At 41.0% G+C, this 72089-nt stretch overlaps 1 long non-coding RNA gene across 1 annotated transcript; it reads left to right on the top strand.

Annotated features, from left to right (window-relative positions):
• The first annotated feature begins 40465 nt into the window (after positions 1-40465).
• Positions 40466-49382, top strand: LOC139458969 (uncharacterized). The gene is made up of 3 exons (XR_011652678.1): positions 40466-40522; positions 48779-49004; positions 49265-49382. It is a non-coding gene; the product is annotated as an uncharacterized lncRNA (long non-coding RNA).
• Positions 49383-72089: the final 22707 nt, after the last annotated feature.

Below are 72089 nucleotides of genomic sequence, written 5' to 3'. Positions count from 1 at the left end.
AATTTCATTCCTTGACGTTACGTTCGTGATACACGAATGTTCCCAATAGAGAAACATATACTAAGCAGTTGAAGTTAGTGAAAACAGTGTTAAAGGCAAACATCTGCCATTTCATTAACGATTTGGGTGTTGACAAACAACATAGTATGAAATACAATGTTTATTTGAATAAATTGTTTATTTTGAGAGATACCAAAATGTGCCAAAATGTATTTTGATTGTGGCTTTTACAAGTCACGTGTTATCTTAGTAATTCCAGCCATTTAGTATCCATCGATGACTATCTTAAGAGTTTGGGCAACTGCAGGTGGTTCTATACCTAAACATATGAACGGTTCGACATGAATTGTACAATTAGTTGTCAAACTATCAGGAGTAATTTTGTTTGGAATAAATATTAAAACATGTTTACTGAAGCCAGATAATCAACTTTTGCAGTTCTGGGAGATTAATTTCAGTAAGAGTTCCATGTTATTAGTGGGACATCAGTATTACATGTTTACTCAATTGCAGAGCTACTCGTGAAGATCCGGGATAGAAAAAGGTCTTCAGCAACCCATGCTTGCCGTAAAAGGTGACTATGCTTGTCGTAAAAGGCGACTAACGGGATCGGGGGGTCAGGCTCACTGACTTGGTTGATGCATGTCATCGTATCCCAATTGCCAGGATCGATGCTCATGATGTCAATCACTGGATTGTCTATCCCAGACTCGATTATTTACAGACCGCCGTCATGGAATACTGGAATACTGCTGAATACTACTGAGTGCGGCGTTAAACAACAAACAAATTTAAAAAAAACAATTGCCTGGCAAGTTACTCCTAGACGGCGTTCGTGACCTTCACTTTATACGACCAATCGTCCTTGTTTCGGTCAGCAACGTGCTGCTATGAAAACCAATTGAAACGGATATCACAATGAAAACCAGTTTATGAGACGCAGTCCAGATCGTTGGATCAGCCGATATGAGCGTTAACAAGAGTTTATTTCCCGATCAGGTCTTCTACAACGCGAGATGGTGACGGGTAACGGTGACGGTGACTACCTTCTTAACAACAGTTACCACCGACAGCTAATGTAATACCGGGTCAATACCAACAGCTCTTTATGACGCCGGTATGCACAATGTACATATGATAATAGCTGCGACCTTTGGAAATATGGTCTCCGTGCGATCGTGGATGTCATTAAGGTTTAATCGGTGTTGCGAGGAAAGCGCTTTAGTCTGGTTGATGGGGCTGGGCCGGATGTTGATTAACATCGTCGTTCGCGCGTTGCATGATGGGTTGTGGTGGATGTCTGTCTTTGTACATAGGCACTTTCACAAGGATGTTAAAGGCAATTGGTATCTGGATTCAAGGAAATACACAATTTCCTTGTTAAACGGGTGTTCTAAGCTGATAAATTGTTCCTGGTCGATGAACTTATAAAACAAGAAGAAGAAGAAGAATACAGCCCTTCTGACAATCTGGGTAATGCAGAAGGCTGCAGTGTTGGGGAGTCTTCACGTTCTCCGAAAAGTTCTGGGTGGGTTTGACTAGGCAATGCTTCCTGGGAGAAGTCCCACTCGCTGTCTGGGCTGCGTGGAGTGGGGGCAAGGGCCCCGAGCTGATGATGAGCCTAACAAGCCTGACTTTGCCAGGATCATCCAAACCCTCTTTGCTGCATTTTTTATTTTAATCTGTACATAATGATTAATAAATATATAAGCGACAAAACCCTTTCCATATCTAATAGCGTCGATTGTATAATTCCGACATGTGTTTATGAATCACTATCAAATAGTAATGATACCATGCATAAGATAATTCTGCTAAAAGCAGAGTTAATTGGTCGATCCTTGCTATACCATGATCATGTGTTTTTGAATCACTATTAAACAGTAATGACACCATGCATAAGATAACTCTGCTAAAAGCAGAGTTAATTGATCGATCTTTGCTATACCATGATCATGTGTTTTTGAATCATTATTAAACAGTAATGACACCATGCATAAGATAACTCTGCTAAAAGCAGAGTTAATTGGTCGATCCTTGCTATACCATGATCATGGGTTTTTGAATCACTATTAAACAGTAATGACACCATGCAAAAGATAATTCTGCTTAAAGCAGAGTTAGTTGGTCGATCCTTGCTATACCATGATCATGTGTTTTTGAACCACTATTCAACAGTAATGACACCATGCATAAGATGATTCTGCTAAAAGCAGAGTTAATTGGTCGATCCTTGCTATACCATGAGCATGTGTTTTTGAATCACTATTAAACAGTAATGACACCATGCATAAGATAATTCAGCTAAAAGCAGATTAATTGTACGATCTCGGCTATACCATGAGCATGTGTTTTTGAATCACTTTTAAATAGTTAAGACACCATGCAAAAGATAATTCTGCTAAAAGCAGAATAAATTGTACGATCTCGGCTTTGCCATGATCATGTGTTTTTGAATCACTATCAAATAGTAATGACACCATGCATAAGATATTTCTGCTAAAAGCAGAGTTAATTGGTCGATCCTTGCTATACCATGATCATCTGTTCATGAGTCACTATTAAATAGTGATGATACTCAAGTGCCATACTACTTCCTCCTACCAGTAGCCTTTCAATATTAACATAAATAACATTTTTTTCAGAAAACCTCACGACATGCACCCATAAACTGAAAGAAATCATTATCCCATCAAGTGTAGTTTCCCGTTTAAATAAAACAACTGTTGTGAGGCAAACGTTATATCCAGTCAATACATATGTTGAAAGGCAAACGTTACATCCAGTCAATACATATGTTGAAAGGCAAACACTGTATCCAATCAATACATATTATGTTGAAAGGCAAACAGCGATAACATGCATATATGGTTTCCAGACTGATCAATCTTCTGTAAGTAACACAGTAAGCCCGACAAATTGATAGCACATATAAAAGTTTCTCTTTGCAAATAAAAATGAAATGTTGATTAATTTCATAAAACCATAACCAGACGTTGCATGACAGAAATTAAATCTTATTTTTAAATTTATTTTAATTTTAATTATTAAAAATGAAAAAAACTAGTAGTTAGTACAAAAACACATTATCATTAATATTGACACGATCACAGTTGCTTTTGCCTTTGTGTGAATTTTAAATGATAATATTTAATTTTCACGGGAGTCGGGTAGCCTAGTGATTAAAGCGTTCGCTCGTCACGTCGAAGACCCGGGTTCGATTTCCGACATGGGTAATGTGAAGCCCATTTCTGGTGTCCCCCGCCGTGATATTGCTGGTATATTGCTAAAAGCGGCGTAAAACCATACTCACTCACTTACTCATTTTTAAACATTGCTGTCACTTTATACATTGATATGAAACAGACACCGAGCATATTTAATTATGCGATGTAGAGATATTGGGAATGTACTGAACATGTAAAACAAATACAGGCACTGTGTTCAGATTGACAGCATGGAGAAAGTGCAGCCAAATACTGAAATATAAGCTTTAGAAGAGGGATGACATCAACTTTGCTCCGGGGTAAAATAGGTCTTCAGCAACCCATGCTTGCCGTAAAAAGCGACTACGCTTGTTGTAAGAGGCAAATAACGGGATCGGGTGGTCATGCTCGCTGACTTGGTTGATGTATGTCATCGTACGACTTCAGCCAGCCGACTTCATCCAAGCGAAGGACTCTGCAGGGTTGCTGATCTTCTTAACACAGTGCACATTTACTCGACGCAGTGGTCGTTCAGATAGCTGATTTGATATGGCACTTCGCTTGGTTGATACTCATTTCTGTACCGTCCATCAGTACAGACCCATAAACAAAACCAACACTGACATTGAGATTATTTGTCCCACACCTTTGGCTCGCGTAAGGAAACTGTGGAATGCCTTGTTTTCATCATGAGTCTTTACATGCTTCACAAAAGGATCATCAGACAAATCAATGTGTGCAAAAGTACACAATACAGTCCTATTACGAAAAGCCTCCACGCTAATCAAACCACGCCCCCCTATTATAATTGGTGAATATAAGCGAATGAGAAAGGAGCGAGGGAGGCGGGATGTATTGTTTGACAAGATTCTTCGTGTGAGTGTGTCAGTACCCTGGATTTCGTGTTTCGTCCAATGACGGGTACAGCATAAGTATTCGTGGCTTTAACTGCGAGCGTTCAGCTCTGACTTCCAGATTTTCAATATTCAATTTTCAATTCAATAACTCCTCCCCCAAGTAAACTGACTGATCCTCCCTCTTTCACCTTGCCACGTGTCAGATGAAGAATGATGTTGATGGTTCGTTTGTTGTCTAACGCCGCACTCAGCAATAGTCCAGCTAAATGACGGCAGTCTGTAAATAATCGTGTCTGAACCAGACAATCCAGTGATTGACATCATGAGCATCGATCCACACAATCGGGATACGATGACATGCATAATCCAAGTCAGCATGCCCGATGACCCGATCCCGTTAGTCGCCTCTTACGACAAGCATGGGTTGCCGGATCTACACGGGTCGAAGAATGATGCATTTGTCGTGTCCAATATAATTTGAAAAATACTCTGAATTTGTTTGTTAGTGATGATAGTCCTTTTGCAAGGATTAACTGGTCCAGACTCGATTATTTACAGACCGCCGTCATATAGCTGGACTATTGCTGAGTGCGGTGTTAAACAACAAACCAACCTTTTGCAAGATGTTCAAAGTCATCCATGTAAATGAAGTGAGTAAGAGGTGTTGGGGATCTTTGCTGAGCAGGTCCAAGATTTAACATCAAGATCCAACATTTCTCTTTGCTGAGCAAAACGTTTATAGGATTTAGAGACAAACAGAATAGCAAAGAACAAAATGAATAGCCCTGAAATATTCCTCTCTTACTCAAATGGGCTCTCAAATCACGGCCTGTCCCAGCGAATACATCTTAAGTTGAATTGCCCAGCTATTCATTAAAGACTTATAAAACAAGTAGTCGCTCGGGGAGGTCAATACATTCCAGTGACTTTATAAGCCATTCTTGACGTACAATCATAGGTTGTTCTGTTGTCTAGCCAAAACATTGAGAGATTACGAAGTTAAGTTTTAGTCTCTCCAAGGATCATCTTCTGAACTAGTAGTTGATCCGTACAACCCCAACATCCCTTTCTGGCTCCTTTCTGCTCCATGTAAATGATATCATTAGAAGCGCAGTTCGCTGACACAAGATCTGCAAGACACCCTGTATATATTTCATATTATGTATTCAGACAAGTAATAGGGCGGAAGTCTTTAGGAACACTCAAATCACCTTTCTTTGGGAGAAGTATTGGTCTACCTTTGCACAACCAAGCCGGAACATCCCCTGTATCCACAAGATAATTTAAACAGTGAAGAAATAGTGTTTGGATACAAGGAATACCGGTTTCAAATACCACCAGGCCCTGTCGCCGTGTTAAATTTGGACTTTTTTAATTACACATTTCAGGCAATCAGGTGTAATGAAACACAATGGTGCCCTTATTTTGTCGTGTACAATATCATTGTAAACCTCTACCTATGGTTCCCCGAGGTTACAGTTACCGTATATAGACCAGAACTGTTTCCAAAACCTTCCACTGGAATCCAGGGCGGGTATTTTCTTATTACTGCCATTGGTTGCATTTAATTGCCTGTAAAACCGGTTGCCATTAGTTTTGAACAGTTTATTTTGTTCGTGAAATTATTTTTCTTTCTGTTCAAACCTTTAGAGAATCAAGAATTTGATTTAGAATTTTCTCTTTTGTTGTCTTGTATTTTGTTTTAAGTTCTTTTCCAAATTAGTTCTTAACATTTTGACATTGATTGCCATGAGGAACGTAATTTCAAGCAAAGTTTTATCCAGGATAGGTCTTTCCTTGTTTCAGTTAACTTTATTTGGAACCGGGTTTTCTTTTGGTGATTCTGTTTATTACCCTGATGTGGTTCAATGTCTTTGGAAACTGTATGGAGTTCGTCCAGTGTTTGATCAGCAGTACACAGTAAATGTCACGCAAAGAACAGTCCGCTTTGAGAGTGACAGAAATTTAATTTATCAAGTTGATTATGTGGAAATGATTGGTTAAATTGTTTACTTGGCCTCCATTTCTCAATCGGTAAATCACATATTTGATTATCAAATGACATAAACAAAATATACAACGGATCATCGGAAAGATCATTGACAGAAGAGGGGTCGAAATCGGGAGAGAACTCAAAATCTTCGAGGCCGACATCAGGGATACTATTCTGGAGCCCATGTGTAGATCATCAGTGACAACTGCATTGGGTAATTGAGGGAGGATAATGCGAACGCTCATATGCAATTTCGGGTCGGCTACTGTTGGAACTGGGGGTTCATGCAAAGGCGCCTCACGAGTGTTGGCAGTAAGCGCACCAGGTTCACGGCGCATATACATTACCGTACTCCACACATAAAGCCGGTATGTTAACTATGTGAGTGAGTGAGTTGGGTTTAACACCACTTTTTAACAGTATTCCAGTTATATCACGGCGTGTCAGCTTAATGTGGAAGGAAAGTCCGAAGTGACGCAGGTCTCAGACGTTTACCACTTCGGTGAAACCCACGAGCACGGGTATAGTGCTGACAAACCTAGAAACATAATCGGGTCGAACCGGGATTCGAACCCACAATCATAAGTTTCTGGCGTGCCCTAGGGACGCAACTCTGCACAGCGAATCTCGGCGCCTTAGACGACTGGGTCACCCGTGCCCCCTGTTAACTGAGGATGAAATCTGCCATAACAATTCATAAGTACTATCGACTATCGGCTTGACTCTAAAACCTGAAGACGTGTCCATTCCTTTATTGTACTGGATTTCAAAGCTCCATAAAATCCATACAAAGAGAGATATATTGCTGGGTTAAGTACATGTACTTCCTAATCCCTGTCTCAAAGGTTGACCATAATCTCTAATACAATCATGGAAGGATGTTCTTCATATTCACAGAAAGTATCTGAGACAAGTGGAATTACTACTTTGTGAATTCTCAAAAACTCAAAGGGTTTTGTCGCTTTTATGTACTAGAATCCAAAAGCTCTCGAACATTGGATAAGTGTGGTGTCAACATATGACATCCCTTCTTCTGGAGCTGTACACCACGGAAAAGAATGTGCATGTACCTTATCCAATTGAAGGTACGTGCTCTGTTTTGGGGTATTGAAACGTTTGCTTGATAAAGGTGTTAGGATCTACACCGAAACGTCGCACTAATTGTAATAAAGAAGTTGCTCATCCATAGAACTTGTCTTACTTCTATTTAAACGTTGTTACTGAACAAGTGTGTAGACGCTAAGTGCTATTTAACTATGTCAACTGCAGTTATATGTATATGCGGGCGATTAGCCAATTAACGTTGGAGGCCCGGGTTCAACATATGAAACACGTTCTACATGGTTAAAACATTTGAAACCCATTTTGGTGTCTCCCACCGAAAAAAAATAAAAGCGGAGCAAACTTGCTCACAAAAGCAAATCGAAAATAGCCCCGCGAAGATTCCGGGTTAGAATGTGCTTTCAGTAATCTATGCTTGTCGTAAGAGGCGACTGACGGGAATGGGGGGTCAGGCTCGCTGTCCGGGTTGATGCATGTCACCGTGTCCCAATTGCGTGGATCGATGCTCATGATGTCAATCACTAGACTGTCTGGTTCAGATTCGATTATTTACAGACCGTCTGACTGAGGCGTTTCTCACAACATGGAAACAAACAAACACATCCATAATATCGTTTCACTGGTAGGAAATCCCGGATATGTGTGACAGTTTCGTGTTTCACTGGTAGGAAAACCCGGATATGTGTGACAGTTTCGTGTTTCACTGGTAGGAAAACCCGGATATGTGTGACAGTTTCGTGTTTTACTGGTAGGAAAACACGGATATGTGTGACAGTTTCGTGTTTCACTGGTAGGAAAACCCGGACATGTGTGACAGTTTCGTGTTTCACTGGTAGGAAAACCCAGATATGTGTGACAGTTTCGTGTTTCACTGGTAGGAAAACCCAGATATGTGTGACAGTTTCGTGTTTTACTGGTAGGAAAGCCCGGATATGTGTGACAGTTTCGTGTTTCACTGGTTTCCTTTCTTTGAAGTACATTTCTAGTGAAAGATCAGGATGATCGTTTTCAAAGAACAGACATTAACCCACAGTCAAAGAAAATGTCATATCCAAGTAATGGACGTGAGCCTTGGAAAATGAGTCACATCTCTAAGGATGTCCTTGGCTGATATAAGTTTGGTCACCAGCACTGATGCCAGTCCGTGAAACCTCCTGCTAAGGCTGATGCTCGTCGACGTAAGGGCGGCCTGCAACGTGATGTTGGATGCACTGCTTGAAATGCTATATGACATAGGGAGAGCCACACCCAAGAGTCTTAAAATATTAACGAGTTGATAAAACTGTAAACTCCGAGGCTTGTATGTATCTGTTGTTGATTTTGGTGGAAACAGTCGTTGGCGTCTACACATTTGAAACATCAAGTTTTTTCACTCGAATAACTGATAACCGCACTTATAATTATTACCCAGTAAGTGATAGTAAACATAAGTTTGCTTGTGAATTAAGTGATATCCACTTTACTGGTGACACTTTTCATACTGATGGAATAACTGTCGATGCTGATAATGTTGATGTTTTTAATGAATGTATAGATGATAATAGTGAAATTGTTGTTGTAGTGAAAATGATGATGATGATGATAATGATGATAATGTTTATGATGCAAGTAACCACAATAATCTAAGACTACTTTCATTAAATGTATGTCGCCTTGGAAAGCAGTTAAAATATCACGAATTTACCAATTTGATTAAAAACAAGGATATCATAGGATTTGAGGAAACCAAAACTGATTCTCGAGATGATCTACAATTACCGGGTTATAAACTTACTTTCAGCATAGGAATGGAGCAATTAGACGTTCAGGCACACTCTTCCATCATCATATTACACTGAATGGCCAAATATTATAAAATTTGTAAAAATCAACAACAAACACAGGATGTGAAGAATTCATCGAGATTTATGGTAAAAATGTCCATTAGTATTAAAAATGCTAGGTAATCACATGTTGTTATTAACTGCCATCTTGTCTGTTATTTGTACATATACATAATTATGTATTGTAATATGCTCTTGTACCATCTTTCGTGTTGTTTGAGAATAAACTGATTCTTTTTCTGATGACATGCATCAACCAAGTCAGCGAGTCTGAACACCCGATCCCGTTAGTCGCCTCTTACGACAAGCGCACTCACCTTTTACGGCAAGCATGGGTTGCTGAAGGCCTATTCTACCCAGGATCTTCACGAGTCAGTTAAAATGCACATTCCGATTAAAATACGAGGCTACTCGAGGGTGTTGGTATCGTGTTTACCTGCTAATTTCATTTCAACCATTCACTACGATTCTAGAACGGTTGTTATGACAACCAGTCTTCAGTATTGGTAGAAACAACATATTTGTGTCAATTAGCGTCAAATGCCGTCAGTGCAACACTTCATAATTGTGGCCAGACTTGGCCCACATGCACAAAACGATCTTAGCGCTAAGACTACTGAAAGCCTATGTAAAAGTATGGGAGTTAATTATAAGATCATCTTAGCGCTAACATCGCTTTATGCAAGTGGGCCCTGGTGTCATTACGCGTATACAATACTGCTGGGTGTCATTAGAGTCAATCAATATGTTTTATAGAAATACAAATTATTACCCGGGTGTGTTTTCCGTTTTGTAAATACCATATCTTATAAAAATAAATTGCATTAAGCTCACGCACGAGGGTACTATTGATCGTGTAATGTCATTAGTTCAGACTTTCGATGCCGTGTATGAATACAATCCTGGCGTGGTAAAGGTCAAGGTCACATTATTTTCCGGCTCATTTCAGTTAACCGAACCATTAATCATATAGTGCCAAATCATTTACAACCATGTTTGGTTTCACAGAATCACCCAAATGTCTGGAAACCTACCTATATTTATTGATAATTCGGCGATGGATTTTAGTAAGTATAAACCACACCTATGTATGGAGATTATTACTATTACTCGATGACGGTAATTGGATTTTCATGGAAACCGATACCAAGTGATAGAGGTTTCCGCGTCGATACCTCTATCCATTATGTGGTCGTTATTATTATGAAACACATATCATTAAAGCTTTGTTGTTCGACTCCTTCATCAGTCAGTAGACACGTCTGACAGGTATCCAGTGTTTAGAAATTTAAGTACAGATCTGATTAATCTCAGAAAACGGTGATCTTTAGCAGCGAATAAGTAGAGGAAAACGAGGGATTACTTCTCCTGCTGAGACAACACAATCTGTCTATCTACTTCCACACCCCAATCTGTCAACAGCTAAAAGCCTCTGGTCAATGTGGGCCAACACTATATTAAAATAATCCCAGTTGAGTTCTAAATTGATGATCCACTTTTAAATGACACTCGGGGAATGAAATGGTCTTGAAAGAATACGGTTACAGGTTCTACTACACCAAATCAGAACCAGTTTGGACAGTGCGGTTTTCAGTGCAGATCGAGAGATATCTGCAGGCTGTGATTGGAGGATATTCTGTAAGATTTTTATGTCTTTCAAATGTACATCCATCCAGTTATTAAAACTGACCATGTTTTTCTATATTTAGTACTGTCTTTTTCAACATGATGCCTTATGCTGAATGTGACCACAGCTATTTTCAAGTTTTGATTGCTGCTCTAAGGCCAAACGCCGCACTCAGCAATATTCCAGCTGTATGACGGCGGTCTGAAATTTAACCTGTCTGGACCAGACAATCCAGAGATTGACATTATAATCGTCGATGACATAATGACATGCATCCACAAAGTCAGCGAGCTTGATCACCCTATCCCTTAGTCGCCCCTTACGACAAGCATATTCGCCTTTTACAGCAAGCATGCCCCGGATCTTCAAGGGACACTTATATTATGCACATGGTGTAAACATGTGTTAATTAGGAAAGGTAGATAGTAAAATTTCGGTTCCTGTGCACACACGTAAGGTAATAGCTGTTGAATGCTCAGTTATTTTTAAAAAAAAATATAACGTTACTATAGAAGTCTATGGGAAAACATTTGGTTGTGTGTAACCTACAGTTCAACCCGGATCTTCACGTGTCATGAAGAAGGCGTTGCTAGGCCTACCTGTGACCCTTAACTACACTATATGGCAAAAATAGAACATTCTTGGCAACACTATCCCCATCAGCTTTGAAATATTTGAACATCATTTTGCTGCAGGGCATGTCAACATAATCCTTGTTTTCAATGGAAACCCGATTAAAGCATTATCTGTTCGGAGTATTACGAACATCGTTAAATAACAGATGAAGCAACGCTAATGATTTGACGAAAGTGGCCAAAAAAATTCTAAAACGCCATTGAATGATAAGGCACATTCATCCGTGTTTGATTTTCCGTTGACGTTGTTCCATGTGTATGAGATGCGTGCTGGGGTTGTTCGAAGCCGGAAGGAAAAAAAGCACACTAAAACAACCGCCACATACTTGTTGGTGAATCCCCACACACCCAACACATGAGACAGAAACAAAGTAATGATTTTCACAAATACTGATTGATTTCACGAACACGTTATTTTAAGTTATGAGGGATCTTTTTCTTGGCGGTGTGTAAAAGGAGTTAACATGTCTGTTTGTTGTTTAACGCCGCACTCAGCAATATTCCAGCTGTATGACTGCGGTCTGAAATTTAACCTGTCTGGACCAGACAATCCAGAATCTGACATTATGATCGTCGATGACATAATGACATTCATCCACCATGTCAGCGAGCTTGATCAACTGATCCCGTTAGTCGCCCCTTACGACAAGCATATTCGCCTTTTACAGCAAGCATGCCCCGGATCTTCAAGGGACACTTATATTTTGCACATGGTGAAAACATGTGTTAATTAGGAAAGGTAGATAGTTAAATTTCGGTTCCTGTTATTTTCATTGTGTATTTTCATCTGTTAGACAAAACCAGTTCCGAGAGAGAGTGAATGCTGTTAAATGAACTTCTGCAAGTGCTTATAGTTCCTTAGAGGGATACAACATTGATGTTATTTCTACACAGCTCCAACGTGGAAGACGCTCGTTCTCTAGTGTATGGTGTGTGCCGACAATTTTTATTTCAGTTTATAGTCTATAGTGTTTACAGCTATACAGCTTTTTTTGGAAACATGCCTCTCTGTGACGTTGTAATCCATAGAATCCGGAGTAGTGTTTTTTTGTTTGTTTGTTGTTTAATGTCGCACTCAGCTATATGACGGCGGTCTGTAAATAATCGATTCTGGACCAGATAGTCCAGTGATTGACATCATGAGCATCGATCCACGCAATTGGGATACGATGACATGCATCAACCAAGTCGGTGGGCTTGACCACCCGTTCCCGTAGTCGCCTCTTATAAGCACTGTCGCCTCTTACGGCAAGCATGGGTTCCTGAAGACCTATTCTAATCCGGATCTTTACGAGGCCCGGAGTAGTGAGTGGGTTGGGATTGACGTCGCTTTTTCTTACACAACATTTCAGCGCAATGTTGAAAAACCCAAAGGAACGCAGATCATAGAAGTAAACGCAGGACACATTGAGACGGGCAATGTGTTGACAAATGTATGAAGGGAGACATCTGGAGGTGCATGAGTGGAAGTGACAGGAGAAGGAAAGTCACAAGGGTGAGGTGAGGTGAAATGGGGTTTAACGTCGCGTCCAAGATTATTGCCGATATATAGTGCTAGCTCACTGCGATACCATCCTGCGGTTTAACATGAATACCCCACTCAGACACAGTATACTGACTCCGAGCCGACCAGTCCTTGTTTTAGCCCCTTAATGCCGAGCGCCAGACAGGGTAACAACAAGTACCATCTTTAAACGTCTTTTGGTATGACGCGGCCGGGGATCGAACTCCGGACCTTCCGCTCTCCGGGCGGACGCTCTACCACTAGACCATGGAGGCGGTCGAAAGTCACAAGGGCATGAGGTCACTAAACACACCTGTGAGTGAGAGACTTGGGAGACTTCTTGCCGCTTTTCATTTCAGTTACACCACAGCAAGTCAGCTTAAAGTTGGAGGTGCGTGCAACGTTATTACCAAAGTAATCATTTTCCACCTTCTCTAAACCAGTGAATGCCAGGCTAAATGTTATAAGCAGGGCGCATCTGAAACCACCAGCAGCAGAATATGATGGGCCTAGCTAATGGACATTTCGCGTGCTGACGCAGTTTTACGAGAATGAAACACACGGGTATCCTTCTACCTGTTGAACACATATATAAGATCATGTCTTGTGACGCAATTAGGGCTTGACTACTAAATATGATTTATAGACTGATAGGTAAAAGTCATTCTGATTTGAATGTACAAAAAGGTCAAACGTCAACAAAACGTCAACGTCAGTATCGATTATCTGCCGAAACAGATTCCATTTGGTGTAAGAAGCAACGTTTCCAAAGCCTCATATTTTGGAACCGTGTGTTAAAATATGAGTTACAGTGGCATCAGATACCTTCAGTTGGGAACTTATAGATACGTTTAAGATCCAGCTTTTGATATTACCCCTACCACACGACAGGGGCCTGTAAACAATCGAGTCTTGGTCAGACAATCCAGTGATACGATAGCGCATTTACTGATTTGGTTGAAACTAAAAACGATATGTTACTGAACCCATGTCAACCCTAAAATAAACCGTGGAGGTCCGGGTAGGAATAGGTCTTCGGCAACCAATGCTTGTGTAAAAAGCCCCTATGCTTGTCGTAAGAGGCTACCAACGGGACATGTGGTCAGGCTCGCTGACTTGGTTGATGCATGTCATCGTATCCCAATTGCATGGATCGATGCTCATGATATCAGTTACTGGATTCTCTGGTCCAGACTCGATTATTTACAGTTTACAGACTGCCGTCATATAGCTGGAAAAACAAACAAACAAACAAACAACCCTAATAAAGTGACCACTGAAGGCTTGTTTTCGTGGCCATGGCCTCTGAAGAATATTAAAGTTTTTTGTCTGTATTTTCTTTAATCAAAAGAGACACGTTTGTGACCCAGGTCTCCCTTAATACTTCAGCTAGTTCGGTTTCTCAGTGGGGTCAGCTGTATTCAAGTCCAAGAGAGCCAAGAACCATTAACACAAATATTCCGACCACAACTGCACTATCATTTTACTGATATATGTACTCAAATGTGACGCGTCGAATTAACTGGTATAATTAGTACAGTGGCGTGTGTTTAATTGCAGACAAATGTAAATGCTGCGTTCCGTTTTATATTCCTGCAAGACCGGTTTGGGCGGAGACATCCACCAGACAGTGATATCGCTCTACATCAAGATTATGTAAAATTGATCACTGGGAGTTCTCTGGTGGTGACATACCGTCTTCAGGCTTTGTATGTTTTTTCAATGCGCTTTCAGTTCCCCCGGGAAGAACTAATACGTTTATTGTTTGGTTGAAGTACGAAGAAGATCTCAATTTAATCCTTATGTTCTTGTGATTCTACCACTCGCTGGATTGTGACTTGGGAGTGCCGAGGATTGAAATGGATATTTCCGTGAACAGACACGCACGTTAGATTTCCGTGACACGTAACATTAGATTCAACACTAATAAACAAGGCTAGGGGTTAAATATAGCGTTGTATTGTTTATTGAGACAAGGAGATGTCATACATGCATTCCCAGAAGGTCTTGGGTACCGTTACAAAAAGCAGTCGTAAGAAGCCCAACTTGGAAATACTGAACTAGGGGCGTTTCACAAAGCTAGAGTTATATTAAAATTGGCGTGTCCGTGTGGTCTAAATATTTACACAAGCGATCAATTTAAAGATGGCGTCCCCATGCAATCCCACCTTACCTTAATGTTTTAATTGCTTTGAGATACTTCTCCAAGGGTGGGTTTTACAGAGAGATTGCCGATATCCACGGTGAGTAAATCATCCGTCTGCAGAGCCATCCATGCACCAACAGACGCACTATGTTCAACCATGGGCGATTTCCTATTCCCGACAATGCCTGCCACTCAGAAGTGTACCAAAGAATCATTCTTCGGCATAGTTAGATTCCTGAAAGTACAAGGTGCAATTGCACAAGAATTCCCATTATGGCGTCGAAACGTGAAGAGGTTGCTCACGTTTGTCGGAAGGGTTACCACACATTGAACATACAGGCAGTACATGGTGTAAACATGAGGTGAAATACATAGTAGATTTGTTCTATATTATTAATCAATTTTTCTTATTCCTCTTCAACAAGAAACGACAAAATGTACCACAAAATAGTGAGTGAGTGAGTATGGTTTTACGCCGCTTTTAGCAATATTCCAGCAATATCACGGCGGGGGACACCAGAAATGGGCTTCACACATTGTACCCATGTCGGGAATCGGACCCGGGTCTTTAACCACTAGGCTACCCGACCGCCCCGTACCACAAAATAACATGAGATAGATGTCCTTGACATTGACGCATGCTGCGCCCCCTAGATAACGTTTTGGACGAGATAAGTTATGATCCATACCAGATGCGGGTTCAATGCCGGAGAAATGTCATCCCATATGTTCTTCTTTCGATTGTTCGTGATGCAGGATGAAAACGACGAAAGCAACATGGAACTGCTGCTTTCATCTTCAGTGCGAATTTTGATTTCTGTGGTCGAAAAATGTCTTTTTCTCGATTTCTCTTCGCAAGTGTCCTCCATTTTACTGCGCTTCGTGTCGTCAGCTCAGAGCACGTGCCACGATAGACAACTCTACTGCTGATATTCCTACCTCACAAAAGAAAAGAGCTCCAGTCGTATATTTTGACGGACGTCTCCGGTGGCCGCGGTTGCGCCAGCTTGGACCATGGCGTAAACATCGCGCAAATATGGCGGCAACTCTACGGACGTGTAAATTTAAGACTGCTTTGTGAAACGATACCCAGGAAGTAGGTAACAGCCTGCTTATCGAGTAGTGGATGGTCGTCTCACTGAATGGTATCAACGGGTCACCAGATAAAGTCATTGTGCTGGTTGACGTGGTCGAGTGGTGCATTGCCCAAGCAATCATTTCCATTGCGAGAACGCATGTCATTCCAATCACTCAACAATAATAATGGCATGTGTTGTTGGACAAATATCCTTCTATTGCTAGAATAATCGTCATTGTGCAGGTAGGGTGTGTGGGTGAGAGAGCTGAGGCCAGGGTTACCCCTCTTTGAACAGTATTTCAGTTACAGCAGCCTACACACCCTAAAATGACTTGCTGAATCTCAAGAACGGTGATATCGTGCTTGCAGGCTAAAGATCAAATTGAAACCACAACCAGCTTCAGACGAACTCACAGAGCAATACAACGGATCAGATCTCAAGGTCATCCTTTGTTTGTTTCTTTTGTTTGTGGTTTAACGCCGCACTCAGCAATATTCCAGCTTTGTGACGGTGGTCGAATGATCGATTCTGGACCAGACAATCAAATGACTGACATCATGAACATCGATCCACGCAATTGGGATAAGATGACATGCATCAACCAAGTCAGTGAGCCTGACCACCCGATCCCGTCAAGATAATCCTTTTACCCTGCTTCAGAGTATAATTTTAGAATTCAGAAATTAACGTCTGTGATATCTTTACTTCAGTTTTGAGCACATGGCAATTTAGTTATAAAATATTGGCGCAATGTGTGGAACCAATTCTTTTTACCCCCCTCTCAAGTTATGGCATTAATATTGCTAAACATAGGCGTAAAATTCACTCACTTGCTCACTATCTTTGTAGAGGAGCACATTAGATTCCATGGAATCCATTGATATGCTTAAATGAGACGTTTCGTGATATCCGGAATAAACTCTATTGTGCATTCACCGTTTCGTGATATCTTGGGTAAGTGTAATGCATACACCGTTTCATGATATCTTCGAAAAATGTAATGCATGCACAGTTTCTTGATGTCCAGGTTAAGCGTTGGTATGCATACACCGTTTCGAAATGTCTGGAGTAAGCGTTGTTATGCATGCACCTTTTCATGATATCCGGTTTAAGCGTTGTCATGCATGCACCGTTTGCAGATATCCGGAGTAAGCGCTGTAATGCATGCACTGTTTCGTGATACCCGGTGTAAGTGTTGGTACGCATGCACCGTTTTGTGATATCCGGGGTAAGCGTTGTTATGCATGCACCGTTTCGTGATATCTGGAGTAAGTAAGTGTTGTTATGCATATGCCGTTTCTTGATATCCGGGTTACGTGTTGTTATTCACGAACCGTTTCGTGATATCCGGTGTAAGTGTTGTTATGCATACACCGTTCGTGATTTCCGGAGTAAGCGTTGTTATGCATGTACCGTTCGTGATATCCGGAGTAAGCATTTTTATGCATATACCGTTCGTGATATCCGGAATAAGCGTTGTTATACATATACCGTTCATGATATCCGGAGTAAGCATTGTTATGCATATACCGTTCGTGATATCCGGAGTAAGCGTTGTTATACATATACCGTTCGTGATATCCGGAGTAAGCGTTGCTATGCATATACCGTTCGTGATATCCGGAGTAAGCGTTGTTATGCATACCCGGAGTAAGCATTGTTATGCATATACCGTTCGTGATATCTGGATTAAGCGTTGTTATGCATATACCGTTCGTGATATCCGGAGTAAGCATTGTTACGCACGCACCGTTTCTTGAGCCCCATCCCCACTATCTGTCAGAACAATGAGTGTGTAGAACTAAACCATTCGTGCAATTACTACCCCTGTTCCGCTGTAAGCCTGGCTGGCAAAGTAAATCTTATTATCACCAGTTTGACCCGGGTTATGTCAACATGAGCCTTGTTTCCAATGGCATTCTTATAAATAACATTGTCCATATTGGTTGTTATGAATATCCGCCAAGTGACACTGGAAGCAACGCTAATGATCCAACGTATGCAGCAAAATACTGCAGTTCCATCTCATCTGCAGCGTTGAACTATAAGCCACATTCATTCGTGTTGGATTTACTGTGGGTGTGATTCTATGTGGTATGACACGCGTGCAGTGCTCATTCCAAAAAATGAAGAAAAAATAGAAATAACCCCTACAGACATAGAGAAGAGTTTTCCCACTCAATCCACCGGAGTCAGAAACTAGGTATTGATTTTCACAAATTCTGATTGATTTTTAGAACGTGTTACTTCAGCATGTGAGGAATATCTCACCTGGCGCTTTGTAAAATCCATACCTTTAGACTTTACAGAAATGAGTGCAATAGGAAATAGTTGCATTCCTATTCTCTCGATAATTACACGAATAAGACAAAGCGAGTGTATGTTGCGGCCGTCGCACCTGACATCTGATATAACCAGTTCTGGTGGAGATGGAATGCTGTTAACTGAACTTCAGCAAGTGCTCAGACGTCGTCGAAAAAGATGGCATTTTTATACAGCTCCAGCATATTCTATAATTTACAGACATGACATTTGTTCTTGTTCTTTTCGGTGTGTAGTGAGTGCTAGAATAATGCTTTTCTGGCTTCATTTAATAAATACGCGTCATAGGGCTTTGAAAGTAGCATATATCAAAATAACTCAAATTGACCTAATCTATGCTATCTTAAATGACAATGTGGTTTTCCTCAACATGTACTTTTACAGGTAAAATGAAGATAAACTTAGAAAATAATCGTGTGTATGAAATGACCTATAACCTGAGGCAATTACCTGACACCTGTTCCGAGGTGATGACCTCACACCGTCCCGTGTATTCTCATAGGTGTAAATGTCACCTGAGGTGGGGATGGTCTCAAAATATTTCTGTTGTACTTAATTGATGGGGTAGATGGGGTAGCAATTAAGCATATGTACTGCATTATGTTTGCTTGGAAAAATGATGGAATAGTTAAATGCTGTACTGGAAGGTTGCGGATTAGGAATAAAGAAGTATTTGTTGTTCTGCAGATGATTTCTTATCGTAGCATCTATCTCCCCTGATGACGAATATGAATCTGTACTAAAACAAAAAGGTAATACTATGATAACTGGTTCAACAAGGCTGATGTCTAGCACTGACTGCGTTGATCCTCCCTTTGACATGGTTGAGTTTGAATGTTATGTCTTGCCACGAAACCTTGACAGTTAGCCAAGAAAGGCACAATTGGTTTGAGAATGTCCATAGAGAATTGGAGAAGTTTCTTACCTAAATGCAATTCAGGTGTAGATTTCTTTTTAACTATTAAGTCCACCAAGTCTTTGAAAGGCATTAGAAGTGATTCACATAACCAATTGGCAAATAGAAGCCAGATAGATAATAGCACCTACAAATACACCATTTGCCCATTGCTATTTCCAATCTTTAACCTATCAGTGCTAATTACCCCCGTTTGCCCATTGTCCATTGCCAATCACAAATCAGTGATAAGGGAAGTCCTGGCTTCCAGAAGCCCATAACCATTAGCGCTAATTACTGTAAAGTGTTGGCTTCCATTGTCTTTTGCTAATCACCTATCAGCACCAATTATCTTTTGGCTTCCCTTGTTAAGTTTAAAGTTTAACCCTTTGTTACACTATCGGAGAGGTTATGAAAATATTGCAATTGCGATTTGGTGGAAGATGAATGTCATCTTTTACTACAATGCAGTTTAGATTTATGGCATGATTTATATTGTGCAGCTAAGAAAACAACTGAAATATTAATGTGGTATGCAAAGAAGAGACATTTACTTACTTAATGAATTCATACTTTTTACAAAAATTGCTTGCCGATTTTTAAAATGTTTAAGAGACGACAGTCGTCGATATGATTATTAAATTACTTCTCTCTCTCTATCTATCCTTTCTTTTTCTTTCGTTGTTGAATCGAGGAGTTTGTTATTGTTTCCTGTGAGACATGAGTTCGTAGCTAAATTTCCCACCTCTCACATTATATCTATATATACATGTGTATATATATACATATACATATATATATATATATATATATATATATATATATGTGTGTGTGTGTGCGTGTGTGTGTGTGTGTGTGTGTGTGTGTAGTGTCTCAAACGTCCATGTCAGTCTGGATGCTCTCCATACACCTTTTGTCTTATGTGCATCGTTTTTATATTGTACATGTTGTGCGTGACACTTTAATAAACATTTTACTACTACTACTACTACTACTACTACTACTACTACTACTACTACTACTACTACTACCTTGCTCTCTGCCCCATAGCATTAATTCACCTGGTGAAGGACTAAGCATATACTCCGAAACGTTCAGTTCCTCGTGATAAAAAAGTTGACATCAATAAATTCTCTTCCGTATTAAGTCCACCTTTAATATTAAACGATATTAGCTTCATAAACACCAAGAGGAAACCGTTTGTTTGTTGTTAAATGCCACGCGCAGCAATAATCCAGCAAATATGACGGCCATCCCGAAAAAGATGGAATATTGCCGAGTGCTGCGATAAACAACAAACAAATGAGCTCAAAAATGTATAAGTTTCAAATTGCATGTATTCAACATTAGTCGAGTAAAACTGGTTTGACGTCGAGTGTTGATACGTGTGTGTTTTGATATCAAATTACACATTTCATTTTTTTATTTTTAACATAATTCGGAATCTTTAGTTATATAAACAGTGGTTTCAATTTCGTAATCATAATGATGTATGAAACCATTCTGAAAATATTAGCGCGCATCCAAGCTCAAGAAAGTATTCATGTACGAAACCTCTTGCAGCTTAACTGTTTCATGCCAGTGCATGTTAAAACAAAACATTAATGCAATAATAACAGGACAAGGTTAGCTCATGAATAGATTAAACACCAGGACAACAAGACGAGTGTGAGTGAGTTTTGTTTAACGCCGCTTTTAACAGTATTCCAGTCATTTCACGGCGTGTCAGCTTAATGTGGGAGGAAAGTCCGAAGTGATGCAGGTCTTAGACGTTTACCTCTTCGGAGAAACCAAGGAGCACGGGTATGGTGCTGACAAACCTAGAAACATAATCGGGGCGAACCGGGATTCGAACCCACAATCATAGGTTTCTGGCGTGCCTATGGGACGCAACTCTGCACAGCGAATCTCGGCGCCTTAGACGACTGGGCCACCTGTGCCCTCGACAACAAGACGAAATATATGGAATGAGTGAATGAGTGAGGTGTATGCCATCATTATGTTCCCAACAGAAGAGTCAGGTTCCGTAAGCATTATCCAAATGAATATCATATAAAACGTCAATGCCAAAGGATAAGCAGTCTCACTTATCCATTGGATAGATTCCATTGGGTGTAAAAGGCAAAATTGCGGTGAAAATTATAGGTTTGTTTGTTTGTTGTTTAACGACTCCCTTAGCAATATGGCAGCGGGCTGTATGTAATCTGAGTCTGGACCAGACAATCAAGTGATTGACATCATGAGCATCGATCCAAGCAAGTGGGATACGAGGACATGCATCAACCAAGTCAGCGTGTCTGACCACCCGATCTCGTCAGTCGCCTCTTACGACAAGCATAGTCGCCATTTACGACAAGCATGGGTTGCTGAAGACCTATTCTACCCCGGATCTTCACGGGTCCACTATAATAACCAAATGTCGTAGATAGTAACACAGATGTCAGACAATAATGATAAATGATTTTATTATCAACTAATGAGCATCACTTGTGGAAGTAGTATCATTCTCCAATCCTGGCAGAGCGGGTGTCATGATATTGCGATCATGACAGGTGAACAAATGCCACTGCGACAAACAATTGTAATAGGACGTGTGTTGATATAACCTGTCACTTTTATTCGTGGACTTGTCGTCATTCTGAAGGTAGAAATTTGATATCCATGTACACGTCCAGCTAAACCCGAGAAGATACAAAGCAGAGAATCAGTAGAAGAGAGAGGTGAGCGCACCCTGTCCCACCGATGGAACCCTCGCAAACACATACAAAGGCAAGTCACATATCATCAGAGAGTCTGACAGATATCCTGTATTTCGAAATCCATGTTTGCATCCATCCATCTCAGAAACCGTGATCTGTAACAGAAAATCAATAGTAGGAACCGACACGTTACTTTTCATTCCGAGAAAACACAACCTGTCCATCTGGCTCGCTATGCCGGCTGATCCAAGACCCCAGTCTGTCAACAGCTAAAAGCCTTTGGTCAACGTGGGCCCACGCGACATTATAATAATTCGTGTTCGGTTCTATTCGGTTCTATTTCAGGTTGATAATGCACGCTGTAGGTTATATGACACTAAGAGAATGAATTGGATAAGTGAATGTTTGATCCATCTGGAAACTGTCCTGAACTGGGCTGGTACTATAATATGCTGCTTGTATCCAATATTGTAATAACTTTGATGATTTGATTCCTTCAGCAAGGATGACAGGATGTCATGAGGTGGTATGAATGTTAAATCAGATATCGAGTGTACCTTAAAGGGTCGTAATTGGTTACCCAAGATCAGGTTATCTATCTATATGTTCCCAACATAATAATCAAGGTCCATAAGACTAACTGAAATGAATAGCATTATACTCCAAGTTTGCCTAGGATGAAGTATTGCTCACATATGAAAAAATACAACAAATATAGATTCAAATCTTCCAGTACACGATGACTAGGTAACCCTACAGGACCTCAGTTTCATGGAGAACGCTGGAGGCTTGCAGTCGTGGGCATGATTTGAACGAGGTCTTTGAAAACCTGTGTTTGGACGTATTGAGACAGAATCCTTGCAAATCATTATCAGAGAGCAAAACAACATTTGCTACGAAGGATTCTACAACTGAATGCCCTTAAGTACCCACGTCGATGGCGTCGTTTGACGACCGAAGATTAGGTAGATGCATAGGCATGCTTGAAACTGGGTCAACACAACGCAACGTTGCAAACGTCTTTGGTGTCCGCCAAAGTGTGATCAGCAGGGCATCACTATCAGACGTTTTGATCAGATACCCAGCGACATGCAGGTGTCGACAGCGATCCACCACACAGCAGGAAGACATGTTTCCTCAGACTGCAGCAAGACGTCATCACTTCGTTACTGCCATTACACTCAGAAATGATCTGCAGAACGTCAGTGGCGTTAACGTTTCTACTCAGATAGTGCGTAATCGTTTCCGTGAAGCTGGTCTCCGGTCACGGAGGGTATGCATTCGCACCCCACTAAAACGACATCACAGGGAGGCACGTTTCGATTGGGCTGAAGATGACGTCATTTGGACGCCCAGGACTTGGATCCAGTTTTTTTCACTGATGAATCGAGATACTGTTTAGACTTCACAGATTGTCGTGCCGGAGTGTGGCGTAGACAATATGACAGATTTCTCAGGATTCGAACGTAGCCGGACATGATCGGTATGGAGGGGGCTAAATCGTGATTTGGGGTGGTATCAGTAGAGCTGGAAGAACTAACCTCCCCTACAGCAAGTGTGTATGACAAGTGTGTGCTACAGGGATGACATTCTGGATCTGTACGCGTGACCGTATGCTGATGTAATCAGACCGGACTTCATCCTCATGGACGACAAAGCACGACCTCAATGCGCAAGGATCGTTGAAACATACTTGGAGCAGGAGACCATGGTCCTCATGGAGTAGTCAGCCCAGTCACCAGACGGGACGAGCTGACGCGCTCTGACGACGCCCTGTCCTTACGGCAACTCAACAGGAGCTCGACAATGTTCTTACTAACTGGTGATATTAGTTGAATATTGCTGAAATAGTTGTAATACGCACTCATTTACAACACATGTTTTGTTATTACATGTACTATCAGCGTGAACTAAAGTCTATGATTACAGTTCGACCGTTTAATTGGTTTTGTGGTATCCGGAGTAAGCGTTGCTTGGCTTGCAACCTCCATAGGTCTTAACTACACTAAGAATAATGTTTCTGTAGCCTGGCGTCTAGGGTGAACTTTTTAACCATCATTCTGCTCCGGGGAAGGTAAACATGTGGAATGTTTTCAATAAAAACCTGATTGATAACACTGTCTGTATTGAGTCTTACGAACATCAGCTATGTGACAGCTGAAGTTACGCTCATGTTTTAAAGAAAACACCAAAAGAAAGGCACTCAAAATACTAGGGTTCCATCTCATCTGCTGCGTTGAACTTTGAGCCACGTTGTTAAAATTTCTGTGGGCGTTTTAACATATGGTATGAGATTTGAGCCGTGGTCGATCAAAACCTGAAGATAAAAACATAACACAACCCCCACATGCATCTGTTTCCCCCACTCACAGCACAGGAGACATTAACACGAAAATGATTTTGACAAATTCTGATTAAATTCTCGAACGTGTTATTTCTAGATGCTGGGAATCATTCGCTTGCCGCTGTGTAAAATCCATACCTTTAGAATGTTCAGGAAAATGTGTGAAATCAGAAAGGTAGTTGAATTTTGGTTTCACTTCTTCTTCCTGTGGTACTGTGATGATTAACTGATGTATTTCAAGAGTAAGACAAAGCGAGTTCTTGTTCCATCTGACATGGTAATGGCTGCCAAACGGGTCCATCAGCTCGCAACACTCGTCCCCTTTAATACTCGTGTATTTTAAAACGTATAATATATATGGTTTAAACATATTTTTATTTCAAAAGAAATCTGGATCGGTAAACAAGGAAAACTTGCTTATGTAAATACCTCTCCAGGTAATAACTTTACAACAGCTGGTTATATATTAGATTATATGTAAGATAGTGCTAAACATAAACATTCTAAATGCACAAATGAAATATATGAAGCCAATACAAGTGGTGTCTGTTTAAACATATTTTTATTTCAAAAGAAATCTGGATCGGTAAACAAGGAAAACTTGCTTATGTAAATACCTCACCAGGTAATAACTTTACAACAGCTGGTTATATATCAGATTATATGTAAGATAGTGCTAAACATAAACATTCTAAATGCACAAATGAAATATATGAAGCCAATACAAGTGGTGTCTGTGAAATAAGATATAGCAGTTTTCCATTACTACACGCATAAAATTAAGCTACTCGAATCCTTTGCTTTTGACAATGAAATCGTGAACTGATTTAAGAATAGTAATGTTTGCAGAACTGCTAACTGAACTACTGCCATGTAATATCGTTTATAAATCATACCCATGTGTGTAGAAATACATAGTGTTTCTGATATTGTGGTATTTTTGACAGGCATAGAAAACGTGAATTGCGTCTTCAAAGTGATACCCACTAGTGCAGTCTGATATGTCTGATACATGTCGTCTAAACTTATTAGCGTTTAGGTCACTCCAGCCGAGCCTAAAGCGACAGTGGACAATTTGGCATGATCTATGACCGTATTATATATATATATATATATATATATATATATATATATATATATATATATATATATATATATATATATATATATAACGAGTGACAGCGAGTTGTTATGAAAACGGTATCTGAAGGGGACGAATTTATTTAATACTCATATTAAAAGTGTACGTTATTTAAATTCATCGTTGGAAATTTTGATATGCAAATTAATATCTGTCTTGATTATCCGTCGAAATAGATATCATTATGTACAAGGCAAAACAGCTGTGAAAAGATTATGAACTTACCACTGAAAATCAGTGATGACACCAGGTGTTCGCGAAAAGGGCAAGGTTGACCTCCTACCGGTAGCACCCTAAAAGACGTCATTTTTGTTGGCAAAAGGGTGGCGTATGAATACAAAATTCATAGTTGATGATTCACCCGGTGACTGTTTTCGCAAGGTAAGATCTGGCAATAAAATGCGCAGCTTTCTCAACGATCTATTATGAGGACTGATAACTTATGTTATAAAAAGATATTATAATAGCTCGTAGCCTCACCACAAACATCACCAAATTATAAACATATGCATTCAAAGGAAACAGTCTAGCTTTATAATATCTGTTCCTTGTTGGCGAGGGGAATCTGCTTGATTAATCGTGTTCTTTCGTGGCTCCATGATTTCATACGAGTCAGCAGATGGTTTCAGTTTTACAGAATTTGTTGTGATCAGTTAATGAATGATAGCGAATATTCACTACACGGAGTTGTATCGGTTGACATGAAGATGAACTTTCTAACGACTGTTCAAGGGGGGCTACTCTAACGACTGTTCAAGGGGGGCTACTCTCATTTGCAACAGGAAGTTAAAGGAGAGCGCTTCAGGCTGTCGGCGAGGTCGGACGTGTTGTCAGTCGCTCTCGGCTTATATGGGGTCAGATAGCGTTAAAACAATTCTTTTTGCGTTTTAACGGGGGCATTTTATCACCACGGTAACTTCATATTACTGTCTCAAATATTTGCCTATTTTGTTGCCATATATGGTATTCTTTTATATTTTCGCTGTATCACGGACTTCTCGCCCCACGGACCTGGTATCAGTGTTCGTTGGCTGTGTTTTGGCGTGTATAACGATAATGACGGGTATTGGGGATGAAGATATTTCAAATTCAATTGACTTTTCAAAAAAGTCCTCAAACGCGGAATTTGAAGAAAATTACATTACCTTGGTATAAAAAACGCACATATCAAGACATGACTGAAAGTGAACCGACAATTTCGGATGTTCCCATTAGATTTTTACTGCCATTTACGACACTGACCCAAGATTGGACGTCTAAAACGTAAGTCAAATGTCTTCAGCTCGTGGTGTTCAGAAGGTACAGTTAGTGGTGATGTTGAGTTCATGAAAAAAACATGACAAAAGGTGATCTTGTGATGAATTGTAAATAACTGTATCAAATGAAAGTGGCCTTGAATATATCCACGATTTGTGACATCCGTGTTAGGGGTTTTGTCCTAAAGAGCTTGACTGAAAGGAAAGAGGCGATGTATAACTTTGATTGTGACGTTGATGCACATGCAATTTTAGAGCGGCTTAGCGGCTTAGAAGTCAAAGGTTATACATGCGTTTATACATGCGTTTATTTCGAGTTGAGGAACAACAAGTATCTGTGTTATTGATATTTGACACGCCTCATCTTCCCGAACGTTTCTATGTTCCACCAGCTATAAGGTGCCACAACTGGCAACGGTTCGGCCACGGTTCATCGCGACAGAAACGCTCTTGTATGTACACGATGTAGTGGAGGCTATAAAGTTGAAAACTGTAAGTCTGACGGTGTCTCAATATGTCGTAGCTTGGGGTGGGGGTGGGGGGTAGCTTGAGAAGTATAAGGAAGCAGTATCGTGTTCGAGAAGAAAAAAGTGTCGTATGCTGAAGCCACACGCTTTGTCAATGTCCTCCTCACATATCTACTTTAGCAGGCAACAGTGTCGTCACTCCTCCACCTACTAAGGATTCGTTGGCTATACTCCACGTTCACCCAAGTCACCTGCTGTTCCACCTGCTGGTCCACCCGTTGTTCCTTCTTCTTCGTGTACCTGTCAACTACAACCTCGATCAAACATTGAACGAACACAGATCCAAAATCTGCTCCACCATTGGTTCAGACCCCTAACCTTGGCACTTCGCCTCAGATATTCATGACTTTTTTGATCGAGGTCATTGCTGGTGGCTAGCAAGGAAGGTCAAATTGATCGAATTGTTTCAGCTGCAAAAACTCCTCGCCTTATAATTTTTCAAAATATATCTGGGATAGTTTACATGTTGAAAAGGAATAATGGATAACTCTCTTGTTTACCTTACTGCCATGCACTGGAATGTTCAGAAGCTCATAGCTCATGATTAAATCTGAACCAAAGCTTCCAGATGTGATCTGTGTCCAGGAGACATTCCTGAGACCTTGGAATAATTTGATAATCAAAGTTCTACGCCAGTTTCCGACAGGATAGAATGGTGAGCAATCCAAATGTCGCAAATCCTCCTCCTAGTGGATATGCAATTTTTGTCAAATCTGATTTGTCCTTTGAGCAAAATTAAGTTGGCTAAAACTGTTTCAAACTGTTTTTGAAGCCATTGCAGTTAAGATTAATTTTGATGAAACTAAGTAACGGTGATTGATGTATACACTGGAAAGCCCAATGTAAACGAGTATAGGAAATTAACAGAGGGTTAACATGATCCCCATTTCATTTGTGGCGATGATCACAGTGTAGTCATAAAACAGGCTACAACGGAACAGTTATTGAGAACGTTTTTGAAACGTAACAATATCATAAACAATATCACAAAAAACATGTCAACTGCCGTGCCGAATTCGTTCCATCACAGAATATGCAGAGCATATATACCGTCAACTGGGCGTCGACACATATTTTCCAAATCTGTTCATGTTTCTAATCAAGGTTGTCAAAGAATATGATGCACTTCGCGAGGAAAGGCCCGTTTTATTGCAATATAGATAATTATTATCGATGTGATGTGATCGTCCTGACTGGACGATGCCATTTTGATGCAAATGCAAGTGATATGAGTGGTGGAATCTGATTGGGTGGGGAAGGGACATAACTCATAATAGCCACTGGTGCCGCTAAGGTAGTACCCAGAAATTCCAGCCCAGTTAGGCAAGGGTGGACACTGGACTTTTGAAGGCAGCTAACGCCCTTGCCTCTGGAAGATGATTTCCTGGGGGATGTTAGAGAACTCAGAACATCAAACAACATTTGTAACAGTAGCTCTGCCTAAACATCCCTTTCACATGTGATGAATTTATCGGTGCCATATCGAAAATGAACAATTCCTCTCCTGCACTAGATGACCTATGTTATGAGATGCCATGAGATTCTACTCTTTAATTTCCCAAGATCAACTAAATACTTCTGTGCGTTCTGGGACTTTAAGCCTTGCCACATGCCATCATTGGCCCTGTACCAAACCCAGGAAGGATCGAACAATGCCTGCTTCATATACGTCAATTTTACTTCCATTCTAAGCAGAAATATAGAAAGATTAGTCACAAATCGATTGAATTATTTTCTGAAGAATAGTCTTTTGTCATGAATACAGTCAGGCTTCAGAAAAGGACAGATCATCATTTGCGACTCCAGATAGAAGCACAAAAAGCCTTTTTCAATAAAGAGTACGTCTACCTTGATATTGAAAAAGCATATGGTATGATCTAGAGACAAGGACTTCTTTTCAAATTACAGAATCCATGAATAAGAGCAAGCATGTTCAGATGGATTCACACGTTTCTTTCTGAAAGGTCTATTCAAGTTCGCATTGAACAGGACTTTTCTGGTATACCTTTTCTTGGAAATGGTACCCTACAAGGTAGTGTTATATTTCCAGTGCTTTTCAATATTATGATACATGACTTTTCCACAGACTTTCCATTACATATATGTGACCCGTGAAGATCCGGGGTAGAATAGGCCTTCAGCAACCCATGCTTGCCGTAAAAGGCGATTATGCTTGTCGTGAAAGGCGACTAACGGGATCGGATGGTCAAGCTCGCTGACTTGGTTGATGCATGTCATCGATCCCAATAGCGTGAATAGACCCGTGAAGATTCCGGGGTAGAATAGGTCTTCAGCAACCCATACTTGCCGTAAAAGGCGACTATGCTTGTCGTAAAAGGCGACTAACGGGATCGGGTGGTCTGGCTCGCTGACTTGGTTGATACATGTCATCGATCCCAATTGCTTAGATCGATGCTCATGATGTCAATCACTGGATTGTCTGGTCCAGACTCGATTATTTACAGACTGCCGTTATATAGCTGGAATATTGCTGAGTGCGGCGTTAAACAACAAACAAACAAACAAAACGTTATTATAATGGCAAATGGTTGTTTTTATCTCAATTGTATCAATAACTGGCAGTAATAAAAAAAAGATAGATTGTAATGACGCCCGCTTCCATCCATGATTATTTTTCAAAGCACTTGGTGTCATCTCTGAATACCAGTGGTTCATGTATTTAATTTACATCGCTACAATTGCGTGAATCGATGTTCATGATGTCAATCACTGGATTGTCTGGTCCAGATTCGATTATTTACAGTCCGCCGTCATATAACTGCAATATTGCTGAGTGCGGCGTAACAACAAACCAACCAACCAACCATTACATACATGTGCAGCACTCTCTGCTGATGATGGATCATTTTGGAGAAAGTTTGGAAATGTCAAGTTTGTCATTTCAGAAATGCTTAGACATCATAACTGTCCTGTGTTCTAAGTGGGGATTTCAGGGTTCTCAGTCCAAACCGGTAGCAATGATGATAACCAAACGTAGAATACCTTTAAATATAGAGCTAACTCTTGAAGACCTCAAAATAGAAATTGGAGGTGAGTTCACATTTCTTCGTCTTGGACACAGAGGATTAAATGCTTACCGCAGTGTTATTGACAAAGGGATCCCTCTGTATGTAAATTTACTCACTGTGATGAAAATACTCCCGAGACAGTAAACATTATGGGATTGATTGTCCGGGCCACAGTCATACCGGAAGTGCACTACGTCAAAAAGAAAGCTCATTTTCTCTAATTACGCATTTGGGCCCGACATATTTTTATTGTTCACTTCAGCGGGCAATATACAAATTCGTGACTCCATCTTGGAAAAATTGATATGTTTATTAAATCTAATAAATAAATACAGGCATCCATTTATCCATCCACCCAACCATCCATCAATACATTCTGTAGTGACTTGTAAACCATTTCCTTGTTTGTCTGATCTGTATTTTATGGAGTTCTTACTTTTCAAATCTGAAAGAGCGATTACTAATGGTTTTAAAATATGAACTAGATCATGAAGAGGATTGGTTAATCATCTCATTTTTATTACTTACGTTGCTCTTGTTAAGAGACATTTGATGTGTTGAGGGCACAGAGACCTTTAATGGCCCAAGTTGCCCAAACACACAAGTACCATACCATACCAATACAAAGTTTAAGGTCATAAACAGTTGAATGCTGTAATAATGCTTCGACGTAATGTTTGGTTTATTTGTAATGTACTGATGCTGATGCCACGTTGCTTACTGCACTGAACAAAACAAAGAGAGATCATAAATATTTTGGGGGATATTTTATTAAATAGGGTGCTCAGTATTCACAACAGAAAAAAACCCCAAAGTATTCATGACCCACAGCGTCTTTTGTTCAGTATGCAATACAAGAGTAAGGGTATGTATACTCTCCAATGATTAAGAATCGTACTGGACAGTTTTAACAAGGATGTCTGAAGCTTGATCATGAACAGAACGATTCTAACCAGTAAATGCATTTTGCTTATACAGGTGTCCAAACTGTGACGCTAACAAGTCTAGGGTACAGTGGCATGTCTTTAACTGCAGACAACTGTAACATCCAGTGCGTTAAGTTTGACATTTCTGTAAGACGTTTGGGCAAAGTTATCTCGTAAATCCATTAGGCAGTTCAACTGCCCATTCAACAAGACTGTGCAAAATAGATTACTCAGAATCCTCTGGCGAGGGACGTGCGTCTTTGGCTTTCTTAATGCGATATTAGTCCCCATGTGAAGAGAAGATACGTTTATTGTTTGGTAAAAGTTTAGAAAAAAATATCTGAATTGAATCATCAGCTTCTTCTTTTTTTTTCACTGGCTGTTTTGTAGGAGTGTGCCTTTAGATGTACAGAGGACTCGAGATGGAGATTACAGTGATCAGACACGTACATTAGATTCCGATGACACGGGGAACTAGGCCATTAGGTGGGACCTTTATAAACAGGATTGCAAGTTAAATGCACCGTTTTATTGTTAATTGAGTCTGGAAGATTTCAATCATGCCTCCCTTGTGGGGCTAGGTGAAATGGAGCCACGTGTTATTGTAGGTTTACTGATAGATGACCCGCTGGCTTCTGGTATCAACTCGGCACCAGTTTAAGTATTTAAAGCACAAATCAATGTTTTCTTCTGTTCAAGTGCAACCCTTGGTAATATAACGGGTATTAAGGTGAGCATCTTAAAGGATAGTGATTACTCGTGTGTTTTTGGAAAAAAAGAGACCAGCGGAATCGCAGTATTGTTTCATATTTAGATCTATGCATAACGTTTGTTTGTTTGTTAAGTAAAAAAAAGTAAGATAAAATGACAGATAAGACAAACAAGGCAACGGTTTAAAAACCACAACACAATGTATGTATGCATGTGTGTGTGTGTGTGTGTGTGTGTGTGTGTGTGTGGTTTGTTGTTTAACCCCCCCTTCAGCAATATTCCAGCTATATGACACAGTATTCACATTGACAAAAAAATATTTACATGACTGTATGACAAGCTAGACTTCAACTTTCCAAAAGTCAGACAGGGCTTGTCAGGTCCAGATTCGATAGGGTCCCGATGGACGTTAAGGGACATTTACACAGTACAACCGGTTGAATGCAATTTGTTGTATGCAACAAGTTGGACCAACTAGTTGAAACCATGGGAATGTCCGTTAAGTTTTACATCAACATGGGGATCCGATGGTCACAATGGCTGCTCGTTTTGGATCGTGAAAGATCATTTCATCTGACTCCAGCGCTGTTCTTCGTTTCTAACTCTGTTTACGGCATCGTTACACCTATATAGATACATGTATGTATACACTGAAACTCCAGGACCCCTTCTGTGGTCAAGGGATAGAGCGTCCGCCCGGAGAGCGGAAGGTCCGGAGTTCGATCCCCGGCCGCGTCATACTAAAATATGTTCAACTTTAAAGGTGGTACTTATTGTTACCCTGTCTGACGCTCAGCATTAAGGGGCTAAAACAAGGACTGGTCGGTTCCGAGTCAGTATACTGTCTCATTGTGGTATTCATGTTAAACTGCGGCATGGTATCTCACTGTGCTAGCACTATGAATAGGCATCAGTCCGGACTGGTACAAGCACACACGCACGCACGCACGCACGCACGCACGCGTGCATGCACGTGGTTATATAAGTGCAATAATCTTGAACGCTATGTTAAACCCTGTTTCATCTCACCATCATTAATCCAGACGGATCCGTATATTTAGGGGGTACTGTTAATATGATTTCTTAAAGAATTTTTTACAGTAATTGTGCGGGAAGCGGGGTTCCGGATCAGGGGGGCCCGGAGTAAGATATTGTATATGTAAAGCGCGATGCGCGATAACAACTTGGGGCAACAATAGTCTGGTGGTCGGCCAACAATCTGAAATTTCACTGACATGATGCCAAGATTTATTTTTCAAAGTTACAATTCTATTTTCACATTAAACTGTAACTTTATCGTGTTTTATGATAGCGGCGAACAACTATTATTTCAATATCAAATGGCCTTCAAATTCAGTCTTGATTATGTATGTAGCCGCGGAAAGTGTCTTCTTAATATTGGTGTGACAAATATTCGTTCAGCCTAATGTGGACAAAAACTCAATATAAATTGCTTCTGTTCAATTATGCACAAGGTAAAACTTTCAAAACTCGTGAAAAAAATTAAACCTGGATAAGCCAAGCAATCCTAGTTATGTTTTTTTTATCATCTGCAAAAGGCAAAATATTGTGTTACAAATTAAATTACTTTTCTAAACAGGCTCTTTGGAAAAGACATCTTGTTTCAAATCTATATCTTCTATTTTCTCAATTAATTTCTTTTCAGACAACTATTGGATATCGGTTCCTTCCGTTTACATTCAGTCATCAGCAAAAATCCATCGATTGCTTAATTTTGCATTTTCTTATAATGTTAAATTAGATTTATTAACGCCATTCGAATTTTCTTCATTCTTGCGTATTCAACTGTATTAATTATTTCATTATTAGAAGGGAACTCAGTTGTGTAACGCCCCGGAATATTTGTTTGTTTGTTTGTTGTTTAACGCCTCACTCACCAATATTCCATCTGTAGGACGGCGGTCTGTAAATATTCGAGTCTGGACGTGCATTGAGTGGTGATGACAAACCTATATTCAGGTCGAATCTTGGTTTCGAACCAACGATTATAACCTGGCTTTCTGGAACAACAAGTAATACGGTAACCATTAAACATGGAACAATATGCACTCATGTTTTTGTAATTATTGTTTGCATTGTTCAGCATGTCGACTCATGGCGAATTTTATACAGCAGTCTCTTTCACGTTATTGAACACAAAATATCAAAAGGTCACACTGACCTTGAACTGTGATCTGACAAGGCACACTGAATCAGTGTACCTTGTATCTCGCTGCCAACCCTAGGGCTTAATTCCTTCCGAGACATTAGCTTATCTTGAATCAAGAACATCATATTCTCCAAGGCACAAGTGCCATCAAATTCTTACATATTTTTGTTGTCTTATATATCTCTTTGAAGACTTTTTTTCAGTCTCAATTTTTAGTCTGTTTTAAGCCTCCAGCCCATACAAATACACACGTGATTAATTAGAAATCCGCTTTGGTGTTTACAAAGAGAATTTCAAAAGAGTATCTTTTGATTTCAATATAAAAACGACAAAACCTTAAATGGCCATAATTATAAGAAAAAAACATAGTACGGTTCCGAATAAACATAAACATGTGTTTATCAAATAGTGGTGATACCAGGACTCGAAGGTGACTGCATCCTGCTCTACTGGGGCACCTATCACAAACACATGTAAAGGCAAGTCAACTGTTCACCCGAATTGTGCAATTAAATATTGGCAATTTCCCCCGAATTCTTGTTGGTCACTGCTGAGTCATATGTGGAAATGTCTACCATAGAAAGTTTCGAAAGATTTACTTAGGCCTAGAATGTTGTAACCCTGATCAAACTACTTTTATACAAGAGTCGTATTACTCATTGAAATCTTAGAAGAAATAGTACCCGCCATTGTACCTCAAACGTTGCAAATCGTAAACACCAAAGACCGCAGCTGCTGGAGTATTGCCCGATATAAAGGGGATGTTGTCCTTTTGAAAGTCATCCGTCTTGTGGGTCGTTTTTTGTCACTCTGAATCTTTATGCAGAGACATATGACTGGTTGGTTGGTTTGTTGTTTTACGCCGCACTCAGCAATATTCCAGCTATATGACGGCGGTCTGTAAATAATCGAGTCTGGACCAGACAATCCAGTGATTGATATCATGAGCATCGATCCACGCAATTGGGATCGATGACATGCATCAACCAAGTCAGCGAGCCTGACCACCCGATCCCGTTAGTCGCCTTTTACGACAAGCATAGTCGCCTTTTACGGCAAGCATGGGTTGCTGAAGACTATTCTACCCCTCATCTTCACGGGTCCAGAGACATAGGAAACAGATGAGGCGGTTCCACTAATCTCTTTTGTGTTCAGCTCAGGTTGGAAAATCAGTGAAAGGGAATCAGCTATTTGACCATTACTGAACGCTTTGTTTGTTTGTTTGTTTGTTGTTTAACGCCGCACTCAGCAACATTCCATCTGTATGACGGCGGTCTGTATATAATCGAGTCTGGACCAGACAATCCAGTGATTGACATCATGCGCATCGATCCACTCAATTGGGATACGATGACATGCACAAACCAAGTCTCACCACCCGATCCCGTTATTCGCCTAATACGACGAGTATAATCGCCATTTACAGCAAGCATGGGTTGCTGAGGATCTATTCTACCCTAGATCACGGGTCCATATACTAAGTGCTTCATAGATCGAGGAATGACGTTTTTCCTTAGGTTTGTCGTGTGGGATCGTGATGTACAAAGCTGAAAAAAAATAACTGACATAATTGAACTGGGATTGCAAGACTTCAAGAAAGTTTTTCAGAATCCACATGGTATGAAGTTCAATTGCCTCAAATACTTCCTGTGAAAATGAAGAAACGCCTTCCTTGATAATATCAAGAATTGTTATTAATCTCTGTTACATACAAAGATGTAATTACTAGTATTGCTGGTTCCAGCAAATGTACCCCCAAACCCATGTAGTTAAGATACAGCATATACGTACTTGAAATATGAATGTTTGCAAATGTCAATAGTTTATGTGTCTCAATAGGGACGGTATTTTATAACCCATACAACAAGAGAGAGAGAGAGAGAGAGAGAGAGACGCCAGACAGTTAATGTTTTATCACCTGACACTGACAATTTAATTTTTTGGTCAAAAAATTAATTATCTTTCCTTTTGGATTCCCACTAGGTTGGTGAAACGGAATGTCTCTGAAATGTTGTTATGGAACCTTTCCAAATATTCACACTGTTTCGCGCTGACTGCGGCTTGACTTCCACGTCAGGTGCTTGTGTTTTACACATGTCGTCCCAAACGTTAAGCATCCAATCAATTAACAAAAACCACACAACCACCATGGGACTAGCTTCAACAGTTGTTATGGATGCACTGCTGAGGTAATTGATGACGATGGTGAAGTGGCGCAGGTGGCCCAAAGAGCTACATTGTATGGCACCCCTACTCACGTCAGTAAGCTGTGCCAGTATTCGTTGGTCATTGGTTCCAATGCCTAGTCCACCCTGATTTTGATCCTTGGTTTGTCGGCAACATACCGTGTTCGTCGGTTTTACCAAATCAACAGGTTGATCTTTCCTTTCGAGAAATACCTAAAGTACCGTCCACTGAAAATTTAAAACACAACTCCGAACTGAAGTGATCATATTTATACCCCCGTTTACGAAGTAAATCGGGGGTATATAGCGTTCCGTTCGTCCGTCCTTCCGTCCGTCCTTCCGTCCGAGCTTTTTTTAACTTTTTAACCATGCACCCTAGCTTCACCAAACTTGCTTCACACAATTACCATTATGAGTACGTGTGCCTTTTGCTAGTTTGAAGATTCTGAACTTCATAATTTTTGCCGTTTCCATTGAAACATCAAGAAACTTAAACTTTTAGGGTGGGTGTTTTGTACGGCCTATATCTTTTTAACTATGCACCCTAGCTTCACCAAACATTCTACACACATTAACCACAATGAGTACTTGTGCCTTTTGATAGTTTGAAGATTCTGAATTTTTTAATTTTTGCCGTTTCCATGGACACATTAAGAAACTTAAACTTTCAAGGTGGGTGTTTTGTACGACCCATATCTTTTTAACTATGCATCCTAGCTTCATCAAGATTGCTACACACATCTACCACAATGAGTACTTGTGCCTTTTGCTAGTTTAAAGATTCTGATTTTGTTTATTTTTGCCGTTCAATGGAATCATGGTGAAACATAAATTTTGGTTGTGTTGAGGTCAATTGTCACTGGAACTCATTCTTAGTTTTTAAAACATTGAAGTTAAATTAGTTAGAAATATGTAATATTTCATTAATTAACAAACTATTTTCTATTTGTTGTTGACCAGCGGGGATAACGGGGGTATGTGAGCTTTGCTCACTTCTTTCTTGTTATAGAAGACATACATTTCATGTCCTGTGTTTGTGACGGGTGCCCCCGGTGGAGCAGGCCAGGCTCAGCCTTTCGCGAACACCTGATGTCAACACTTTTTGAAAGTGATTCATAAACACGTCCTCAAAATATAGTCTAAATCGTACATGGGGGCCACGGGTGGCCCGGTCGTCTAAGGCGCCGCGATTCGCTGTTCAGAGTTGCGTCCCTTGGGCACGCCAGAAACCTATGATTGTGGGTTCGAATCCCGGTTCGCCTCGATTATGTTTCTAGGTTTGTCAGCACCATACCGGTGCTCGTGGGTTTCACCGAAGTGGTAAACGTCTGAGACCTGCATCACTTCGGGCTTTCCTCCCACATTAAACTGACACGCCGTGTTATAACTGGAATAATGTTAAAAGCGGCGTTAAACCCAACTCACTTACTCACTCACTGAATCGTACAATTGATTCTTCTTTTAGCAGAGATTGCTTATGAAGATTGAAAGGGTTTGGCGCTTTTATTTAAAGCTATGTGAGTAACTGTGTCAATTTGTTTTGACATTTTATTTTATTTTATTTTATGTTTATTCGAGGCAAAAGTAGAGATAGTGTCTTAAGAATCCATGGTTAGATTTATCTTCTTTATAATCTTTGTTTTGGAGCACCAATGCTCGTTTAGGGGCTGTCGGGTAGCCTAGTGGTTAAAGCGTTCGCTCGTCACGCCGAGGACCCGGGTTCGCTTCCCGACATGGGTACAATATGTGAAGCCCATTTCTGGTGTCCCCCGCCGTGATATTGCTGGAATATTGCTAAAGGCGGCGTAAAACCACACTCACTCACTCAATGCTCGTTTAATATTAATTGATTCTGTCCAAAAAATGTTTTCACAGTGTATATTATCACATTAACAAGTACAACCCAAGACAGACAAGTCAGGACTACAAACCACGTCAAGATATAAATACATTGTCCTATATATCCACACCCACCTATTTTACGTTATGCACACCTTGTCCCACAGGCATTTTCCGTTTTGTTAATATTCAATATTCTTCTCAGATATTCAATATTTCCTTTATTGACTCAATATTCCTTTTTGTCAGCAGGTATCACTGTGTCCTATTCTCGACTGATGTGTGCAAAATGACCTTCCAATTCAATCTACTTCTCATCATGACCAGACAAAGAGGCAAACGCTTCTCTGATGTTACTGAAATACATCATTATGCCCCCACATAGATCTTTGACAGCATGTTCGGGTAGAGCCAAGGGCGCAGTGACCGTCTTCAGAAGTATAAGGATCGAGGTAGTTATATAGAATTACTTGCAAAAAGATCCAGCGCCTTGGCAAGGCGACGAGAAGATATGACCAAAGATGTGGCTTAGTGGTGTAGGATTTGGGATGGCGGCGAAGATGAAAGAAGGGCTACAGATGGATTTTTCCTGTAAGCTGACTCCTATATGTAATTGCAATGTATTAACCGAGGTCAATACTTCATGGAACAAGAAATATAGCGACAAACCCCAAAATCATATGATCGAGGGTGTGAGCTTGGTTTTACGCCATTTTTAGCACTATTCCAGCAGTGGAACACCAGAAACGGGCTTCACACATTGTACCCATGTCGGGAATCGAAGTCGGGTCTTCGGCGTGACGGGCGAACGCTTTAGCCACTAGGCTACCCGACCGCCCCCCAAATCATAAGAAATATCTGCTATACGTATTCTACTGTGGACGATTCCGATTATAACACAAGCATGTGTTTATGTTCGTTAATTTGTTTGTTTGTTTTTTAACGCCGCTCACAGCAATATTACAGCTATATGACGGTGGTCTGTAAAGAATCGAGTCTGAACCAGACAATCCAGTGAGCATCGATCCACGCAATTGGTATATAATAACATGCTTCCACTTAGTCAGCGAGCCTGACCACCCGATCCCGTTAGTCGCATGTAGTCAGCAAGCCTGACCACCCGATCCCGTTAGTCGCATGTAGTCAGCGAGCCTGACCACCCGATCCCGTTAGTCGCATGTAGTCAGCGAGCCTGACCACCCAGTCTCGTTAGTCGCATGTAGTCAGCGAGCCTGACCACCCGATCCCGTTAGTCGCATGTAGTCAGCGAGCCTGACCACCCGATCCCGTTAGTCGCATGTAGTCAGCGAGCCTGACCACCCAGTCCCGTTAGTCGCATGTAGTCAGCGAGCCTGTAGTCAGTCGCATGTGTTTATCGCTCAGTCGGAACAGTAAAATGGAATCTGCTTCCAGTGAACATATATTATGATTATGGAAATGATTTTTGTAGCTTTTATTTATTATGAATCACTATCAAATCGTGATGATACTAGTTGGTCGGGAAAAGGTGAAGTGTGCAGCACTGGCTTGGTTTTATATTTGAAATGACGTTCATTCCAGAGTTATCTTTTTTATTGAACTGTAAAAACAAATTACCAGAAGGGACGTATGACTTCATAGCCCATGATTTAAAGCTAGTTATTAGGGGAGACTTTAAGGTTCTCGAGGTGGAGTAGCCTTGTGTTTAAATCATTCGCCCGTCACGACCGAAGACCCAGGTTCTATTCCCCACTATGTGAAGCCTAGTTCTCATGTCCCTCGCCGTGATATAGCTGGAATATTGCTACAAACACCGCCAATCCATACTCATTCACCTAATGTTCTTCAGTCGTCTAAGGCGCCTCGGTTCGCTGTGCAGAGTTGCGTCCCTTGGGCACACCAGAAACTTATGATTGTGGGTTCGAATCCCGGTTCGCTATGATTATGTTTCTAGGTTTGTCAGCACCATACCCGTGCTCGTGGGCTTCACCGAAGTGGTAAACGTCTGAGACATGCATCACTTCGGGTTGTCCTTCCACATTCAGCTGACACGCCGCGATGTAACTGGAATACAGTTAAAAGTGGCGTTAAACCCATCTCACTCAATCACTCCCTGCTTTCGGCGCCAAAGACGTTCAATGTATGTATACATGCGTGCTTGCAGGTTCGAAAATGATCATTGTGACGGGGGTAAAAAAAAAAAAATTTTTAAAATGTGACGGGGGTCTAAATATCTAAATATTGTTTATCTCAACCACATACTGGTCTGTCGTGGTTCGTGCCACAGACACCGACACCAAGTGTTACAACGGACATGACCCAGATGTCATCCAGCCGTTGTATAATAAGTGATAGTGGTATTGATCCAAGCTTCCCAACCCATATTTTCTATACAGATATAATTACTTGTCACGCTTATAGTGATATGGAACCTCGACAAACAGGATATACATCAACGTAGTAATGGACATTCTCACCTTCATACACTATCGCCGTACCCGCCCACTGTCAGGTGGGGAAGTGTTCATTTCACATACCCTGGCTGTGTACCCTGGACGCAGATAAGGTATGTTGTGGTTTTCTGATGTAAATTTCCCATGCTAAAGATTAAGGAACACGTAGTTATAATTTATAATGTATTGTTTACTTCACTACAAAAACATCTTATATTCGTATCGTCGCAATCAAATACAGAAAACTACGTTTATAACAAACTGACGGATATAACGTACTTATTTTTTTTGTCCCGGCCATTTGCTGTAATTTTGCTGTATATATGCTTATAGCAAACTACGGTTATAACGAACTAACATTAGTGATCCCTTTGAGTGTTGTCCCGGCCATTTGCTGTATTTTTACTGTATACATGCTTATAACAAACTACGGTTATAACGAACTAACATTAGTGATCCCTTTGAGTGTTGTCCCGGCCATTTGCTGTATTTTTACTGTATATATGCTTATAACAAACTACGGTTATAACGAATTATCATTAGTGATCCCTTTGAATTCGTTTTAACCGTAGTTTACTGTACAATGATACCAGGTTCTTTTAATCATGAAACACCACCTTCTGGACTTAATACTCAGTACTGGAGCTTGCACGTATCAAGTGTTTGTTTGTTGTTTAACGCCGCACTCAGCAATATTCCAGCTGTATGACGGCTGTAAATAATTGAGACAATCCAGACAATCCAGTGATTGACATGGGCATCGATCCACGCAATTTGGATACGATAACATGTGTCAACCAAGTCAGCGAGCTTGGCCACCCGATCCCGTTAGTCGCCTCTTACGACAAGCATGTATGGCAAGCATGGGTTGCTGAAGACCTATTCTAAGCCAGATCTTCACGACTCTGCCACATCCTTGTCCATGAGATTCACCAAACTGTGTCGTCAGGTATTGTTCACGTTGTACAAAGTACCGTTCAAAGCGGCGTCAAACCCAAGTTATTCTCCCATACATTCTGTAACACTCACACATAAACAATTCAGTATCGATGTGAATTACTCAAGGAGACTGAGAAGACATTACCGTACATGTTTGTGGGTCTAGACCTCTTGGCGGTCGGAAAGATGGACGCGGGACTACAGACAGGTGTCTCCTATGACTAGCGTGGGTTGCTGAAGACTAATTCTAACCCGGATCTTCATGGGTCCTGATCGAACATGGTTGTGCCAGGTCATGCTAGCGTCAGGATTAAAGGGGTTTCACTGTTAAAGAATCCAGAGTGTCTACTAAAAAGTCTTATGGTCTCTTGTTATCAGCAAGGGTGGTGGGGTAGCCTAGTGGTTAAAGCGTTCGCTCGTCACGCCGAAGACCCGGGTTCAGTTCCCACATGGGTACAATGTGTGAAGCCCATTTCTGGTGATATTGCTGGAATATTGCTAAAAAACGATGTAAAAACATACTCACTCACGCACTCGCATAATTGGCATAAAAAGTATATATATGAGGCAAGAGTGAGTGAGTATCGTTTTACGCCGCTTTTAGCAATATTCCAGCAATATTACGGCGGGGGACACCAGAAATGGGCTTCACACATTGTACCCCTGTCGGGAATCGAACCCGGGTCTTCGGCGTGACGAGCGAACGCTTTAACCACTAGGCTACCCGATCGCCCATATGAGGCAAGAAGTGCTTGCATACAGGAAAGCATTAACAATGAAAACAAACCAACACAACAAATAATTAGCATATGCATATGCATTACATACTGCGAACAGTCATATGACCACAAAGACATATGTGAACCCCCTAACATCCCATGCTTTCTCTAAAGGGTGGGTACAACATCACTGTTTGTGTGTCATTCTGACCCGGCGGCCATAACTCTCGCTTCCACGCAACCACTACCGAAGACTTGATAATTTACAGACCCCTTGTAATACATATATTTGTGTGTCTTTGTCCTGACGGACCGCCTCCGTGGTCTAGTGGATAGAGCATCTGCCCGGGAAGCGGGAGCCGGTTAAGGGTTCGATCCCCAGCCGCGTCGTTCTCGGCATTAGGAGCATAAAACAACGACTGGTCGACTCTGAGCCTGTACACTGTGTCTGGGTGGGGTATCCATGTTAAACTGCAGCATGATATCTCAGTAGTCAGTAGTCCGAACTAGAACAAGCAGTATTATCAAAATACGTTAAAAGATTATTACTTGTTGTCACCCTGCCTTACGGCATTAAGGCATTAAGGGGCTAAAACAAGGGCTGTACCGCTCGGTGTCAGTATACTGTGTCTGATTGGGGTATTCATCTTAAACCTCGGCATGGTATCTCAGTGGGCTAGCATTATAAAATCGGCATTAGTGCGGACTAACACACACACACACACACACTCTATCTCACACACACACACACACACACACACACACACACACACACACACACACACACACACACACACACACACACACTCTCTCTCTCTCTCTCACACACACACACACACACACTCACACACACACACTGCCACACACACACACACACACACACACACACAACCACACACACACACTCTCTCTCTCTCTCTTTCTCTCTCTCTCACACACACAGACACACACACACACACACACACACACACACACACACACACACACACACACTGTAATGGTTTGGTTCAATCCAATTATCAAGTGTGTACTTTCTTATGCCCGGTAGTTTATTTCATGTTTTCCAGCCTGTCAGTGGCTTATTCTGCTGCAATGACGAACACTGAATAATGTGTTGCAACTATCTGTTTTGAGAGATATTGGATTTTACATGTAATTTCCTGAACATTCTTTCTGCACAGTGCGTTTTCAGAACAGTAATTTAAATGCGTAACGCTATATTTAACATATTAAGTAAGTTGTGAAACAAGAGTATCGTTGCTTTTTTTATCCTAGTAGAATATTCAGGTTTTTGCATTTGAAAAGGATAGTTTGAAAAAATAATTATAAATCAAAATGAAAATGATCAGGTGCAATCAATATGTTTTGCTTTTTCAAAGGATTAAATTTAAAGGATTGTTTTTATTTGAAACAGTTGAATAATATAAATTGTTCCCAAATAACACCTTGCCAAGATCACGTGGGTTACGTTGAGAAAAAAAATAAATTAAACTATGGATCCATTCTCTTCAACCGGGATTAAACAAACTTTTTTTACCATTTGATTCTGTGTTTCAAAGCTTGTCTTAACGTTTTCAAACTTTTCAACAGTTGCTGCTCACTTAACGATTTTAACGATAGGCCTGTCATCGTCTTCCAACCTTCACATATTGACATATGGCTTGTTATAAACTCAGTAAACGTGTGGTGTGTGTGGGTGACTAAACCGTGTGCGATTGTAATATCATTAAGTGAGCAACCATTTGATATTGGGGGTGGTGGGTGGTCGGGACTGGGGTAGAGTGGGCGTAATGTGAGATCACCCTCTTTTATGTTTAGGAGTTCAATTATTATTATTTTCAACATAAACAATACACCAATAAAATAATTAAACATAATTAATAAATATAACGAATTGAATTTTATAGACACTTGTCCGAACATGTTATTTTTTAATTAAATAAAAGCGACTAAACCTTTTCAATATTCATACCAAATCTCTGCCAAAAGGATGTCTTTAGGGTCTTTTTGTTGTTACGTCCTGTTTCTAGGTGTAGTTGTAGATTCCCGTACCGTACTTTAGTCCAGTTCCGTCTCCTGTTTCTGCCAACATTTGTGTGAACAATCAATACGTACCATCCTTTCTGAAGTGCACGGCTTGTCAGTGTTAATGCACACCATTTACCCCACCACAATGAGCATTTTCTGAAGCCTTCCTCCTGTTAGGGCAATTAAAACAAATTTTATTAAAATACCAAAAAATGCAGACAAATATATCGTTAACATTAACCTCCTCACTTAGATTGTCAATTTCATTAACCAGGTCGTTTATATAAAAGGAGAACAAAGTTGGAGGCGTGAAACAACCTTGCTTCACCCCGGTATTAAAATAGGACGTATACTGGAAACAGCCCCATGTCTGAATTTTAAAAAATAAAAACAAACATCCGATATATTTTTTTGCTTTTTCTACCATGATGCATTCCAAATGAAATTAATCTCCTCATTTTAACAATGATCCAACAAAAAAGTTTCCCTCTTTTGGCAGAGTTATTTGAGATATTATTGGCATGTTGTTCTAATACATTCTATGACACTGAAGAATGTTTGATTTTGATTGGTCAAAATAACATTGAAATGAGGTATAAAATTCCATAATTAGATACCTCCAAATTAACAATTTGAAGCCTTTTTTCACTAAATCTTGTGTGTAAATATATCGACCGATCGATCGATTGCCTACATACGTTCTGAGCATTGTGGTCGCTCATCGGTACACTGCACAGCCACTTGGTCACAGCTGGTTATCAAACACATACTGCCCTTGCAATTGGGCAAGCTCATGATACTGCTTCAGGAGGTAATATCATACATTATCAACTCCTGAAACATTTACCAGAAAAATGTTTAGAAACCCTACTGTTAATATTTGATGATATTTGGACATCCGGTAAATTTCCTTCTTCATGGCGTGATGCTATTGTTGTTCCCATACCGAATCCTTGACGGGATCATACGGATCCATCAAATTATAGACCAATTTCATTGACTAGTTGCGTTAGCAAAACCATGGTCAATAATAGATTAACATGGTACTACGAATCTAATAATTTAATCACAAATATTTAATGTGGATTCCGTAAAAATCACAGTACCATTGACCATTTAGTTAGATTGGAGTCATTCGTTAGGAACACCATTGTTAACAAACAGCATGCAGTGTCTATCTTTTTCGATCTGGAAAAAGCATATGACACTACACGGAAGCACGGTATTTTAAAATATTTACATCACTTTGGATTGCGAGGTCGTTTGCCAAGTTTTTAACTGACAGACAATTTCAGGTCCGTTCTACCCTGTCTGGTCGTTATAATCAAGATCAGGGAGTCCCACAAGGCAGTATCTTGTCTGCCACATTGTTAAGTATTAAGATTAACGGTTAATCAAAAGTTTTAAATGATTCTGTTGATGGTTCGCTTTTTGTGGATAATTTTAATATTTCCTGTCGTGGCAAAAACATGCAAACTATTGAAAGGCAACTACAGCTATGTCTAAATAAAATTCATAAAACTGTTTTCATTTTTTCAGAAAATACAAACCTCACCCAGACCTGGAATTGATTTTTTTAAAGTTGTAAAAGATGCCAAATTTGTAGGTATAATTTTCGATCATCGTTTGACCTTTTTACCCCACATAAAGTACTTAAAGAATACATGTCTGAAGGCTATGGACCTATTGAAAAATTCAAACTCAAAGTGGGGAGGGGATCAGAAAACCCTCCTCCGACTATACAGAGCACTTATCCGTTCTAAACTTGATTACGGCTCCATCATTTATGGTGGGGCTTGTAAATGTAATGTAAAATTATTAGATACTATACATCATTAAGGACTGAGGCTTTGCCTTGGCGCCTTCAGAACTTCGCCGATTGATAGTTTGTATGTAGAAGCTGATGAGGCGTCCCCTAAATACCGCCGCATTAAATTATCTTTACATTATATCTCTTAATTACGTTCTAATAATTCGAATCCCGCGTATGACTGTGTTTTTAATTCCCTTTATGGAAATCTCTACAATAACAAATCATCTGTTCTCCGTCCACTTGGAATAAGGCTACGTTCTGATATTTCTGCTGCTAAAATAAATCTTGATACTATAGCCCCCACTGACTGAGCTTTTGTCTTCTCCACCATGGAAGTTAGTGAAGCCAGAAGTGGATCTTACATTAACTAAACTAAAGAAATCTGAAACCAATCAACTTATTTATCAACAGGAATATGTTCAACTACGAAACAAATATAATACTTACAAATTTATATTTACAGATGGATCCAAGGATGGTGACGCAGTTGCTAGCGCCACCATCATTGGATCCAGGACTATATCATCTAGAATACCTGATAACTATTCCATTTTTACAGCCGAATCAAAAGCCATATTTCACATCAATAGAATACATCAGTAAACAATCAAAACATAAACAATTTATTACATTTTCCAAATCTCTTTCCTGTCGTCAGGCAATGACAAATCAATCTACCAAACATCCACTTTTAATCGAAATTCTTGAATTATGTAATGAACTTGCTACTGGTCAATACGACATCGTTTTATGTTGGTTACCAATCCATGTTGGACTTACTGGGAATGCAATGGCTGATGCTGCTGCAAAAGCAGCACTCAACAAATCTGACACCGCTTCTTATAAGCCAGTGATCAGATCATATATTCGAGATCTGATGTAGAGGAAGTGGGACACCCAAGTAGGTGTTAATAAATTACATGAAATTAAACCAAATATCGGTTACACCTACTTTGGTTGTCAGTCCAGATTTGAAGAGGTCATATACGAAGATGTCGTATTGGCCATAGCAGGTATACACATGAATATTTATTAAAAGGTGAGGATCCTCCATTTTGTATCCCTTGTGATTAGAGAATCACAGTCAAGCATGTCCTGCTTGACTGTATTGGCTGTGCCCTTGACGGGGGTTAAAGTACTGTCAAATTATTGTCCCCCCTTAGAGGGTATCGAAAGTCCAGATCATTCAAAATATACTGAACAATAAAAGTTCCTGTGACATTGAATAAGATTTAATGCAAAGTTATGTTTTTTACCAAATCTGAAACTATTTCGGTTTGCTACAGATAAAAGACTCTTGTAAGTGTTCAAATGGTTTAATTTGCCATACTGACTTCAGAAAATGCGTGATTTCATAAAAACAAAACATGAACATGCCAAAATGTCAATTTACAAATCAATAGCGTGTGTGTCCAACTCTGGTTGCGATGCAAGCAACACATCTTCGTCTCATGGAATGGACCAGGCGTCGCACAAAGTCCTGATCGATCTGTCCATATCTGCTGGTTCCTGGAGTGTCTGTGGAACACGTGGTTGACGTCGAAGGCGCCGATCCATCTCATCCCACATGTGCTCGATTGGTGAGGGATCAGGGGAGCGAGACGTTCAGGGGATGACATTCACGTAGTTTTGTTGAAGAGAATCATGAACAAGTCGAGCAATATGAGGCCGGGCGTTGTCATGGTGAAAGGTAATGCCTAGGCCAAGACGACGCAAAAACGGTAGAACAACAGGGGCGCGGTAGCGCTGTCCATTGAGATTCCCCTCTACCACTATCAAACGGGTCCTCTGTCTTGCTGTAATCCCACCCGATACCATAACGCTGCCGCCCCCGAACCGATCTTCTTCCATGACACAATGATTGTCGTAACGTTCACCTCGACGTCGGTACACTCGAATCCGTCCATTGCTGTGGCTGAGGTGTCCCCACTGCATGGCCGTCCAGCGAAGACGCTGTGTGCACCACTGTAGACGTGCTTGGCGGTGGTTTCCTGTCAAAATGGGACGTCTGGCGGGTCTTCTGGCGACAATCCCTGCACATCTGAGGCGACGACGCACGGTTTGTAAAGATATTCGTCGAAGGCCAGGGATGCTTCTTGCAGTCACTGTTGCTGGTTGGAATCAATTTCGTAGGTGTGTTGTTCGAATACAGTTGTCTTGTCGATTATTGGTTACGCGTGGCCTGCCACTCCGAGGATGGTCTCTGACTGCATTCGTCTGTTGCCAACGTTGCAATAAACACCAAATGGTGTTTCTGTGGACGTTAAATTATCTTGCAACATCACCTTAACTCGATCCTGCTTCAAGCATACCAATGGCTCGAAGATGCTCATTTTTCAGGCGTGGCATTTCGTAATGTTGAATAATTGCGTAATTTTGTTGTTTTTCTGAGTGGTTGTCAGCACGATGCTAAACAAAGCATATGGAATCCCGTTAACGCACATGTTTTTATACCCATTCTTGGGTAGTGAAATGCATGGGGTTTGCATAAAAGTCAACTTTTGCATGGAATGCATGCCTTTCTGTAGCATTTGCGTTTTTGTGACTTGATTCAATACATGTACTTTTGTTGTAGAGTATATGTTATTCCTACTACAGTTTTAATCGTAGAATAGGTGTTCTTTTAATTTGGATAAATTTGTCAATAATCGCCGACACCTGAAAGGAAGATGTAAATCCGACTGGGGTCCATGCAGGAAGCTAAAGTACTGTAAGTCCCCACGGTCCAAAGTATGATAATCTACCTTCAGTGGCTGGCGATCAATTGCCCGTTTTTTTATTATGTAATGTAATGCATAGTGCTATTGATTTTATGATTACAGTTTTAAATATTACATTTCTTAACACATGGTTCTGTATGTGTTTAACAGATGAAGGTTGTGTGTCTACTTCTCGTTGTCGGTCTTGTATTGGGTCTAACAGACCGCTCAAGTTCTTTCCTTTGGCGGCGAACACGTAGGGGGTTCAACCCCTGTCGTGTCATAGCCTGTGACTATCACAGGACAAGGGAGATAACTCGTGACGACAATGCAGTCATCGACGTGAACAACGTTAAAGATGATGTTTCCCGAGACGTACAGGAATTGCCTAAAGCAGGTAAGTAAACTTACTTAGAATTTGATGATCTTAAAGGAGGTCGAGCTCTTCTCTACGAACGCTCGGTAGTTGTTGTTATGGTAAGCCAGGAGTAGATAGTAAGGCAAGCGTGGATACAGATTTCCAGAAAGGATGGTTGTAGTTGACGAGTGAGTGAGTGAGCAAACAAACATGTCAGGTCTTATATAAACTTATTTCATGCCATCTTATAGTTAATACTAATGTTACTTTTAACTGTGTGAATATTTGTTATGTTTCAGACCAGTCTGTATAGTCGATGGAATCTCAGGCTGACATTAAGGCTGAATCTAAAGGATGATTTTAAGGCCATATGCGTAATGACAGTTGTTCAAAATCTTTATTATAATATATCGCATCTCCTGATCATAAATTGTTTTGTTTTTTATTTTTCAAACTATTATTCAAATATGCAAAGGCTTATAGCGTGGCGGAAATATACATGGTGTCAGGATCGGTTGGTCGTGGGGTTCGAATCCCAGAGGCGCCCTGAGTGTTATCCTTGGTTTGTTCGCACCACATCAATGATCATGATTCTGCCAGTTTAAAAAACGGCTCTGACCAGCCTCGCTTTGGGATGTCCTCCTCTATTAGCCTGACACGTCGTGATATAACTGATTTTTGGTCAAAGCGGCTTAAACCCAACTCACTCACACAACCCACTCACTCACTCACTCACACAACCCACTCACTCACTCTCTCACCCACTCACTCACTCACTCACTCACTCACTCACTCACTCACGCACTCACTCACTCACTCACACAACCCACTCACTCACTCACTCACTCACTCACTCACTCACTCACGGCTCTGTGTGAACATTTTCCGATAAGTCGCCGTGAGAGATCTGTATGCAGAAAAGCTCAATTGTTTTTATCTTTAAGGAAATAAACATTGCCTAACTGCTTTTTAACATCCCTTCGTCAAGAAAAATGGAAGCCTTCTTCGTCAGACAAGAAGATGAAAGATGTTTTTCTAACCTTCCCTTTTTCATCGCTGTCCAGAATAATGATAAAGTGACTATTTCTTGCCACGCCATTGCATAAACACCCAATTACGTTATACACACATCTTCCGTCAAGTTCAAAGCAAAAATAAACAACATGAGTTCAAAAGGTTTTTTTTTCACTTTTGAGACCAAATGAATTGTAACATTTGTCTGAAAACATACTGATGTTACGTTTCCTGTCAGTTTTCGTCGTCCCTTTACTGTAGATATGTAAAGTGTTTAGTGAAGTTTGAAAGTGAAAATGGACTAAAAGATTATCACAGGACGTGGAATGTTCATTTATTCACTGATTTTTTTCTTAGTCTTTTTATGTGATGAAAGAGGTTTTAAGGAGCAACATGCATGGTTACATGTAGGCGGAAGATCAAAGTTATATATTGACGACATATGTAAACAGTGACATAAAAGATAACTTGGCGGCAAAATTATGTAAATAGTCATAAAAAAAGTTAGAAACTGAAGAAACTTTACCATAGTTTTAAATCACTCTACAAAACCACAAAAAAAACTTTTTTAGTAATAGTCCAGCAATATAGCGGCGGGGGACACCAGAAATTGGCTTCTCGCATCGTACCCATGTCTGGAATCGAACCCGGGTCTTCGGCGTGACGAGCGGACGCTTTTACCACTAGGCTGCCCGACCGCCCTACAGATTCATAAAGTGAAATGTATTGAAAAGATCAAAATTTCAACATCAATATTTAAGATACAGCAACATACAGCGTCCGATATTGGCATGACAGTTGACGAATTGAGGTGAGGTAGCAAGAACAGGCTTACAGAGTAATGGACAAAGGTCACACACTTCTAAAAATCGCTCAAGTTCAATGACACGTCACATTCATAGCGTGTATGAACACCTCAAAATTCAGTCATCTGTTGTCGTCACATGATATACGTCGCCATTCTTCTTGGAGGGCCTGGATCAGTTGTTGTTGGTTGGTTGGAGGATATGGTCGCTGGTGTACATGACGATCCATGACATCCCTGTGGTGTTCTAAGAAAGACATGTTTGGGGAGTGGCAACGGCAACACGTTGACGTTCTTGGCTGCAAGGAAGTATTCTACGTTTCGGGCTGTATGGGGTCTGTTGACAAAGGACACCACGTGGAACGGGTCGAACAATCGAAGCTGTCAAATTTCCGTTAACGATGACCAGTGGTGTTCTCTCTTGGCCACACGTACCCCCTCCCCCACCCGCCCTTACCGACGCACTCCGCAAAGTTCCAGCTTATATGACGGCGGCCTTTAAATAATCGAATTTGGACCAGACAGTCCAGTGAATGATATTTTGACCAACGCTCCACGCCGTCGGGGTACGATGACACGCCATCGACCAAGTTACCAGGCCTGGCCTAAGGAGGAAGGCACCTAAGACCACTGGACCTCCTGTGCGCCCAATATCATTGAGTCTTGTTGCGACCCGCATCGAACCGTACATTCAAACGGTTACGCCCACACCGTACGTCCTCATCGTACGCACACACCGTACGTCTTAAGCGTACGCCCACATCGTACGCCCACATCGTACGCTCAGATCATACATCTTCATTGCACGCTCACACCGTACGCCGACATCGCACGTCCACACCGTACAACCACACTGTACGTCCTCAATGCATCCCACATCGTATGCTCACACCGTACATTCTAAATGTACGCTTACACCGTACGTCATCACCGTACGTCCACACCGTACGTTCAGACTGTACGTCCTCACCGCATCCCCAACATCGTACGCTCACACTGTTTGTCCTCACCGCATCCCCAACATCGTACGCTCACACTGTTCGTCCTCACCGCATCCCCAACATCGTACGCTCACAATGTTTGTCCTCATCGCATCCCCAACATCGTACGCTCACACTGTACATCCTCACTGTACGCAGACGCCGTACGCCCACATTGCACGTCCACACCGTTCACCAACACACACAAAGGTACTACTTCAAAGAATAAACACTTCAGCATGTGTGTTCAGACAACGATCCAAGCCACTGACTGTCTGCTCATCGATTTTTGCCCCAAAGGTCAGGCCGGCCTTAGTTTTCATTATTGAATTATTATCATTATTGAATACAAATTCAACAGGTTTTAATTATAGTATTTTAAATAATATATTTGTTTTGGTAGCTTCAAGGATTAAACACAAAGAAACGACATTCATTGTAATGCAATATGTCATGCGGTTCTTTTTTTAGAGTATATATATATATTTAGAGAGGTAATATAAGAAAGGTTTTGTTTCTCATCATCTGCCTACTCTAAAGGTTTTCGGTTGAAAATCCGTATGATAAATTTCGTTCTGGTTCCGCATTTTAAAACATTGTACTTTTTATGTAACCCAGTATGAAGACCAGAAATGCCATTCGAGAGCCAGCAGCTCAGGAGCCTTTTTGTAATCGGTTAGATGTCAATTAAAATGATTATGAATTTAGGTCAGAAAGTAATTAAAATAAAACCTAAGTACCCGTTTGTCTTGAGAATAAGTAATTTTTTTGATGTGGCCATTCGTTGAACAAATGTATGTGAATGAATGCGTCGCTGACCTAGCAATAGCCCAGTAATATCACGACGGGTGAGTGAGTGAGTATAGTTTTACGCCACTTTTAGCAATATTCCAGCAATATCACGGCGGGGGACACCAGAAATGGGCTTCACCAATTGTACCCATGTTGGGAATCGAACCCAGGTCCTCGGCGTGACGAGCGAACGCTTTAACCACTAGGCTACCCGACCGCCCCTATCACGACGGGGAACACTAGAAATGGGCTAAGACATTGTACACACGTGGGGAATCGAACCCCTACCGTAGGTACTTCAGCTGCAAAATCGTTCATTGATAGGAAACAAAACAACATAATTACTGTTTTGTCTATGTACGTTTTACAATCATACCAATGACATTGTTTGTAAAATGTTTTCCCTCGTTGGGTGACATTAAAAACCTGAGTACACTTCAAAATGTTATGATGTAATTGAGAGCCAAAAGTGGACTAAGAGTTCTGCTTGACGAAATTGACAACGCCTGGGTGAGATAATGTAATGAGAAAAAAAATTACAATCAAATTCCTCAACCCAATGTGGCTTTTGCGTGTCTGGTTTGCGTTTGCACAATTTCATACATGGCTTTCGTCAAACATGAATATTCCTCTTATCAAAACAGACATTGATGTTGTGTATATTTCCAATTACTGGTTTCGTACAGGCATCGCAGGAATCGCGGAAATTCCCATAAAATACAAGGCAGTTATCTGACATTATAAACTTTATATCGACCATTTATCATTTTTTCCCCAAGCTGGCTTAAGATGCAGGACTTTCAATGACGTGTTTGACTCACAGATGCCAACAGCTTCTCGGGGCAACATTTAGCTGCCAGTTATCACAGAGGTAGTACTTGTTTTAAACAAGTGATCAAAATAATTAACTGTGGCGAATCGTTGCTTTGGGATATTAAAATGTTGAATATTGCCTTTATTAATTATTGCATTTAGCAATATTACTGTTACATGACGGCGAGTAATACGAAGGATGGTCATGCCTTTCTTTCTCGTTCTTTTTCTTTTTCTTTCTTTCTTTCCCTCCCATTCTCTCTCCTATTCTCTCTTCTTTTCTTTCTCTCTCGTTCTTTATATTTCTCTCTTTCTCTCTCCCTCTCTCTATCTTCACTCTCTCCATCTTTCTTTCTCGTTCTTTTTATTTATTTATTTCTTTCCCTCTCATTCTCTCTGTCTCTTCTTTTCTTTCTCTCTCGTTCTTAATATTTCTCTCTCTTTCTCTCTCCCTCTCTCTATCTTCTCTCCCTCCATCTTTCTTTCTCGTTCTTTTTATTTCTTTCTTTCTTTCCCCCTCATTCTCTCTCCTATTCTCTCTCTCACTCTCTCTCTCTCTCTCTCCTCCGAAAGTGATATAACTGAACCACTGTTCAAAGCGGCGTAAATCCCTGTGTGCAGTCAGCCATGACGCATGTTGTTTAACCATTCTGACAAGTGACATTTCCAACGTCCGAAGTGTAACTAATAGAACCCTCTTTCTTTATCACTCAAATTCCCAAATGTACCATTTTTCAATTCCTTGATCAACTGAGGGTGAATCTGTTTGCCTTAATCTGATCACTTTAATATTTTTATTTAGATCTCCCTAAGCCCCACTAAACTTTGTATGGTTCCCGAGTGTCCAAGAAGTGGTCTTTCTGGTACAATTCCTTTAAGTTACAGAATCGATTGCTACAGGCAAGCATCCCAATTATATCTGGAATGTCTGACAAAGTATCTGTCGGCATTTCACACGGGACGGTGATAGTCAATTCACAATAGAGGTGAAAGTTGTATTCTGTGCATGACTTCATTTTACTTTCAACGAAATTATATAAAAACCTTCCCAAACAGAAGACCACGGCGCGTAAGTAATGAGGTGGTGTTTGTAACAGTCTCTTGAGTATGTCTCGCACAGCGGAAACATGTCCCAGATTGAAAAAAACGTAAAACCGTTAATGACAAAGAGGGAATAAATGCGACATTTCTATAGTCATAAGAAATCTCTGCTAAAAGCACAATCTGCTGTACAGCTGTATAATAAGCATGAATCACTATCAAATAGTGATTATACAATTTGTTCGCGAAAAGGTGAGCGTATCCTGCCCCACCGGTAGCACCCGAGTCCGGAAATACTGGAATCTTTAACACTAAGAGTTTTTGACCATTGCGATCGCACGATTAACTTAATGACTTACGAAAACTCACAATATAAGCAACAAAACTCTTTTAAGAATCATAAACATTCCATCGTACGTTTCATACGATGCCATACGATGCCATACGCAGTTATGTGTTTGTGAATCACTTTCGCGAAAAGGTAATCAGATCCTGACCCTACGGTGGCCCCCAAAGGCAAATCAAATAGTCACGTCAAAACATGTCACAATAAGGAGGGGGCACGGGTGGCCCAGTTGTCTAAGGCGCCGCGATTCGCTGTGAAGAGTTGCGTCCCTTGGGCACGCCAGAAACCTATGATTGTGGGTTCGAATCCCGGTTCGCCCCAATTATGTTTCTAGGTTTGTCAGCACCATACCCGTGCTCGTGGGTTTCACCGAAGTGGTAAACGTCTGAGACCTGCATCACATCGGGCTTTCCTCCCACATTAAGCTGACACGCCGCGATATAACTGGAATACTGTTAAAAGCGGCGTTAAACCCAACTCACTCACTCACAATAAGGAAATGCATCGGCCATCATTTTGGTCACTGATGCATCAAATTTGGAAATATCCTTAACATATCTTTCATAAACCTGAATTTACCAAAAACATTTACTAAGGCACTGAATGGTGAAACCCTGAGCAACAACGTTTGAGCAAGAATCACTTGACGCTCATTGAAATCTCCATAAAAAGAGAATGCTCGATTGTACGTCAAAAGGAGCTGGTATGTGATCATGAGGGGAATTATACACTGATAATTGGACAGTTTAAGTCACCCCTCTTGTCGTACGTTCTTGTAGATATTTATTTGTAAGTGAGTGAGAGAGTTGGGTTTAACGCCGTTTTGAACAGTATTCCAGTTATATCACGGTGTGTCAGAATGTGGGAGTGAGTTGGGTTTCAGCTTAATGTGGGAGGAAAGCCCGAAGTGATGCAGGTCTCAGACGTTTACCACTTCGGTGAAACCCACGAGCACGGGTATGGTGCTGACAAACCTAGAATTATAATCGGGGCGAACCGGGATTCGAACCCACAATCATATATTTCTGGCATGTCCAAGGGACGCAACTCTGCACAGCGAATTTCAGTGCCTCAGGAGAATGAGCCAATTTAACTCTGAATCTTTAAACAAAGACAAAGTATGAAACAGATGAGGCTCTTTCACTGGACTATTTTATTTCTAGTTCAGTTATTTAAATCAGTAGAAGGGTTATTGGACTATTATTGACAACGAGGACAACCACGACATTTATTAAATGATTGGTAATTGAAAATCATGACAGTATGATTTATAATCATTCCTTATGTTTAGACGTTTTTTGAGGATTTATTCAAATTTCAACCCTCAGTGTTCTGTGTTCATTATTCTGAAGTCCGTTGAATCTTAGTTTAGGAAGTCCTGGAAACAATTAATATAGCAAAAAACACCTAATCTACATTTAATAACATCAACCAGTGTACAACAGGATCTCTAAAGGTTTAAAACCTCATGGGGATTGCGGGTTAGAATTGGTTCTCGATACACTTAGGCGACTTAGTGAATCGGATGGTCAGTCGTCACTGTACCCCGACGGCATGGGTCGTAGTAGGTAATCTCAATCATCTCTTAACCTGGTCCATGCTCGATTATTTACAGGCGAGTGTCGTGTAACTCGAAAACTGCAAAGCACGGCGTTAAAGAACAAACACACAAACAACAACTTTATAGAGTTTGTCAAGCCAAGTCTCATGTTGATAGCGTTGGTACATGCCTCAAACCTCGAGATTGGCTTCGTATGTTGTTTTTTTTATAGACTTGTTTTCATTATTTCTTTTTGGTAATTTCCATACCACTTAACATTCATGGAATATTCACAGAATAATGAATAATGTTTAGTTGTTCTTGTACGCTCTCATTATCGATTGACTGCAGTTCCGGAAAAAAAACTTGAGAATGTTTTATGCCGTTTGTAGCAATAATACAGTCATATTACGGCGGTGGAGACCAGATGTTGGCTTCACGTTGTTCCCATGGGGCCATGGGGATTCAAACCCAGGTCGGTAACGTGATCAGCCAGTGTTTTAACCACTCGGCTACTCCTCCGTCTACTTTTTACGTGCCCACATGAACCCTCCCGAGATCCCGGACTATCTTCACAATGACTGTTACAATCGGTTTGTGTTACAAAGAGGTCGAAATGACCAATAATCTTCAAAATAATTTTATTAAAAACATAAACCACTTAAAATGATCACGGGTACTATTGCTCTCTAGTCTACGTTGCAGGTAATTCTCTTTAATATATTTCTCTTTTTTTCGAATACAAGTTCAACATTTTCAGGACTATGCATTACTTTAATATATGACTCATGTCTCAGATACCTAATATATCTAGTGACTAATCGGTTATATCACTGCAATCAAGATTCAATTTCAGCAATGAATTAAAAGAGAACCAATCCAACATACTCATACTAAGTCCATTATTGACAGACAAAACACTTCACAAAGGTTTCCCACCAAGAAAAGCACATGTCACGTTGACCCCGACGATGTAATGAACAAATATAAACTTCTTCCATTTATAGCCGTACTAATGCTCCCTATGATTGTCCAGGAAGCCTGACACCAATGGTTCTTTTCTTCCTGGAACTTATGTCCTACCATCAGACAATGAAAGCTTTTACCCAGCAGAACCCTCGTACGAAATATGAAGACGTCCCTCACCACCTTCACCTCATCCACTTATCGCTATCAAAGTGGAAAACTGAATTAAATAAAGTATTATATCAGAAAAAAAGGAGAGCTTCTTTCTGGGGAGTCTTGACACATCCAGGACTTGTAAGTTCTGTAGTTTCTGAAGACCGTCTGTCTTCACCCGCTGCCAGACAAATGCTATTCACATAGCTCCATCATGTCTTGGGCAAAACCTCTGGGATTACCGTTTCCATAAGCCCTAAAAAACTTCACAATGGGCACACTAATCTTCATCAAATGACGTTGATGAGAAGGTGTTAGAGGTCTATTATGATGATGGGGACTTCTATGCTGTTCCAATGGTGGAGCGATGTTTACGTCTGAAGCAGAAATGAGTTTCACGTCTGCCCTTCCAGAGCAGAAGTGCGCTGTCTTGGCGGGAGATGACAGGAGAGGATTTGATCGATGGTATGTGTAGGACTGTTTCCTTACAGGGTCATTATTTGAGAATTTGCTGGTATCATTTGATTTCATATGAGGGGATTACCAAAGTAGACGAAAAAATATGAAATAATTGCCTTTACATTTTTGGTGCAATTAATACGTTTTTGTTAATGGAGTAATTGAAAAAGTAGGTAACTGTACAGCAATTTCTCGACGGACTGTAACGATTTTTTTTATCCTTTATACAAATCAATGAGATATCACGAGCATACACTGAAAGAATGACATAAGGTGTTCGCGAAAAGGTTAAGCATGTCCTGCCCTACCGGTAGAACCCGCCATTCATACATTTTGCATAAAAAGTAAGTATTTATTGACTGACGCAGCACACTAGTACTTCTGCCATGCGTGTCACACATGGGTTGACCATGACGTCAGTGAGACCCTACGTTGCTGGCGCCATTGTACCAGACCAAGAAAACTGCAAAAAATGCAGAAAATGCATGCACGCACAAACAAAATAACACAACCCTCTTACTAATATTTTCCTGTGGCTGTCAAACCAACACCAGTAAAATAATTAATATACAATGCATTATTACAGCTACTGTGATTGTCGATAAGAGTCGTTGGGGTGGCCTTGTGGTTTAAAGCGTTGACCCTTCATGCCAGACAGACAACTTCGAGTCCTCATATTGGAACAATGTATTGAGCAAGTTACTGGCTTTCCCGCAGAGATATGGGTCGACTCACAGTCCAAACAAGCGACGATGTTTTCATCTATCCTCTGTTATCCAGACACTGTATCTCGGTCGGGTAAAGCTAAAGTATACACGTCAACATAGGATTTGACCAAAAGGTTTCAAATGTTATGAAAACATTACAAGGCTGAAGTCAGTGTAGTTCAACTGTACCCTCCAAGGTGCTGACACATTCATGGTCGAGTTATTAAAGGGAGGGGGCACGGGTGGCCCAGTCGTCAAAGGCGCCGCGATTCGCTGTGAAGAGTTGCGTCCCTCGGGCACGCCAGAAACCTGCGATTGTGGGTTCGAATCCCGGTTCGCCCCAATTATGTTTCTAGGTTTGTCAGCACCATACCCGTGCTCCTTGGTTTCACCGAAGTGGTAAACGTCTGAAACCTGCATCACGTAGGGCTTTCCTCCCCCATTAAGCTAACACGCCGTGATATAACTGGCATACTGTTAAAAGCGGCGTTAAACCCAACTTACTCACTCACTCTTAAAGGGAACTAAAACACGGTCTTATTTACTGATTTGGAAAGGCTTAAGGGGCGGTACAATTGGTAATGACAAATCCCTCGGCATGTGTTCCCACTGACAGACACGGCCACCAAAGATAGAAATGTCTTATTTAGTCGACATATTTAACACACTTGCACAGGGCTATCGGATTTTTGTCCTCATTTCCTACACACGTTGGCACAAGGAACAACAGCGCTGGTTCCGCTAAATTGCCACTCAGAGGCTTGGTGTAAAACCTTTTATATCCAACATGGCGTGTTTCTACAACGACAGTCTTCACGCGAGAGAGCGAGGGGCTATTGGAGCCCTGATGGGCTTGTTTTTTTCTTCAGGTGCTTTTTTTAATAGAGAGTACTTGTCCGATCATGCACGAAATCCAAAACGTCAGGATTACATTTCAGTACAGTATTGGCGTTGAAGCGAAAAACCGCTGTAACGGTTTGGAATTTTTCATTATATTGCACCGAGCTCCTCTTGCCGGAGGAAGCGTTGAAGTGAGTTAGGGCCAACACAATGTACCATGCCTCTCAGTGAGCTATTTGCGGACCGTCGTGACGCGGGAAGCCAATTTAAGGACAAATGACGTCATTGTTACTCGTCCTAGTGCAATTTGTGGACACTCTTTTTCCTTCTCAGGGCTCTCTGAAATGTCATCGTGGTTTCCAGAGCGGAATGAACGTTCAATTTTCTCTAAGATATTTAAGCAAAACTCTGATCACCACAGAATGAGGGCTTGATACAAAGAAGCGAATTTCCCGAGTGCCTAATGCCAACAAGAAAGAATGGAGGTTGAATCAAGGAACTGGGGGAGCCACGTGCACAGCAAACCATCAGAAAGTTATTCCAGGAGCATCAATGCAATTTGTTTTTACCATAACAGGTAGAGAGGAGGTAGAGTCTTTTCCAAAACTGACGGGTTTCATTATAGAAATACATTAGGGAGGGGGAAGGCATTTGTCACATGAACTGGCACCGGTTCTCTTACGTTAGAGCCGGTAGTCAGGGAATATTTTGGGGGGTATGGATGCACAAATCGTTTCACGAAAGACATTGAATGCACGTGTCATTTTGGCTACAAGTCATGTGGGTGATTGGGTGGGTGAGTATGGTTTTACGCCGCTTTTAGCAATGTTCCAGCAATATCACGGCGGGGGACACCAGAAATGGGCTTCACACATTGTACCCATGTTGGGAATCGAACCCGGGCCTTTGGCATGACGAGCAAACCCTTTAACCACCAGGCTACCCGACCGCTGCTGGAGTCATTTGGGATTTGTTTCATTCTAACGCTACAGACTACAGAAAATAAAAGTTGATCTAAATTTTTCGTACAGTCTAAATCTTGGATATATTGAAAACAGTGAGTGAGCGTTTGGTTCAGCGCCGACTTGAACATTATTGTGGGTGATGTGGGTCTTAGACGTGTGCCATACGTGTGACACTTACGAGTATGGCTATTGCGTTGAGAACCTAGCAACCGGTCGATTCTTGGATTCCGAACACACGCTTATAGATTGCTGGCCCACCTTACGGACATAACTCTGTACAGAGAGTTGGGGCTTCTTGGAGGTATAAGTCCCCTGTTCTAGTGGATAGAGCGTATGCATGGAGAGCGGAAGGTCGGTTGTTCGATCCCTGGTCGTGTCGTACCCAAAGACGTTAAAAGATTGTACTTGTTGTTATCCTGCCTGGCGCTAGACAGTAAGGGATAGAACTCGGGAGTCAGTGTACTGTGTCTGGCAGGAGAATGTACTTAAAGAGGACATGGGCACAGCAGAAAACTATGGTCATGGGTTCGAATCCCGGTTCTCCCCTATTATATTTCTAGGTTTGTCAGCACCATACCCTTGCTCGTGGGTTTCAAGAAAGTGGTACACGTCTACTTCGGGCTTTCCTCCCACCAAAAAGCTGACACGCCGTGATATAACTGGAATACTGTTCAAAGCGGCGTTAAATCCAACACACACACTCACTAAAGTTTTAGCTGCTAGCGTGCAACATGCCATTTCGGAATTCACCACATTAAACAAAAACTGCTTACGTGCAAACTTGTCGGTTGTTTTTCTTATTTCTCCGGAATTTTTACCATATTTATCTAATTGTTTACATGAATGTTGCACGTGTTCATAAATATTCTTGTAAATCAAAACGGAATTTAAATAAATTTACGTCAGTTACTGTCACGTTATTCCCCCTGGGGTGGTAAAACGTCTCAAATAAAAAAACATGAATTACATTAACACCATACAAATGTAAAAAACGATGTTGTTATGCATGTTTAGTTGGAGCTTCGGCATTTTCTGTATTTTTAGCTCTCCATTAATTTGGAAGAGGAAATAAGAGAAAAAAATATTGATTTAGTGTTCAACGTGTCTGTTCGCGGCGTTTTTGCAAATGGACATAATTTGTTCTTGCAACTGCTTACGGAAACGTTTGAGCATTACTTAAACGATCTGCCGTTGGGTAAAGTGATACCGCCGTGAAGAAATGGTTAGTGTTTTTTTTTTTTTTTTTTTTTGTTTTTAAAAAAGAAGAAGAAAATAACATATACGATTCTTGGTCAAAGTTTGAAAGATTATAATCTTAAGAAAATGTATTTTCAAAGGCTGTATTTGCCAATCGATACCAGTAATCAATGTTTAAGGTGAAACGAATAAATAAAATACGTTAAATGTTCAAAATCAGAGAATCGAAGTTTTTAATGCTATTGCCCTTTTCAGCCTGTGGGAAAATTACTGTGATTTCAAAAAGGGCATTTCCAGAAGTAATCGACTTTAATTCGATTCATAGGAATAAAACATAAAATGGATCTTCATATAACCGCATGCTGAGCAGGAACCGGTCTGTGCGGATGATCTGCTAGGCAGAGACTTTCATTAAATTCTGAGGAAGGATTTCGCTGTGTGGATAATTCGTGAAATCTGTGTGCTTGACGTTAAATTGACAACACGTAAAACAAATAAAGCCTGTAAAAAATGTCAGAGACAAACATATATAGCAAAATGTTTCCCAATAAAACTCTAATCTTGCACCTTGATTATAATGCCGGTGGCTATCAGTTATCTCCAAGGAAACATCAAACCCAGTTTGTAAGAAACAAATTGTGTGTAGCTGATGATTAGTGCTTACGTCAGCCAAATTACATCCACGCTCATGACGGAATGAACAGAGCCACAGGACCTGGACGAGACAAACGTTTTGCCATTGTCTCTGTATCAATGGTCGATCCCTCTGAAGCAGCAAGACAGTATCAGGAGTATGTGAGCTTTGGATGTTACAGAGCGTTCGACCGACGCCTCATTCATTTCCTGAGCTCATAGTTGTCAGTCGATATACAGACATCGGACACGGACACCTTAGTCTGTGTCGGGGTCATTCATAGGAACGATGGGCGTGACAGAAAGTTTTGTTTGTTTGTTGTTTAACGCTACACTCAGCAGTTATATGACGGCGGTCTGTAAATAATCAAGTCTGGACCAGACAATCGAGACCAACTCTTTGAGGTGAGGTGAGGTGAGGTGAGGTGAGGTGAGGTGAGGTGAAATGGGGTTTTACGTCGCGTCCAAGATTATTGCACTTATATAGCGACATGCATGCACGTGTGTGTGTGTGTGTGGCTGCTTGTACTAGTCCGGACTGATGCCGATTTATAGTGCTAGCTCACTGCGATACCATGCCGCAGTTTAACATGAACACCCCACTCGACCCCGAGCCGACCAGTCCTTGTTTTAGCCCCTTGATGCCGAGCGCCAGACAGGGTAACAATAACGTCTTTTGGTATGACGCGGCTGGGGATCGAACCCCGGACTTTCCGCTCTCTGGTAGGACGCTCTACCATTAGACCACGGAGGCGGTCACCAACTCTTTGAACGAGCATTGTTGTTCACGATTTTTCAAGAGTGAAACAGTTAGAATTATGAATAACTTCCTCCTATACTACCATATACTATTGTTAAAGACATGTTTGTCCCAAATAATGATTCATAACTCGATTAATCGAATAATTAAGTGAGTTCGGTTAAAGCCGCTTTGACAGTTTGATAGTTATTTCAGAGCGTGTCTGAAATATTGTTCAAAGCGGCATTTAACCAACCTCACTTGCCACCCGCCTTTGTAAGGGAGGGCAGGCGAAGAGTTCATTTGTTCGTTTGGTGTATGATCATGCATACAATCCTGGCATGCCTAAGGGAAGCAACTCTGCACTGCGAATTGCTCCTTAGTCATCTCTAATCCAAGTGGAAATACATAGCACTCATAGGATATCAGAATTAATTGTCATTAAATGGTTCTTTGACCTAGCGGTGGCAATTAAGATTACATAAAATCATATGGTCAGTAAAACTTTGTCATACAAATGCGGTTTTAAGCCACATCAAACAAATGTCAACTGTTCCAGGAAAAGTCACTGAATTCAGCCAATTGATCATTTTATCTCATCGTTTTTTTTATATCCATAACGAAATATCGAATTGTATTCAACAAGGCTTGAAGTACGATATTTCTTCAACTTATGATATGCTTCAAATGCAAAAAAAATATGCTCTTTTGTCGGAATGTTATTACATTTATTACATTTTCCCACCATAAGGACCAATATGAACACATAACTTCAATTAGTCGACAACCACGACAAAAAACAGGAAGCAATAACAGCATTTCAAAGTCTGAAAATGGTGATTTCAGTTATGATTAAATAAAAAAACAAATGTTGCCACTTAACTCTACAAGAACTCGCCATGCGCTATTTACTTGGTCTTAGATAAGATTTCCCTTTAACTGATTTGATTACGTCTCAGTCAGAAGAACAATATTTTGAAATATTTTGGCTGACTGCGTCACAAACAGGAAAATCGATAGGCAGGGTATGAAAACAGAGTTACCAACAGTGAATGAAGAGTGTTTGTTATGGAAACAGAATCTGTCTAACGTCCTTGAAGAATAGCTGTATCAACATGGCGCGGGGCACCGGTGGACCAGTCGTCTTAGGCGCCGCTATGCGCTGTGCAGAGTTGCGTCCCTTGGGCACGCCAGAAACCTGTGATCGTTGGTTCGAATCCCGGTTCGCTTTAAATGCGTTTCTAGGTTTGTCAGCATCATACTCGTGCTCGTTGGTTTCAAGTGGTAAACGTTGGTTTCTCGGGTTTTCCTCCCACATCAAGCTGACACGCCATGATATAACTGGAATCTTGTGCAAAGCGGTGTAAAACCAAACACAGTCACTAACTCATTGTAACGACAGAGAAAGAGAGCGGATGTGGTGTAATAATGTATAAACCCCATGTCGCAGGTTTATAGCACAGTTGTGAGCAAAGGTTCATGTTATTTGGGTACGATGATACACCACGACGGCCAGCCTTCTGATTATACTTCTCATTGCTGACCAATGTGTCCACTGTGCATGGTCATGAGCAACGTTATTTGGATACGCTCTAAACACCTAATAGTAAAGAGGGGCACGGGTGGCCCAGTCGTCTAAGGCGCCGCGATTCGCTGTGCAGAGTTGCGTCCCTTGGACACGCCAGAAACCTATGATTGTAGGTTCGAATTAAGTTCGCCCCGATTATGTTTCTAATTTTGTCAGCACCATACCCGTGCTCGTGGGTTTCACCGAAGTGGTAAAGTGGTAAACGTCCGAGACTTGCATCACTTCAGGCTTTCCTCCCACATAAAGCTGACACACCGCGATATAACTGGAATACTGTTAAAAGCGGCGTTAAATCCAACTCACTCACAAAACCTGTAAAGAAAAGTACATTCAGAATTCCCCAGTAAAAAGAATATTTTATTCTTTCAGATCAAAACATTCATTTTCAATTATTTTGAATTATTTCGGAAAACGGAATTAACATATTGCACAGTCGTTATGCAAAATGAAAACCGAGTACACAAAACTGTTTCTGAGAATCGCTTGTGCAAGTACCGTACAACTTCAGCTTGCCTTTTCCAGGTACGTCACGTTGTGATTCACGTAATCCGTCGATCAGACCCCAGGAACGACAAAACACAGAATAGCGGTAAAACACAAACACTAACCCAACGTCCACAAACACAAGCATATACAAAGGCAGTGTTTTCACTCAAAACGACCACAAACCCACGCTTTATTCAAAGAAATGTTTAACACGCGAGGGCCCGTCTGAACGTACGGAAGGGAAAAATACACGCTGATACCATAGAAATTAGAGCAGAACCAGAAACGAGTTCATCAAGCGTCAAGTAAAGTCCCTTATTTCGATCCGTCGTTTCAAAGGTTCAACAAATTGGGACTCTGGCGCTGACGAACAGCCCGGCGAACGAGCTGTGTGTTCAGCCGGGGTCTTGTCCTACCGCTAATGTAGCCTAGCTTTTATCATTACCCCGTAATTGGGAACCATGATGACGGCGACATCCTCTCGTGTGGACCTCGGCCAAACATGCTTCCGGTACGATCAAAAACTAAAAGGCCGATCGATTTGCATTAGAACACCTTCCTTGCTCACAATTAAAACCTTGAGATAAACTCGAGAGCGGGAGATCGCGCTTCCTCGACAATCAATGAATTAGAAATCTCGCGAGATTTCGTCGAAACAGGATGCAGGTGAACACGTTTCTGTTGCCTTGGTGTTAATGAAACCCTGTGGATATAAAAGGTACGAGCCCCATTCTTCGGTGGTCGTTAAAATGTCGTTAGAGGCTCTCAATAAATGTGGTTTCTTGAGGTGCTGGATCCTCAAAAGCACGGAAGTTCCAAACGTCACAAAGCTTTTTAACAAGGTGTTAGATTCAACAAAGGCAGCTCGGAAAACAATTTATTCGGTTTTCATCAAAGAAAAGCTGTAGTGAAGGGTGTTGAATGTGTAATTTGAGATTTTGCATTGAGGAATTCAATCAAAGATTAGGCAATCTGCATGTCATCACAAAACATTGGCATTGATTTTCTAGGGTTTTGTGAGGATTTCAACGTGAGCTCCTTTCGTGGCTAAACCTACTTGTTTGGAAGACGCGAATACCCTACTCAGACACAGTATACCGACTCCGAGCCGACCAGTCCTTGTTTTAGTCCCTTAATGCCGAGCGCCAGACAGTGTAACAACAAGTACCATCTTTTAACGTCTTTTGGTATGACGCGGTCGGGGATCGAACCCCGGACCTTCCGCTCTCCGGGCGGACGCTCTACCACTAGACCACGGAGGCGGTCTGATTCGACATGTATTCCGATAGTTGGGTTACATTACATCAAGCTAATGCTGGATGTGGCATTTATGTGATGAGGTATTGTGCAAATTATACACATTGAATTGACATTGATGAAAGTGTTAATAGTATGAAAGAGTTTCGAGTCGCGTGAAAATCTAGAAGCCTTTCTCACAATCAAATTATTTCACATAAACTATTGTGGAAAGAGTTGTGAACCATTTGGCCATGACCAATGGTGTCCACTTATGTAAAACAAGGCTTCTCTTTTGTACACCCATGTAATCAATAATGCACAATATCGCAGCAACCATGCCCTAACACATTGTAATTTTGACTGCTTCCTCAAATATATAAAGAGACTCATGTGGAATCTTGTTTCGAAAGAGCTTTTTCATTCGCGGAGCTTTAATCCTGTATGAGTCTCCAAGTGCACCCTTCATGTTTATTGCCACAGGGGGCACGGGTGGCCCAGTCGTCTAAGGAGCCGCGATTCGCTGTGCAGAGTTGCGTCTTGGGTTCGAATCCCGTTTCGCCCCGATTATGTTTCTAGGTTTGACAGCACCATATCCGTGCTCGTGGGTTTCACCAAAGTGGTAAACGTCTGAGACCTGCATCACTTCGGGCTTTCCTCCCACATTAAGCTGACACGCCGTGATATAACTGGAATACTTTTAAAAGCGGCGTTAAACCCAACTCACTCACTCACTCACTTTATTGCCACACGCCTTTTTAAAATGTTGAGTATCCCAGTAGTGACAAATAGAAATGGTCACCCAGCCTTTATATATGCTAAGCTTGTCCTGTTTTGATAATGTTCCCTGAAAGTGGATTTACAACTCACCCCTTTCCCATAATATTACTTATGCATCAGACCCAGGGTAGAAGAGGTCTTCATCAGCCCATGCTTGCCATAAAAGGCGACTATGCTTGTCGTAAGAGACGACTAACGGGATCGGGTGGTCAAGCTGACTTGGTTGATGCATGTCATCGTGTCCCAATTGCCTGGATCGATGCTCATGATGTCAATCACAAGTTTGTCTGGTCCACACTCGATTATTTACAGACCGCCGCCATGTAGCTGGAATATTGCTGAGTGCGGCGTTAAACAACAAACGGACGAACGAACTTATGTATCAACTTCTTTCGGATCACTTTTGAAATGCTTCAAGAGTTTGAAGTTCCTCCTTATCCTCCTCCTCCTCCTCTACATGTGTCGCACAGTTTATACATCCGTAAGAATCACTTCAAATATATGTTGGAGTAGAAGCGTGGCTGTTGTGCTTTCATTGTCATCAAGCGCCTCACCATATTCGCTATTTTTTCAGTCTTTTCAAACACATTTTTTTAGGGGTTAACGTTCCTCGTTTAGGTTGTCTTTCCTTTCAATCAAACATCAAGCGCCTCACTATATTTGGTATTTTTCAGTCTTTTTAAACACATTTTGTTTAGGGGTGATCGTTCCTCGTTCAGGGTTATCATTCCTTTCAATCAAACATCAAGCGCCTCACTATATTTGGTATTTTTCAGTCTTTTCAAACACATTTTGTTTAGGGGTTATCGTTCCTCGTTTAGGGTTATCATTCCTTTCAATCAAACATCAAGCGCCTCACCATATTCGGTATTTTTCAGTCTTTTCAAACACATTTTGTTAAGGGGTTATCGTTCCTCGTTTAGGGTTACCATTCCTTTCAATGAAACAGTTCAATAACAGTTCATGGCCTGATCCTACATCATCATCTTTTCCATCCTACAGAGATTCTGGATATTTTGTAACTGCTTTCTCGGCAAATGCCTTTTCTGCCTTACAGTCACAGATCTAACTGCCTCAATAATACGGCTAACCAGTTTTCTTTTAACAGAAGGCACAAGACGTTGTTTAGTAGGTAGGAACGCAGAGCAACCACAGAGGTCGATTTCAGTTTCTGGTAAGACCAGTCATTATGTTCACTTGGACGTGGTAATCAGTAGGGTCGTTTGTGTGAACGATTGATATTCTTTCAATGCGACATGTCGGAATATATATGAGTACATATGTCAAGCCTGTTGACTATTTGGTACTACTTTATTCAAATTCTATCTGTGGCATTTTCAGACACTGGTATGATCCACTGACATATGTTGTCCAACAGATTGTCTTTCCTCTTGCAGGTAGACATTTACCTACTCGATTCCAGTGAAAGTTTCGGGTCAGAATGCAGCAACCCATGCCTGACATAAAAGGCGACTGACGGGATCGGGTAGTCAGGCTCGCTGACTTGTTTGATGAATGCATCATATCACAATTGCGTAGATCGACACTCATAATGTCATGATCACTGAATTGTCTCGTCCAGACACGATCATTTACAGACCGCCGTCTTATAGCGGGAAAAGTGCTGAGTGCGGCGTTAAACAACAAACAAACACCTTCTGGACGCCGACCCTGTCAGTGCTAAAAACAAGAACAAATGAAAGTGAGTGAATTGGATTTAACGCCGCATTACCAATGTTCTTAAACGTCTGATCTGTAATCCAAATCGTTGATTGAAGTTGAAATGGCTTGAAATGTTAGCCAACCAAACAATTACTCAAGGAAATTCGGAAAGTCGCCTAAGATTGCTGATATTTGCAGTCAGCAAGCAGCAAAAGAACAGATAAAGTTGGAATTAATTTGAAATTGAAAACCTTCTGCTTTTTACTGTCATGGTTTGAAATTTTACATACAGTATTGATTAAGTCTTACAATCAATTACCGCTTTTTCAGTATTCTATTTTCTTTCATTCACTCAATCAATCCATTGTGGGTTTTCTTTATTTCAGACTTTACGTAAAGAGGAAATTAATTCCTACAAACATTTATTCAGCATGCCGTCTCTCGGTCAGAAGCTGGGAATATTTGAATTTGTTGATTGTTCTTCAGCATTCGGAAAATGTGCAAGATGGTATTCAATGATAATGATTTATTACGAGATATCCTCAGATTACTGTATTTTCGTTGGTTTGAATCTGTACTAATGTTGATACTTGGTTTGTAATTGCATACAGATGGGGTTCATCAAACTACGTGGCCATCTGGTGATCCTACCACCTGCCCAAGTTCTAGCTTTCCTCCCATATTAACCCTAACCATGTCCTGCCCATGCAGCCAGATCATTATAGATATGGTGTCCAGCCTAAGACTCTATGCTTTAACAGGACCAACAATGACACTCAAAGTACGCTAATACGAAATGAGGCATTTTCCTTACTGACCCAATTCAAAGAAACCTGACACGAAAATAAGGACATGTCAATGAAATGACATACCATTGCTCTGAACCCGCTGACAACGCAATTGAATATCGAAAACAGTCGTCCAAGAGGTCTCTCCCGACGATTCCATCAAACCCAATGTCATTACCACGACCGCTGCGTCCACACCCCTCTCAGCGAAATTGCGAACGAGTTTCCTACGCTCACTAAAGCAGAAATCAGTTTAGTTAGATGTCACTCCACAGAGAGCATGTTTTTCTGATCTAGAACCGATTGGATTTGTGTTCTGCAGCATTGTTGTGTATATTCCGAGCCGTTCACTTAATATTGTGTCTCGAAGGATTGTCCGAATAAATGGCCACTCACTGTACGTGACCATCGGTCATTCAGATGGAAAGTTATATCCCCAGGGCACAAATATTCCATTCTGGTACCAAATGTTTTGGTCGCCAGGAGATGATTAGAGTAATGTTAGGACCTACGAGTATAGCACCGGGCCATATTTATTCCAAGTCTCTACCACAACGGTTGACCTTATCCGGAATCATTAGATAGCATGTTTTAGACGATATCAAGCGAGGAGATATAGGAGAAGGAGTGTATTCGCGTTAAGATGAACGTGCTACCGGTAGAGCAGGGCATGCTTACCCATTTCGCGAACACCTTTCACTGATTTTCATTTTTATGTATAATTCTCACCACTAAATCCAAGGCTGTAGTAAATTTTTTTTTGACGGGAGGAGGGGGCAAATATTTGTACAAGTATCACATGTCCCCAACTTGTATTGTCATGATTCAAATAAAACTGTTTTCTATAAAAATAATCCAGGGGGGCATCTACCCCCCCCCCCCACACACACACACACACACACACCCACCCCACCCCGGCTGGCTACGGCACTGAAGTCTATTTTGCCTACGGAGGGGGAGGGAGGGGGATTTTGTATCGAGATTAAATATGTCTTTCATGTACATCTACCAAACCAGATATGTTTTTGTTTTAAACCATAAGCATTATTCTTTTTTACGAAAAACACCTTGCAACAATGTATTTTTTTGTAACAGGCAATTTCTTGGTTTTTTTAACAACCTGAAGCGTAATCTTTTTTAACGAATTTCCGGGGAGAATTTTTGTAATTTTCGATAGAATGGTCGGTATAAGGGGATAGTGATCATATTCAGTTGATCTGCATGTAGTTATTCCTGGTTGATCGCAACCAAAAGCAACTAATACGTCTCGGAAAGTGCACAGAGAGGATGCTAGTCTGATGTTATCACCCCTGGAACATAGAACGATGGGAAATTTGTTGCATTGTGGCAGTAGCCATCATTGCATGAAAATACATGGCAGTAGTGGAAACAATAGGATTAGGTCGGGGGACTCTCGACGGGTTGCTTAAAAAATATGATCCCAAAGTGAGTAAGGTTAACGCCGCTTTGTTTGTTGGTTGGTTTAACGCCAAACCCAGCAATATTCCAGCTATATGACGGCGGTCTAAATAATCGAGTCTGGGCCAGACAATCCAGTGATTGATATCATGAGCATCGACCCACGCATTTGGGATCGATGACATGCATCAACCAAGTCAGCGAGCCTGACCACCCGATCCCGTTAGTCGCCACTTACGACAAGCATAGTTGCCTTTTATGGCAAACATGGGTTACTGAAGACGTATTCTAGCCCGGATCTTCACGGGTCTAACGCCGCTTTGAACAGTATTGATGATGTCATAGAATCAGTTAGTGTGATTTCAAGGGTAGGCAGTTCGATTGAGGTCCAAGACGAATACACGATAGGCCGTAAAGAGGGTCAGAAAAGGCGCAGTGTTCAGGGAGAGGACAGATGATCATCAAGCACAGCCGATTAAGGGATAAACAGTACACAATCCGTAGGATCAAAAGACGCCGCAAAGTGATTGGCCCCAAACGGAATGGCCCAGTCGTGTAAGGCGCCCAAATTCTCTCCAGAAATTTTCAATCGTGGTTCGAATCCCCGTTTCCGCTGATTACTTTTTCAACTTTTTTAGGCACCGTGCTCGTGGGTTTCAACATATTGGTAAGACCTGCATCACTTTTAGCTTTCCCCTAAAATCAAGCTTCACGCCGCGACATGATGGTAACGCTGCTCAAAGCACCATTATTAAACGAACGCACTCAGGCTAATCACATATGTTTAAGGATGGTGTGCATATGGCGGCATGGCGTCAGGCAGTTGCCTCATTGGCATCACACCGAGTTCAGTGACGACTCGAGGTTCCTTCTCTGTTTTACAGAGGACCGCAGTTGTGAAGAACACGATCGCTACCACAGTGCGACAAATATAGTCGTGATAAAGTTACTTTAGTGGCTTAGTGATGGTGTGAGCTGGCACCACCCGCAGCAATAGGACAGATGCATCCGTCTTGATAATCGCCACAAAGGCATTCGACATCATGACGATACTGTGAAACCAGTCGTGGTACCCTTTGCCGCTCACACATGTGTCAATGGAATTTGTTTGGAATGGGCCGGGTCCTGACCTAAACACCTGTTGGGTGAACGTGTTCGTTGTGTCGAACCTCACA

Source organism: Haliotis cracherodii, unplaced genomic scaffold (assembly GCF_022045235.1).
Source record: "Haliotis cracherodii isolate W230 unplaced genomic scaffold, xgHalCrac1.p SCAF_13, whole genome shotgun sequence".
NCBI lineage: Eukaryota > Metazoa > Mollusca > Gastropoda > Lepetellida > Haliotidae > Haliotis > Haliotis cracherodii.
Note: the sequence above shows the minus strand (reverse complement) of the source record. Positions and strands in the feature narration are given on the sequence as shown.